The sequence below is a fragment of the Macrotis lagotis genome, chromosome X, assembly GCF_037893015.1.
Source record: "Macrotis lagotis isolate mMagLag1 chromosome X, bilby.v1.9.chrom.fasta, whole genome shotgun sequence".
Taxonomy (NCBI): domain Eukaryota; kingdom Metazoa; phylum Chordata; class Mammalia; order Peramelemorphia; family Peramelidae; genus Macrotis; species Macrotis lagotis.
The window spans coordinates 476,197,849-476,269,937 of record NC_133666.1 but is presented as its reverse complement, the minus strand read 5'-3'; the positions used below and the strand labels follow the sequence as shown (position 1 = coordinate 476,269,937).

At 33.2% G+C, this 72,089-nt stretch overlaps 2 non-coding genes across 2 annotated transcripts; one reads left to right on the top strand and one right to left on the bottom strand.

Annotated features, from left to right (window-relative positions):
* Positions 1-26,737: 26,737 nt before the first annotated feature.
* Positions 26,738-26,842, bottom strand: LOC141503706 (U6 spliceosomal RNA). Its single transcript, XR_012473035.1, has one exon. It is a non-coding gene; the product is annotated as a U6 spliceosomal RNA (small nuclear RNA).
* A 31,437-nt stretch (positions 26,843-58,279) lies between these two features.
* On the top strand, positions 58,280-58,383 carry LOC141503692 (U6 spliceosomal RNA). Its single transcript, XR_012473023.1, has one exon. It is a non-coding gene; the product is annotated as a U6 spliceosomal RNA (small nuclear RNA).
* Positions 58,384-72,089: the final 13,706 nt, after the last annotated feature.

Here is a 72,089-nt window from a genome sequence, read left to right as displayed (position 1 = left end):
AAATATCAAGAAAGTTATTGGTACCCTTAAGAGTGTACACAGAGGTCTAATTGCCATCATATAAAGTCTTACTCCATAAAGAATCCATATAATCTATGAATCAGTTGAAGGAGATGAGCATTTTTTAACATGAAGAAGAGACGTATGAGGGGTGGGGGAAGAATTGGGATTTCAAAGATTATAAAGAATGTCACATGAATTAGAAATTATCCTAGTTATACTTGACCGGGTATGATAGTATTTAGAAGAATAGGGTAGAAGTTTCATGCAGAAAAACATTAGGTTTTATCTATGGAAAATCTCCCTGAAATTAGATAAATATAATTGGAAGGAATGGTCTTCAGATACAATGTATTCCCTCTTGTTTGGAATTTAAATATCCCCCCCCCCCCCAATGTTAAACGACTTTACTAAAGGTCTTTTTTAGGATTCAAATCACTCTGGTATGGTACATTCTTTTCAGGTCTAGGTAATAGATTTTGGCGGGTGAAAGGAATAGAAAGTATTTCCACTGATGCTTCTTGTAGAGGGAAGAAAGGCTAAAGGTCATCATTTTCCTCCTTTGGGCTCAAAAGCAGGGGATTTCTAGAGAAGAACTAAGCCTATATATAAAATGTATAAAACAAAATAAAGAATCAATATGCCCTTTAATTGCTAGTATTAGTCTTTAAAAAAAAGGGAGAACTGGGTGAAATTTGAGACTAATTAAAGACAACAACAATAACAACACCAATAACAACAAACTGAAAATAAAAAAAACTTTGATTAAGGTTGAAAGAGAAATTTGCCAGATTTATATAGAGGAGAGATCCCTAGGAGCAATCCATTTGTGATAGTAGGAGTAAATACTATATTTAAAATGCAGATATACAAAGGTTCCATAAAACTGATTTCTTCAATTGTCATGGCTCTTATAAAATCCATAGGAGGAATCTTTAGTACCTAGATAAAGAAGTGTCTTCTTTGTCATCCTACCACTGATAAAATTAGGAAATATGGTTTAAAAAAGTCATATTCCTAGGAACCAAGTTAATCAAAGTTTATCTCAACTAAAGCCTTCAAATTACCTAACCCAGAAAAACTTGAGGAACTGATTGTAGACAAACATGTCTAATCGGTCAGGGGAAAAGGCATGCTTCTATAAAAATCAAGATTTAATTATCTGCTTGCAAATCTTTAAAGACAAGTTTCCCTGTGTAAAATTTTTGCAATATTACAGCTTTGCCCTCTATTTCCTTTTATAAACTCTTTTATATTATCTATGGTGATAGCAATAAAACCTTTAAAAAACTTATAAGAATTATCTTTATTTATAAAAAAATAAAGTGTGGCATGATACAGCAGATCCATGTCACCACACATATTTAAATAATCTGAGAAATAGAATGAATTCACAAAATTACAGAAAGGAAACATAAATCACATAGATATTATGGAATTACACATACAATCAGAACATTCACAATGTGACCTAGAAATTAATTTTGCATTAAACACACTTAAGATTTGTTTTTTAAATAAAGAACTCATTTACTAAACTGCTGACTAAGCTGAGTTACTACATTCTATCTATTTTCTATAAAGTTGTGAATAGTAGTATGAGTGGAAGATGGTTCTTTCTTTGAACAATAATGTAAATATTCTCTGATATCATTGGAAAAATTGACATTACTTTTGTCTTCTTGAATTAGAGGAAAGTGATGATTTTTATCTACAGAAAAGAGAGTGTTCTAGCAATAAGTGATAGATACATATAGCAGTGGAGTGAAAAGATAATGTTCCATTCTCTGATGTCTGGCAGAAATATAAGGCTAAAATGCTTTAGTATAATTTTCATTATGAGACTGAGAATCAAAAGACTTATTGGGAAACTAGAAAACAGTCTATAATCACCAACATTCCCTTGAAAAAGCTTATTTTTATTATATTATTATTAATTATTATGTTTCCATAATATTTGCCATATTTAAGCACCCTTAAGACTTTTTACTTTTTTGGAGGGAGGGGGCAAAGCCAAAATCCTGTTTGAATATAAGAACCTTGTGAAGGCTTAGGGAAGTAAAAGAATTGACAGCAAGGTGATATGAAATGGTGTTTCTGCTCTTGTTTTTGTATCTGACTTCATTATTCATAACTCTGGTCCTGAAAATGGTGTCTCAGTTTAGACTGTTTGTAAAAGTCCAAATTTTATTCAGCACAGATTAGATAAAATTGGACATGAACTGTGAATTGGTAATTTATGCACCCTAGGTATGCTCAAGAATTATGAACAAGGTGACCTGATGGTATTTCTGAATAATTGGTTGTCTAGCTTACTAGGAAATTTCACCTTTATTACCTCAGCATGGTACCATCCCTGTAATAGCTCATCAGATCAGAACCCACTAAGAAGTTTTCTACCAGTTTGTGTCTTTCTCAAACTCAAAAATATTGCTGAAGGATAGAAAAATGCCAACAAATGAAATATGCATTTTTTTCTGAATTGGGATTCTAGCTATTAACATGAAAACTATCTTGAGTGAACTAGCCAAGAGAACACTCTATGTTTATGAACATAAATAGGATTATTTCACTTCCACATTGGAATGACTTCCTCCAAATCAGCTGAAGTTCTTATACGTCCATCAATTGCCCTGCAGTTATAAAGAAAATTGTGACAAACTGGAATATACTTCTGAAGGACACATACTTCCACAGAAATCTTTGAAAACAGAATCAAGTTTCATCTGTCAGTTATGGTCTTACATTAAGGGTTTTACATTAATTAAAGTTTATTTGCAATTTGATCTCTCAAAGTTCCTTTCCGTATTACAATTCTATAGTGTGTTAAAATTCTTGCTAGGACTCTTGCTGTATTTTCAATATTAGCAGTGATGAAATGTGATTAATTGTGGGAACTGCATATATTTAAATTTCTCTTTCAGCAAATCTGGGACAAAATCATTCATTGAAATAGCAGTGAGAATAGCTCATACTCTATTTCAACAGCAGATATTTTTGTGTTGAGAAAAGACACATTAGAGTAGTAAGAAAGAAAGTCATAGAATTGTATTGTATTTATGTTGTAGTTGCTTACAATAACTTATATAAATGTTGTCCTCACTGTAAAAAGGGACCAGTAGAATATAAACTGGCTCTGAGTAGAATTTTTTTTTTTTTGTATTTGTTTTCCCCCAGTGTTTAACACAGTGGCAGACATTTTAGATTGTATATGGCATTTGAGGAATACGTTTGATTAATGTTCTGAACATGTTTCTTTAAAGATATTTTTCTGCTTTTCCTTCTACTATCTCATCTGATTACTCTGCTCTACTATTTATTCCCTATAAGCTCACTATGAGGTCTTTCTTAATACTATAGTAAGATGATCTCTTCCTCCAGTGCACTATATCTCTTAATGATTGTACTAACCATTTGCAATCTTGTCGTAGTTATTTGTACCCGTGTTTTATATTTCCACCTACATCGTGAAGTCCTAGAGAGTAAAACCTGAGTCTTGATATATCTTTGTATTTCCCTTAAGAACCCAAGAAGTACTTTGCTGATTACAAGTGAAGCAGTTTATTTGTTCTGTCAGATAATTTATAGCCTTGTTCTTGTTCAGTTGACAATATCTTGTTCTGCCTGCAAGGAATTTTCTTGTACTGGAAAAAAAAAATGAGACCTAAACTTTCAAATAAGTTTCTTAAAAATATGAGCAAGTAGTCTCATTTTTCTTTCTTTTCTTTTTTTTCCCCTACATTGCTTTCCATTTTTCTTTATTTTTTCCTTCTTTTTTCTTTTTTTTTTAAATTCTAACATTTTTCTCTATCTCTTTCCTTCCTTCTTCCCTTAATTCTTTCCTTCCTTCCTCTATACTTCCCTTTGTTCTCCCTTTGTTCTTTCTTTCTTCCTTCATTCCTTCCTTGTTTCTTTGTCCCTGTGTCTTCTTATTTATGTGGAAATGGAAGTGTAAAAGGAAGGGCTTAACCCCATTTCTGATTAATGTAGAAGTTTTGCTTAATTTCTATCTATGCCTATTCAATCCTTCTCATATCAGCTGGTAACTTCCATAGTTAGGTGCTCAATTTATTGGTATCAGATTTAAATGCAGACACCTGGTCAGTTTTAGCAGCACTTTAGCTCAGGACACCCAAATGTATGTAATTCATAAGGTTCATCCATATCCAGCTACCTATTTGCAAAATTTCCCACTTAACCTTTCCAGTTTTCAGTGGAAGTATTAATTTGTCAAATTTTTAATATTGTACTTTTATATGAGACTAAGAAGAGAGGAAAAAAGTCATATAGGACAAAAATGCATGGATGGACTGCAATCTGCACCCTAGAGGGAGTACCTATAGAAATGAGCTAATAAGTTTTTGGCAATATCAAATTAATAAAAAGCTCAAATGAAACAGTGGAAACAGTTATATTTATGAAAAAATTGATTGTATAGTAAATGGTTCATTTAAACCAGTCTCTACTGAAAGAAGGAATTCTTGAGCTTCTTATGTAACCAAAATTATTTAACAGCAAATATTTTAATATCATAATTTAAGATTATATTTTCATTTATTTCTTGAGAAAAATATGAAATTTCAAAGGAGAGATAATGATTAAACTAATTTAGGAATTAATTCTTCATTTTCTCTTGAGGATATATTTCATGAAAAAAGAGGACTTTTTTGGGAGGTAGAGCAAAAATGGCAGGGAAAAGACAAGGAAATAACTTATTTCCATAGCAACTGGAAGTTATTAGAAAACAAAGAAATAGAATCATTTCCAGATGAATAATAAGTCAAATTCAGGATAATACCATTTAGGATTCTCTCAAATGTCATCTAGTATCTGAATCAAGTCTCTGACTCTCATTGGTATTTAGATAAAGTATATAATGAATTTGCCCAAATACATTCAATCAACTACTCAAAAATTGAATGGATTGAGCATGCATTATTGTTTTTAAATTTGCTTTGCAGAGAAGTGGAACCAATAGAATGAAACAATTTTTTCAGCTCAAGACACAAATTAGAAGGTCACGTGGATAGTCTTTCACAGTGCAAGAGAAGAGCAGAGTATTTTGCGAGCCACACCCTGCTAACCTGATCCAGCAAACCAAGCACAGACCTTGAGAGCCATTGAATCAGCTGTGCCAGGAGCTGCTTGCAAGAGCTCTCAGCCCACAAAGAGTAAGGGGGTTGAACAATTGGTCAGAAGGAAACTACAGAGATCTCTTTCCTGGACATGGGAGCAATGTTTTACTCATGCTCAGATTTAGGTCACAGACTTGGATTTCAGTCTCAGGCTGAGTATGAGTACATAAGAGCTTGAAGCTGTGTTAAAGCAGTTACATTCCTCTCAGTTTCAAGACAGAAAAGAGTGCTTGTGGTCACTCACATATCAGAAAACAGGCCAGGAGAGAAGTAAACACACATTTTCATAGCTCACACCACCTTGGAAGAACCGAAAGCTTACAGATCCCTAGAAATATCTCTGAAAACAGCTATACACAACTCATCAAGCTTGGGAAAGTATGCCTTCCACCATGGAAGCAGTATCCAATTTTAGCAAAGATTTAAAAGTCAAATAATAGTATCAGAAAGTGAGGAAACAACAGAAAAACCTGACCATAGAAAGTTAATGACAAGGAAGATCAAACACATACTCAGAAGAATGCAAAGTTAAAGCTTCTATACCCAAACACTCCAAGAATTATTAAAAATTGTTCTCAGACCATGGAAGACATTCAAAAAGATTCTGAAAATCAGGTGAGGAAGATAAAATTTGGGGAGTACAATAAGAATGATGCAAGATAATCATGAAAAATGAGGCAACAACCTGACAAAGTAGAAACAAAAATTCTGAAGAAAATAGCAACTTAAACAGACAAATGGTAAAAAAAAGAGGTAGAAAAGGGTAATGAGAATAATCATAACTTAAAAGACAGAATTGGTCAAATGGCAAAGGAAGTACAAAAGCTCCAAGAGAAAATAATTTCTTAAAAATTAGAATTGAACAAGTGGAAGCTAATGATATAATATATCAAGAACCATAAAAAAACCCCAAAAGAATAAAAACACAGAAGTCAATGTGAAAAATCTCATTGGGAAAAATAACTGAAGCAGAAAAATAAATCCAAGAGAGATAATTAAAATATTTTTGAAGTACCTTAAATCCATGATAAAAAAAATGGCATTTCTCTTTTTTTAATCTGTTGGATTTTGTTATTACATAGAATTGTCTTTGTTTTTATGGTTTATTTTGCAGACTGCAACTTTGCTGAAGTTCTTAATTTTCTCAATTAGTGTCTGTTGATTCCATAGGATATTCTAAGTCAGTCACCAAGTCATTAGCAAATAGGGATGGTTCTCTGATTTTATTGAATAATAGTGGGTCTCCGGTACATTTTCATTACATTTTGAGGGGAATACTTCTAGTGTATGTTATTACATTTGATGTTTGTTTTGGGATTAGTTACTGCTATATTAAAATATATAAATTTTATATCATATATAAATATATCCATATGCATCTCTTCTATATAGTTTTTAGGTGTTTTTGTATAAGTGAAGATTATATTTTGTAAAAGACTTTCTGTGCATCTATTGAAATAATTATGTAGTTTTAGATGATTTAATTTCAATGTGATTATTCAGGTGAAATCCTTCTGCCCCTATAATTTCAAATCATATTTAAATCTCTGGTTTATCTCCAAGTTGGTTATATTAAATTTTGGGGTATATTACTGTAGTCTGTTTAATAATATTTTTCTTCTAATTTTATATCAACATTCATTAAAGATATATACAATTCTTTGTATTTTATCATTTTATAGTTTAGATTTATTATTTTTTTGGGGGGGGGTTGGAAGCCAATGGGGTTAAGTGACTTTTCCAAAGTCACACAGCTAAGCAATTACTATCTGTCCGACTCCGTATTTGAACTCAGGTCCTCCTGACTTCAGGGCTGGTGCTCTATCTACTATGCCACCTAGTGGTCCCATAAATTTTTGTTTCATAAAGTTTGTTTGGATACAGTCATTTACTAATAGTTGGTTTCAATAATAGCATATATGGTACTATTCTTTAAGCATTTTATACATTTTCTCTGTCATAAATCTAAGAGGGTTGGTAAAGTTTCTCTTTTACTTTTACAGTTCTTTAAGATTACTTAATGTTCTTTATGGTTTATTTTATTTGTTATCTCTAATCTGTATTTTTCTTTTAAGTTTCATATATCTCAGTATTTTTTAAGCAAAGTTCTCTTTCTCAAATGCTAATTTCATTATGTCAATTTGATTAATAAGAATATGTTATTGACTTTAAATTAGGGTGCATATGTTTCAGAGTAAATTTTGAAATTTAATAATTTGTGACCAAAACACACTATCCATTCTTTAGAGTTGTTCCTATTTTATATCCAAGCTCATTTCCTCATTGATATATACAACCTTCATACTTGACAAACCTACAGAAGTAAAAACCACAAAATTAGAATTAGACCTAATGATAATCAAAAAATTCAATGAGAAATGAATAATTGTGAATGAATTCTTCCTCTATAAAATGGATTAAAGCAAAACTCTAGCAAAGCTAGAGTGAAGGCAGGGTAACTTTCCAATGTAACTATAGTTGGGACACATGTAGACTTCAAGTCTCTTTTTATGGAAATGTACTCACAGAAGTTTCCCCTAAATAAAATCCAAAATTGTGGTTTTGCAAGTCTCAGAGAGTGGCATCAGGTAAGACTAAGAAACAGGGGGATGCTGGAGACATCAAAATGTATTAGTTCTAGTTCAGAGTTCTAAGTTTCTGTTTTGATATTCCTGAGATGACCTAAAAGATTGAGGACTATTAACAACAAAGATCCAGGGGAAAGAGCAAATTACCTCAAATTCATCAGGAAATAGATTCTGGTGAACACAAAGCCCCATAAAATATGTTGCGCTTGTAATTTTCATTTGTTTTTTTTGTAGTTTTTCAATTGTGCCTCATTCTTTGTGTCCCTACTTGGGGTTTCCTTTGCAGAGATATGAGAATGGTGTGTTGTTTCCTTCTCTAGCACATTTTACAGATACGGAAACTGAGAGTGTTGTATCTGTGAGGCCAGATTTGAACCCACATGACTCCAAATTTAATAGTTGATTCACAGAGTTGCTTAGCTTCTCAAATTTATGCAGTATAATAAATGAGTAAATTTTAGAAAAATTATGCACCAGTATAAAAATGAATCATGGACAATAGCAAGATTCCACAAAAGTGGAAACAACTAAATCTACAATTAAATGAAGAAAACTTCCCCAATATATTAGAATCGGAGAACAAAGTAAAGATAGAAAGAATCCACCTATCATCTGAAAGGAACCCAAAATGAAGACCAAAAAAATTACTAAAATCCAATTTCCTTGCATCAAATTAAAAAACAAAAAATGAATTGCATTAATCTAGAAAGAAGTAGCACAGAAGCAATGAAAGTCAGGATAACATAAAGATCTCACAAATTCTATCATAAAGAGAGGAAATCTTAGAATAAGATAACTTATCCTGTGAAATTGAATATAATTCAATTGGAAGGAAGGAATGGAAGGAAGTCCTGGAAAACTGAACTTTGCAACATTTTTATGTGAAAACCAGATCTGAGTAGGAACTTTGAAACATAATTACAAGAGCGTAGAGAAACAGAGAAAGAAAAATTGAACTATTTTCAAGGACCTCTATGAGATCATAGTCATAACATTCTAATGAATAAATTACTTCAGAACATGTCTTAAAAGGTTTAAATGAGAAAAATGGAATCATGGGGGTATATTGATTCTGTTGTGAGCATTTAAAAATTGGAAAGAGAAGAAATGGTAAAAGTAATGAAGTATTGTAGAAAGAGAGAAGAGAGTACATTTTGCTATTTCTTTTTTATTTTTTGCAAGGCAATGGGGTTAAGTGGCTTGCCCAAGGCCAAACAGCTAGGTAATTATTAAGGAGGTTGGATTTGAACTCAGGTACTCCTGACTCCAGGGCCAGTGCTCTATCTACTGCTTCACCAAGCCGCACCCCTTTTGCCATTTCTTAAAATTGGTGTGAGTGAAAAGAATATAGAATCATTGAAGATGGAAGGTGGCAATGATCAGATCAACCTAGCTGTTTATCTTAAAGGTGCCTTTAGTTCTCATGGATTGTTTTTCCCTTTGAATCTCTATTTGCAATTTTTGTGGGATTTTTTTTTTTTGTTCTTTCTTTTAGGATTGTCTAAAGTTACCATAATTTGTTTTTATACTGATTGATAGTTTATGTGATTTACTCAATTTCTCCACACTGAATACACATACATATATACCAATACACTCACATTGGTTGTTATCCTTTGTTCTCAAAGAAACCAAAATCATATCACTATGTTAGAATCAAATTGTAGTGTGTCTAATTTTAGCTGATCAGATCAATATTAACTTTATCACAAGTTGTGCTCCATTTGTTCATGTGAACATTTTGTGTGGATTCTCTAAATATCATTCATTTACTTTGAGCTACTTCACTTCTGCTTTGCTCAAAGTGTTAAAGCACCTTCTACAATAAGGACATGCAAACATACAGGCACTGTGCCAGTATCTTTCATGTCACACAATCACTTCCAAAGTTCTTAAGAAATATTCTGAAAGCTTGCACTGTGTGAATTCTCCACAACATAATCTTTTTAGCATACTTAGGTTTGACTTTCAAACAACATGACTGACACATTGGAATCGTATTCTCTCTAGTCGAGTTTGAATGTTTGGCAGTTTAGTTTGAGAAATGACCTCATTGTATGGTATCTCATTCAGCCAAGTGATCTTCAGAATCTTTCTAAGACAATCAAGTGGAAATAATTCAGTTTCCTGGCCTGGCAGAAGCATTCTGTTCAGGCTTCGAAGGGATACAATAATGAGGTCAGCCCAATGGCTCTGTAAACTTTTAGTTTCTTAATCTAATATCTCTTCTCTCCCAGATTTATCTTCAGAATTTCTCAAACACAGTTAGCTCTTGCAGTGTGTGGGTCAAACTAATTATAAATGTGTATATCCCTTGAATGTTTCCCAAGGTAAGTGAACTTACCCACAACATTGACAACTTCTCCATTTGTTATGACTGATGGTTCCACATACTGATGGTGTGGTGCTGACTGATGGAGTACCTGTATTTTCTCAGTGTTATTAGGTCAAAATTTGCACAAGCAACACAGAATTGATCCATGGTTACATTTCAGTTTCAGGTGCTACATCAAGTGCACAAACATTTTCAAACAAACTATAATATTTCCACATTCCCTGCAGTTTAGTCTTGAATGGTTTCCTTTAAAGCAGAAGAGTTTGCCATCAGTATGATAGCTGACCTAGATGCCATTTGTTCTCATTGAAGGCATTTGGCGATATGACTGAAAACATGCTAAAACACATGAGTATAAACACACAGACTTGTTTCACTCTATCGGTGACTGTGAAAACATTAGGGCATCATCCAATGTCCAGAGACTAGGCAAGCTTACCATCATGAAACTGACATGCCTTACTTAAAACTTTTTCTGAACAACCAAATTTTAGCATGCTTTGTCACAAGCCCTCACTACTGATAGTATCAAAGGCCTTGGTCATCTCTATAAATATTTTGAACAGATATCTGTTTTGCTCCTGGCATTTTTCTTGGAATTTATCAGGCAGCAAACACCATAATGACAGTTGCTCTATTCCTTCTGATGTCACATTTACTATCAGTTAGATGATCCTCTTCCAATTGAAGTATCAGTCTAGTAAGAAGGACTCTGGTAAGAATCCTGCAGCAATAATCAAGAGAGAGTTCCCCCCCCCCCCATGATTGCCAAGGGATTATTTCCTTTACCTTTGTAGAGGTATCCTTGAACTCCTAGGCTGGTATGTGGCTCAGTGAATAGAATACTGAGCTTGGAAACAGGAAGATTCAAATCTAGCTTTAGATTCCTACTAGTTGTATTGTGATGGGCAAGTCACTTAATCCTGTTGTTTCAATTTGTCACATGTAAAATGAACTGGAAAAGGAAAACCACTCTACATACAAAAAACAGTAGACTGCATGAATTCATCAACCTGACATGGAAATAAACTCATATGGGTTAAGAAGAAATATGATAACAAATAAGAAAAAGACACAAGCAAAATAATTTCCATGATTTGGAAGAGAATTTCAAAGGGGAAGAATAAAAAAGAACAAGAATCTAAGGATGTACTTTTAACAAATTGGGTAATTCTGGAATAAATGATATAACATGAATTTAATATTATTTTACTCAAAAGAATGAAATTAAGAGAATCCCAGAGAGTATAAATTGAATTAGAATGAAGGCAATAAAACCAAGAAAGCAACAATAAAAGGAAAAACTACTTTTAAAAACAACTTTCATCAATAGAATGGTAAAATAAAAGAACCTATGATATTAGAAGTGATTGACTCAATATGAAGAGAAATGCATTTTTTAGGATGACAATTTGTATTTTCACTTTGTTCTTGACTAAGTTTATTTTTAATTCCCCCCCATCATTTTTTAATGGGGGGAGTTGAATAGGAAGAATGATAAGAAAAAATGATATCAGAGGAGGGCCATTTAAACATTTTAAAAAGTGAACAAGAGACAGAAGTTCAGAAGAAATCAGAGAAGAAGCAAGACAATTTTAAATGGAATGTGTATTCTAAGCTTTAGAAAAAAGAATAATATGAAATGAAAATTCACAGTTTCATATAGAAGGCTCTTTTTGAGCTTTAGTTCTATCTATAGAAATGTTCTTTTATTCTGTTTAAGCACAGAATTTTTTTTTTTTAAATTCAGGATTCTACTGTCTCCCTGTTTTTTTTTCATGCATTTTCCCCTACACAGGATACCTTCCATCTGAATCTTTCATAAAGTTTTAACCATTCCTAAAAATTATCCTTGACATTTGTTTAATCAATAAAAAATTCCTGGATTCTTCTTTGTCTATATTATCTCTCCTTTCTCTAAACTGATATTTTACCACAGGAATTAGATGACTCTGGAGGAGAAAGTAAGACTGGTGACTTTGAAGACCACTATCTCACCTAAATCCATTTCATGTGACTGTCTTGGCATCACCTCCCTGATGTCATGGTCTTCTTCAAGGATGAAGGACAAGAAGAAACTTCTATTGTATTATCATGAAATTTAATTTTAAAAAATTGTTATTTTTTTAATTTCCATGCAATGGTAGTTTTCAACATTCATCTTTTTATTAACTATTGAGTTTCATATTTCTCGACCACCTTCTCTTGCCTCCCCATTTCCTATGGAAGCTACAACCTGATATAGGCTATTAATATACAAGCTTGTTTAACAGATTCCTTTATTAAACATGTTGTGAAAGAAGAATGAAAACTAATGGGGAAACACAAGGGAGAAAAAAGAAAAAAAATAAAGAAGTTTTAAAAACTTAACATAAAATGCTTTTCCTTACCACAGGTTTCCTCTCCTCTCTCCACCCCCCACCTCCAGGATGTGTATGACATTTTCTATAACAGGTCTTTCAGGATTGTACTTGATCTGAACTGTTGAGAGGAGTTGCATGCATCAAATTTGATCTTTTCACAATATTGCTGTTGATATTTACAAGGTTCTCCTGATTCTGCTAACTTCACTCAGCATCATTCAAACTTTCAATTTTGAAATTAAAGTCTAGTGCTCTAAATTTTGGCTTAGCTATTTCCCACATGTATTTTTGTTTCTTTGTTTGACCTTGGTTATAAATTGCAACTGAGACCCACACCATGCTGTTTATTTTTTACTAACTGCCATATCATATAATATAGTTTGAAAAGTGCTAAATAGAAATATTTTCTGGAGACATCATAGGTCCTTTGGCAAAATAATTGTCTGTTTTCCTGATATTCTATTTTGACAATATTCTTAATGTATTTGCTAATCAGATTGGGCTGATAGGTGTCACAATACATAGTGTCAGGTCTGGAAGAATCATCTTTCTGTATTGAAATCTAACCTCAGACACTTATTAGCTCTGGAGATCCTGGGCAAGTCCTTTAATTATATTTGCTTTGTTTCCTCATCCATAAAATGAGCTGGAGAAGGAAATAGTAAACCACTTCAATTTTCTTTGCCAAGAGAATTTCAATTGGCATTATGAAGAGTTTGACACAATTGAAATGATTGAGCAACAATAACAATAACAAATCAGAGGATATTCTTCTAGTCAGGGTCTTCTAAGTAACTTAATTTCTGTCAATATTTTTTTAAAAAACAGCTATATGGAAAGCATGTTTCAAAATAATTCTTCTAATTAAATGTTACATTTTTTATACATTAAAACATTATTCTGTAGTAATCAAAGTTTTTGCAAAACTGACAAAGGAGCCTATGCCACAAAAAAGGTTAAGATCCTCTGTTCTAGGTCTACAATATGGAAAGCTAATGATTATGAATATTTAAAAATACTGTTATGGGAGCAACAACTACATTAAGAATTCACTCCCTTTTACAAGAGTCACACTGTATGAAAGGAATCAAAATGGAAAGATCTAATCAAACAATTATTTAATTTGTCTCCACTTACATAATAAAAGTTAATTATACAAGCACTGTAGGGGGTGAGTTAGCATACTTATAATTTTATGAAGCATTTCTGTTTTGTCCAGGAAATATCAGCCTTCTGTCCTAATGGGGAATATTCTATATTTATGGTTCACTGAAAGAACAAAAGCACTTTAATTGAGTTGATATACAAAACTCTTTCCTTTTAAAATACCCCAAAAGTAATTGAATGCATTTTGTATTTGACTAGAACCATTCCTCCATATTAATTTAATTATTCCCTTCCATACAATCATATTCTAACAGTTCTAACAACACTTGATATTAGCTTTCTTTGTCATTAAGTTAAATGAACTTTCCTTTACTTCAAGTTAATTTTCTTTTGTTGTATACTTTCACCATTGGGTTATATCAAATGTTATAGAAAATTTTTGTCCTTCCCTTCCTCCCTCCCATCCTTCCTTTCTTCTTCCTTCCTTCCTTCCTTCCTTCCTTCCTTCCTTCCTTCCTTCCTTCCTTCCTTCCTTCCTTCCTTCCTTCCTTCCTTTTCTTCTTTCTAGGTATTCCTATCTCACTCAGGCTGAAAGTACAGAGACCATTTATGTGATCCTTACAAAAACTTTGACTTTCCCCATTTTTGACCTATGGTTTGCCACTTCTTTGGAGGTTTGGTGCACATTAATCCTTTGTGTTCCCCACATTGATGAAAGATTTAGCACAGAGACTGTATTGCCTTAACCTACTGCATCTTAGAATATCAAAACTCAAACAATTCAATAGCCTTAGATTTCCTGATAGCAAGGATTATAAAAATAAAGTACGGAATTTGAGTCTCATTTTAACAGATGTTTCCTGTGCAGTCCAGGCCTTGCCTTTGCAAAGGCTTTTTTCCCCCTCCTTCATGTCTAGATTCTGACTTAATAGTGGATTATTCCCAAACCAAGTCCTGTCTTTGAACCAGGTTTTATCAGGGTTCAGACTTTGTTTAGGGTAGAGATTCTCCCCACTGGTTTGCTATCTAGCTGCCAGTACCTCTGTTATTATTAAGCTATCAAGACCTGGATTGCAATGAGGCTAAAAGCCTCCTGCTGGCTTTCCCGGCTCTATGGCCTCCTGCTTTCCCTTTTCTCCCAAAGAGACACACCTTCACAGAAGATCTTTCACAGTTAAAACTTCTTTGAATCTTCTCTTTTTCTTGGTGGGATCTGTAATGTGAATGTCAGATTAGAGGCTTTATTTATCATTGGTAGGGAAAGACTCCATGAGCATGCTAGCTTCGCAATGCCATCTTGGCTCCCACCCGGAAGTCAATCAACATAATTTATAATAAGGTGGAATTATAATAAGATGGAATTAAGACAAATATTGCACCCTCAAATTTCACAGGGTCTTCATTAAAGGCTGTTGTCCACAAAAAGTAGATTGAAATGAGTTGAGAAAATGAGTAAATCATTTTATAGTACAGGATATTTCAAAACAATTTACTCAGAATTCTTTGGAGTACTTTGGTGATCAACTTTCGTCATACAAGTTTGCAGATTAATACAAAAATAAGTAAGAAATTTGGAATGTATTTAATTGATAAACTCTCAAAAATCATGTTATCTTCATTTCCCAGAAATTTTAATGTTTTTTCTTTAATGTACTTAAATTAGAGGAACTCTGTTTTTCCAAATTCTAATTCTAAGTAATTGAGAAGTATTGTGCCTCTTTATTATATGAAGCCATGCTTGGATTTTCTAAAGTCAGAAAGCTCCTGGAAATTCATTGTTATATTTTTTTTCTGATAAAGTCACTCAATCATATAAATTTTTGGATATTTCTATATAATAATATTAATGTGTGATCTTCTGAACTTCTGTGGAAAATAAGTGATTCCTGTAAATTTGTCAATATTTTTTCCTCATCATAAGATTATTGATACTCACCATTTTAGTTCTGAGTGAGCTTAGAGTTCCTCAAGTATGCCTGCTTCCCCATTTTATAAATGAAGAGAAATATAAGATAAGTATAATGAAGTAAGTTCATCTAGTCTAACCTCCATCTATGGTCATCTAAATCAAACTTAAAACTGTCTAGTGAGAGAGCTCATTCCTTCCAGAGCTATCCCATTCCATTTTGGATCATTTTGACTGCTAGGAAGCTTTTTCTTATATCAAATTGTGGTTTAACTCTCACCTCCCAATATTCTATATTTTTCTCCTTCTAGCAAATTTTCCTACTTCTACCTACTAGAACCAATCACTACAAGATAACAAATTATCTGAAAAATGGTATAATATACACTGTAAATCTTATCCTTGTCACATATTAGGTACCTTAGGAGACAGGTAGAGAAAAAAAATGTAGGTGAGGAAGCAAGTATTTATATATCTGCTATGTACCATTGATTAGAAAGTAATTTGAAAATATTAAAATAATGCAAGTTATTTTTATTTGTGCCATTTTAAGAAATAAAGGAAATTAAGTAAGTCTATCACTTTCCTGCTCAAAAACATTCAAACTACATTACTTTCAGATCAATATTTATGAACCTTTACAAATAAATTATTATCTAACTGTTCCATTTTACTTCATACAATATCCCTTGAAATATTCTGAAAATTTTCACCAAATCAGAATCTCTGACAGAGATTCTCATCCAAAGAATCATGATGCCACAGAAACATAGAGGTAGAAAAGATCTCAGAAGACATTTAGCCCAATAAGATGACATTCTAACATTAATAACCATTTTTAGGGGGCTAAAGAGTTCTAAATCAATTTACTTTTACTATTTGCTGACTTCTAAAATTTTACTCTTCCCCCTATAAGTTGCTAGTGAAAACTAGGAGAGAAACATATTGGCTTTTTCCCACTCCAATTTAACTTAGTTTTAAAGAAATTAAGCTTTGTGAGAAGTGAGGAATCCATACCTACTTGTCTGACTTTTATATAAAGTGGGACTTTCAGAGCTTAAATGGAAACAGGTATGTAAACTTCATTTTGCTTTGTTTCTAACACTTTCTCTTTCCTTTATCAGCTTAACCACATTTGCATACTGTTCCCAAACTGTCCTTTATGTTTGCAAATGTTGTTCTTGTTGATTGCCAGTGTTAAGCTATATATATTATGTATTTTATTTATGTATAGATGCCATGTAACTGTGAATTACAAGACTTGAAGAAAGGAATAATAATGAACTCATTTGTAGTGAAGTGGACTCATTATCATGCCAGCTGCCAAAATTTTTCCACCCAGTATCTTCTAGGCAAAGCAAGTCTCAGGGGAGAAGTCTTGTGTTTGCTTAAAGGAAATAATCCTATTCTTTAAAATAAGCTTCTCTTAAAGCTAGTTTCCACTGTTATAATAAGTTTAATTCTTTTATTGAATACCAAGTCTTCCTTTTCATTTAGTTTTCAACATTTGCTTTGATAGGATTTTGAATTTCAATTTTTCCTTTTCCCTTCCTCAAGACAGGAAGCAATCTAATATAGGTTATAGGTGTGCAATTAGATTAAACCCATTGCCAAATATGTCATGTTATAAAACAAGAATCAAAACGAAAAAGGAAAAAACCAGGAGAAATAAAAAAGCAAAAATTAATGATTATGATTAAAATTATTATTAAATCTGCATTCAGACTTCTTTCTCTGAATGTGAATAGCATTTTCCATCATGAGTCTACTTGAATTGTCTTGCATTATAAAAGAGTAAATTGATCATAATTGATTATAACTCAATGTACAGTGATTTCTTGCTTTTTCTCACTTTATTCAGTTAGTTAACATAAGTTTTTCCCAGGTTTTTCTAAAATTCATAAGGCTGTCATTTCTTATAGCACAATAGTATTCCATTGTCTTAAGATACCACAACTTGTTCAGTCCTTCATTTAAAGAACATTACTTCAATTTCCAATTCATTGCCCTTGAAAGAAGAGCTGCTATAAATATTTTTGTACCTGTACTTCTTTTCCTCTTTTTTAATGATGTCTTTTGCTATACAGAGCTAGTAGTGGTTTAGGCATAGTTTTATAGCCCTTTGGGCATAGATCACCAGAATGGTTTAATCAGTTCACATCTCAAAAATAAGATATTAGGGTCCCAGTTTTCCTACATCTTATCCAATACTACTTATTTTTCTTTTCTACCATATCAGACCATCTGATAGGTATGAGGTGACACCCCACAGTTGTTTAATTTTCATTTCTTTAACCAATGGAGATTTAGAGCAATTTTATATGACTATAACACTTCCAATTTCTTCATCTAAAATTGCCCATTCTTAATCTTGAACATTTATCAGTTGGATAATGACTTGTATTCTTATAAATTTTAATCAATTCTCTATATAATTAAGAAATGAAGTCTTCATCAGACACTCTAGCTATTAAAACTGTTTATTAATTTTCTGTTTTTCTTCCAATCTTTGTGCAAAACCCTTTTTACTTTAAAATACTCAAAATTCTTTATTTTGCATTTCATTATCTCTAGATCTTATTTGATCATGCATTTTTCTCTTCATGGATACAATAGATAAACTATCCTTTGATCCCCTAATTTGCTTATGGTATTGCAATTTATGCTCAAATGATATGTTCATTTCAATCTTACTTGGTTATGAGATGTGGTCAATGACTAGTCTCTACTATACAATTTTCCAGTTTTCCTAACAGTTTTTGTCAAATAGTGAGTTCTTATCCCAGATTCTGGAGTCTTTGGATTTATCAAACAGTGGATTACTGTAATCATTTACTACTGTTTCTTGAGTACTAACCATTCCACTGATCCATAACTCTTTTTGTAGTGACAACAAATTGGAAATTAATACCCATCATTGAAGGAATGGATGCACAAGTTATGGCATATGAATATTATAGAGTACTATTGTCCTACTAAACAAAAGCATGAATGATCAGACTCAAGAAGAATGGGACAAATGACAGGAACTGATCCTGAGTGAAGGGAGCAGAAACAGGAGAATAACGTACACATTAATAGCAACACTGTGAGTTAATCAAGTTTGCAGTACCTGTCAGAAATCCCGATAACTACAACTAGGAGACCCACTAAGGTCAATACTTTCCAAATCCAGAGGAAGAGAAACAAAACAAAACAAAACAAAAAGGCTACAGAATCTGATGTGGGAAATCTGGGACGCTAATACATTGTTAGTGGAGCTGTGAACTCATCCAACCTTTCTGGAGATCAATTTGGAATTATGCCCAAAGGGCAACAAAAATGTGCATACCCTTTGATCCAACAATACCACTACTGGGTCTTTACCTTGACAAGATTATGAAAAAAAGGTGAAAACATCACTTGTACAAAAATATTCATAGCAGCCCTGTTTGTGGTGGCAAAGAATTGGAAATTAAGTGAATGTCTTTCAGTTGGGGAATGGTTTAACAAACTGTGGTATTTGTATGTCATGGAACACTGTTGATTTATTAGAAACCTGGGGGATGGGAATTCAGGGTAGCCTGGAAGGATTTGCATAAACTGATTCTGAGTGAGATGAGCAGAACCAGACAAGCATTGTATACCCTATCAGCAACATGGGGGGTGATGATCAACCTTGATGGACTTTCTCATTTCATTAGTGCAACAACCAGGGACAATTTTGAGCTATGTATAATGGAGAATACCATCTGTAATCAGAGAAAGAATTGTGGAGTTTGAAAAAAGACCAAGGACTGTTACCTTCAATTTAGGGGGAAAAAACACATTATCTTATTATGTAATTTTGCTATCTCTTATACTTATTTTCTTCCTTAAAGATATGATTTTTCTCTCATCACATGCAACTGAGATCAGTGTATACCATGGGACCAATGTAAAGACAAATAGAATGCCTTCTGTGGGGGGGGAGCAAGAATGGGGGGAAAATTGTAACCTGTCTATGAGTTTCTTAACAAATTATGATGGATTGTTTGTCATTTCTTTCTCCAGTGGATTAAGGCAAAAAGGCATTAAGGGACTTGACTGGGTCACACAGTTAGTAAGTGACTCAGGGCCAATTTGAACTCTAGTGCTTCTGAGGTCCAGCTGCAGAACTCTATCCACTTAGCCTACATGAATACATATCCACTAAACTGTTAGGCTAAAGTCTCATTTTTTCAATATAACCTTGAATTCTCAAATGATATATCAGCAGAGAACAAGTGCTGTAGGGTTCTACTAAACTAGAAAAATTTCAAGAATGGATCATGCTTACTATCTTAGGAATAGACTGTTTAAATGTGCAGAGACTCAGTATTATGTTGATCAAGAGCATTTCGTTTTTTCTCAGCAACTATCCTTTTAAATAAATGTCTTCTGACACTATATTCATAAGTAGACTTCAGTATGTATGTAACAGGGAAAGATCATTTGTTTTATTCTTTTTACACATGTCTACATTAGTGCTAAGTATTCAAAACTGCTTAATGAAGCAAAATTAAATAACAATTTTGCACATGTGCTATTGATACCATGAAAATGAATATGCTTATTGTCTTTCCCATTTCCTTTTAGTGTTTTTTATAATTTGAAATGCTTGGCTTGAGATCAGCATAACTTTTTTATTCTAATTTATATAGCCTGAAGGAATTGTTAATTTCGTTGGTTTCATATTTCCTTTTACTATCACCCAGTTATTAGCATCAGCACAAGCTGCTATTATGTGCCATATAACAATTCTTTTAATCCAGTGTATTCTCTACAAAATAAAATAACTGCCTACACTAAAAAGTTTTTTGATTGCAATACAAAGATCTGTTTATAGCTGAATATTTCAGTTGCTTTATTGGTGTGAACCTTTGATTTGAAGACAATATTGTCTTCTTATGTAACCCAGTAGCTTTCCTTTCTGTTTCCTTTCATTTGTGCCTGGCATAGTTAACTGCAGACTATCTGGGGAAGCAAGTTCCTGTAATGAAAAGAAGTGTTTCAAAACTCTTGCTCTCATCAGATAAGCAAAAGGGGCAATATTTTGAAATACCATGTGACAAGTGTAAAAAATATGTAGAGAAAGGAAAGTACGATAACTAAATTTGCCTTATAATATGCAGAAACAGTTTGTTTTTTTAGAGTGTGACAACCACAGTACATCAAAGATCTAGTTTTTTGGGGTGATAGTCAGTGTTTTCTCCTTCAGCTGAAGATCATTTCCTTAATATTAGCTATAACTTTTTTTTTGTCTCAGCAAGGTTTTATAAATATTTTACATCCATTTTATTTATGCTTATTGTCTCAAAAAATGTAGCAAGGTATTAATAAAAATTTACTGTATCCAAAACATGATATGAGATTACCCAAAAATAATCAAATACTGCAACAATTTCATTTATATGATATTGAATGGTTGTCATTCAGTGACAGAGAATATGTCTTTCCATGCCTACTCATCCTTGGAATTTTAATTATATTCTTGTATAAGTTCATCAAGATGATTCGAGATATATGGTTCTTCTGTAAAAAGAAACAGACAATAATAAAATTTAAGTTTTAGCATAAAGATGTTTTTATATTCATAATAAATGTAACAAAAAGAAATGAAGTTTATACCACATAAATAAATATCATTCTTTTTCAGAGACTGATATAGCATTTATCCTTAAGTCAAGTGGATGTGCTATTCACAAACCCACCATTTTAGTTTTCTTGCAGAAAATAAAAAAGTATAGATAAATATATATCCATATATTAATATATATGTATATATTTTAATCACACTCAAGATAATTAAAAAAAATCATGTTTAGAAGAATGAAAATAGGGGCTACTAAGTGGTGCCGTGGATAAAGCACCGGTCCTGGAGTCAGCAGTACCTGAGTTCAAATCCAGCCTCAGACACTTAATAATTACCTGGCTCTGTGGCCTTGGGCAAGCCACTTAACCCCATTGCCTTGAAAAAACTAAAAAAAAAGAATGAAAATATAACTAGTAACTTATTATATTCTAATAGATGCAAAGTCATGAAAAATTTATTAAAATATTTTGTCTTTGCTTGAGTTTCAATTTATGTTTTTATATTGATGGCAGAAATCTAAATAACAGATGAACTATTTAATGAATATATATTTGTAAAATATCTATCAGAAAGAGCAAAAACAAATTAAGAATCATTCCCCAACAGTATTTTCTTTGACTGCTGGCATATTAAGAAAAATGGAGGAAAGGGATGACATTAATTCATAATTTTTTAAAATTATATGCAGAGATAAAATTCAATATTCATCCATTTGCAAGCTTTCGATTTCTACATTTTTCTTTTTTTTTTTGGAGTTTTTGACTGTTTTTTAATCATATTTTATTTTTCCAAACACATGCAATGAAATTTTTTCAACATTCATCCATATCCCTATGTATAGTTACAAAATTTCCTTCTACCCTCCCATCCTACCCACCACCTCTCAGAAGCAGTAAGGTTAATATTGTACAATCACACTTGTATTAAATATGTTTACAGATTAGTCATTTTTGATATGAGGAATTCCAATTAAGAGAAAGAAATATTTAAAAGATATTTTTAAAATGTGAATGAAGTGTTCATCAGATTCTGAAAGATGTTTTGTTTTGTTTTTCTTCCTATGGATGGGGATAGCATTGTCCATAGCCAGTCTAATGGGTTGTCCCTGCTGAGAGGAGTTAACTTTCATGAAGTTTGCTCATTTCACTTACAGCTTCTGGAGGTAGATTTTCAAGTATTTAATGTTGTCTAGAGTTACTTTATTTTTTTAATTTTTTTTTAGATTTTTTTTTTTTGCAAGGCAATGGAGTTAAGTGGCTTACCCAAGGCCACACAGCTTGGTAATTATTACATGTCTGAGGTCGGATTTGAACTCAGGTACTCCTGACTACAGGGCCAGTGCTCTATCCACTGCACCACCTAGCCACCCCTCTAGAGTAACTTTAAATGGAATTTCTGTTGCTGTCTTTTGCTCTTGGGTTTTGTTTTATATATATATATATATATAATGCTGATGATTTATGAGGGTTTATTTTATATCCTACTACTTTGCTGAATTTGTTCATTGTTTAAGGGAATTTTTTGATGATTTTCTTCGGTTCTCTAAGTATACCATCTGCAAAGAGTAAAGCTTTGCTTCTTCATTGCCAAATCCATTTCCCTCAATTTCTTTTTATTCTCTTATTGCTACAGTTAGCATTTCTAGTCCTATATTGGATAGTAATGGTGATAATAAACATTCTTGATTCACCTCTGATTTTATTGGAAATGCTCTAAGTTTATTCTAATTCCATATGATTTCTGTTGATGGTTTTAGATAGATACTATTTATTTTTTTATATTTTTTGATTTGTCTAAGGCAATGGGCATAAGTGACTTGCCCAAGATCACACAGCTAGACAATTATTATATGTCTGAGTCTGGATTTCAATTCAGGTCCTCCTCCTGACTCCATGGCTGGTGCTCTATCCACTACACCACCTAACTGCCCAACTGCTATTTATTATTTTAAGGAAAACTCTATTTATTCCTAAACATTCTAATGTTTTAAATAGGAATGGATGTTGTATTTTATCAAAGATTTTTCTGCATATATTGAGATAATCATGATTTCTGTTGATTTTTCTATTGATATGTTTAATTGGATTGAGTATTTTCCTAATATTAAACCATGCCTGCCTATCTGGTATAAATTTTACATGATCATGGTGTACTATCCTAGTAATAACCTGCTATAGTCTCATTGCTAAAACTGCAATCTTATAAATTTGATGTAATTCTCTATATATTTCAGAAATGAGACTTTTATCAGCAGTCCTAATGGTAAAAATTGTTTCCCAGCCTTCTTCCCAGATTTCCTTCTAATTTTGGCAGCAATGACTTCTTTGGTGCAAAACCTTTTTAATTTAATACAGTCAAAATAATTCTTTTTTGCAGTACATAATGTATTCTATTTTTTTGTTTGGTCATAAGTTTGTGCCCTTTCTATAGGTCTGATAAGTAAAGTATTTTTAGCTATGAAGTCACTATTTGTGTCTAAATCCTGTACCCATTTTGACCTTATTTTGGTATAGGGTGTGGTATGTCATATGTATTCCAGGCTAAGAGCTATGAAGGGTTAACAAAGAAATAGTTATGTGCTTTAACCAGCAAGATGTACTTCAGAGCTTAGATAAGGGAGTAGCTGCATGTCTGAGCTAAGGAGGTATATTCACAGGCTCAGATAGATAGCGCATTCTGAGATAATTACCTTCTGCACTCAGTTTATCAAATCATTGTTTGGTTCTCAAAACAATCTTCTCTCTGTTTATCAGAACACTGTTTGGTTCTCAAAACAATCACCTAAGACATACACAAGGTATGCATGTGAAAAAAATGCTTGCTAAAACGCTTATGTAATTGGTTACGTAAATGTAGAGTATAAAAGTATGTATCCTGTGATCAATAAACGAACCAGCTTATGCATCATATTGATGTCGGCCTGGGTTCCCTCCTCCAGACTCAACAAGGGTGTGAGATGTGGGTCTATGCCTCATGTTTACCATACTATATTCAAGCTGTCCCAACTATTTTTATCAAATTGTGAGTTCTTATCCCAGAAGATAATATCTTTGAGTTTGTTAAATGTAGATTAACTGTGGTCATTTTCTTCAGTTTCTTTTGAACTTATCCTAATCCAATGATCCATTGCTCTATCTCTTTAACGAGTACCAGGAAGTTTTGATGACTGCCACTTTATAGTATAGTTTTTGGATCTGTTTGAGCTAGGCCCATTTCCTTTATATTTTTTTCCATCAGTTCCCTTCCCTTATGATCAAATGCAGAAAGGCAAAAATAATAAATGGATACTTTTCAGATCATGATACAATAAACACTACATGTAATAAAGGGTCATGAACATATAAACCAAAATTTAAATGGAAACTAAGCAACTTAAAATTGATCTTTTGTGCTCCAGGTTAATTTTGTCACTATTTTTCCCAGCCCAGCAAAATAGTTACTTGATTGTTATAAAACTGAATGAGCAATTTAATTTGAACAGAACAAAGATATATCTATTTTGTTGATTTTATCCATAAGTCCAACTCATGTTTATTTATTAGGCCAATGGTCTTCTTTTCAATTTTTATTAATCTCTCCTTTGATTTTCAAAATTTTTAATTTTATATTTTAATGGTAAATTAATTTGTTGTTTTTCTAGAATTTTATTGTATACCCAAATAATTGATCCCCATTTTCTAATTTTTTTCATATAAGTATTTAGAGATACAAAATATTCCCCCAAAACTGCCTTGGCTGCATGTCAAGGGCCAGCCCCTAGGAGTAATTTATACATGTCTTTAGTGATCTTTGTCACCAGAGACATGCATGTATCATTAAATTGATCCATTGGCTCACAAGTGAACCCTAACCTAAACATATTCTAAACTAGAGGTATGTGGGAAACTTTCTGATAAGGAATTCTACAGACTTTGAAGGAAAAATATCATAAATTTAACCATGGAAGCTATGTAGCTGGGATTCATCTGACTTGTCATGTCTGTGATAAGTTTTGTTATAAAAGTCTGGATATTCTATAATAAAGTCAAGAGATTGTTACCACAACATTAAGTCTTGTGGTGGCTTTCATGACATCTAAGTGTTCTTGGGAAATCTCTTCAACCTATCTATCAATAAATGTCCAGAGGCACACCTGACTTGTTGTGGGCAATCACTGCATCCCATTAAATTTGGTATGATGTCTCATTGTTATTATTTTCTTTGATGCAATTATTATTTATATGATATGTTGAATGATCCACTCATTCTTTAATTTAAAATTGCTTAGTTTCCAATTAATTTTTGGTTTATCTGTTCATGACCCTTTATTACATGTAGTATATATTGTATCATGATATGAAAAGTATCCTTTTATTATTTCTGCCTTTCTGCATTTAATCATAGGGATTTATGTCCTAGTACATGGTAAATTTTGGTATTGTGATATGTTCTACAGAGAAAAAATATATATATTTTTCTATCCTCATTAAATTTTCTCCATACGTCTATTATATCTAAGTTTTCTAAGATTTTATTCATCTAATTAACTTTCTTCATGTTTATTTTCAGGTTAGATTTATCTAGGTCTGAGTGAGGAAGTTTGAGGTTCCCCATAAATAAATGGTTTGCTGAATATGTCTCCTTGTAATTCACCTACTATTTTCTCTAAGAATTTGAATGCTATACCACTAGGTGCTTACAAGTTTTATAGTGATGTAGCTTCATTCCCTATGATAAATTTTAAGAAGGTGTAGTTTCCTAACTCATCCCTTTTAATAAGATCAAATTTTGCCTTTGATTTATCCAAAAATCAAGATTACTACCCTTGATTTCTTTAATTCAGCTGAAGCTTAATATATTGTACTCCAGACTTTTGCCATTACCTTCTGTGTGTCTCTCTGCTTCAAATGTGTATCTTGTAAAAACATTGTGGAATTCTGTTTTTTAATGTATTCTGCTATCTGCTTCCATTTTATGAGAGAGTTTATCATATTCACAAATAAAGTTAAGATGACTAATTTCATATTTCCCTCCATGCTTTTTTCCCCATTTATATTTTTCTCTTTCCTTTCCTCTTACTCCTCCTCATGAGAGTTTTACTATTTTTCCCCTTTAACTTTTCTTTTAAATTTTAACTTTCAGTTAATTTTCTCTCATAAATTCAGCTCCCCTTTTATCAGTCCCTTCTTCCCTTTTCTTTTATTACCCCCCTGCACTTTCCTATAGAGTAGGATAGATTTTTAAAACCAAGTGTGAAAATTATTATTCATTCTCTGGCCCAAGTCTATTGAATATAATTTAATCACTGTTCACATCCTTTCTTTTTTCCCCTCTACTATAATAGATTTTGGGCCTTTTCAGCTGGTATTATTTATCTATGAAAGTACTATCAATCAAAGGTTTATTCATTGATTACTTGATTGCATGATAAACGCAATGTACTATTAAAGCACAATGATAGGTTGATTGTTTGATTGCCTGATTGTTTGACAAATGCATTTCTCAAGAGTCATGAATCACCTAAATTCATAATCTTACCCCCTTTTCAAGTACCCTGAAAGTACACAGAATCCTCATGAGCTAAGGAATCATGCAAAAGCAGATAATTTCATGAATCACCCCCCAAGTAGAGAAGAGCTTTAAAAAAGAATTTATGAACTGAGGAAGAGAAAAAAAAAGAAAAATGGAAGAAAGAAAGGAGAGTCATTCAGGAAAACTGTTTCAAATTCACCAAAACATCAAGTTCTTCACAAATTTGCATGCCATACTTGCTCAGGGGCCATGCCAATCTTCTCTGCATCATATCAATTCAAGTATATGCCCTGCCAAAGCAAACACAACCAACTCCTTTAAAAGGAAAAATAACAAACTGGAAAAAGAATATAACTTTTCAAAAAATAAAATTGACCAACTGGAAAGGAAATTCAATTTAGCAAAATGTAAAATTAAACAAATGAGAAAGAAAATACAAAAGCTAACCAAAGAAATAAAATACTAAAAATGAGAATTCCAAAAAAAAAAGAAATCAATGAATCCATGAGAAATGAAGATTCCATCAAATTCAAAAGATTGAAAAATTTGAAGTAAATGTAAAATACTTTTTAGGAAGACCAAGTGACCTGGAAAATAGTCCCAGAAGAGATAATTTACTAATTATTGGTCTACCAGAAAAGCCTAGATAGAAAAAGATCCTGATAAATATCATTCAGGAAATTGTCAGGGAAAACTCTCTAAATGTACCAGATCAAGTAGAAAACCTGCCTATTGAAAGTGTACACAGAATAGCTCCAGAAATAGATTCCAGGACAAAACTTCCAAGGTCTATCATAGCTCAATTCCAGAATTCTCAAATAAAGAAGAAAATTCTGCAAGTAATCAAGAAGTAATTCAAATACATAAGAAGCACAATCAGAACACAAGAATTATTAGTTTCAAAATTAAAATATCATGATTCTGGAATACACATTTCAAAAGACAAAGGACCTTGATAACTAAAAATTTTCTACCCTTCAAAATTCAGCATATTCTGTCAGGGGAAACGATGGTTATTCAGGGAAATAGAGGATTTCCAAAATTCCCTTACAAAAAAGACCATTAATGAATAGAAAATTCAATATTTGAATACAAACAAGGCCCAAGAGGTAAATGGAAAGAGCAAAAAACCCCCAAACAAATGTTAGTTAAGAACATTAAATTCTGACACCATAGTAGGAAAGATATTGTATTTCTCTTAAAATTGTTAAAGACTCGAACATATTTGAAGAGGTTGTACTTAAATGATATGGGTATTACTGTTCTTGTCATTCATTATAAAACAAGAACATAATGACATCAGTATCTTTGTGACAAAATACAGTACATCCAACTGTGACTGATCAGACCAACATGAGCTCAGAATGCTCTACCACAGGTCAGGTACAAATAGTTCAGGTGAACACATGAGGTGTTACTCTAAACTTAAGTGTCTCATATTTACTTTGAGTTTCTATAATTCTTCCTTGCTTATAGAGCTCAGCACTTCCTCTGAGGAGGGAAACCTTTACTGAGTCCTGTGCCAGTATCTCCTATACCTTACAGTCAATGCTAGAATGCCTGAGAGACTATCAGTTACTTAGATTACTTAGAGTCTCTCCAAATAATTAAATTACAAGTGACTTTACAGTTCTAAATACTTAGAGAATTGTTGGATCATTGGAGCAGAGAGTGAGAACAGAATGGTTGAACAGAAAGAAACTAGGAACTGAGGTTATATTAATCCATTCTTTAGGAAAGGAAGGTATATGTTCCATGATTGAAATGCTAAAGGTACAGTGAGATAGAGTGTACCTGATACTTTGGTTGGAGAAGGGTGTGAGGTTATGATTATAATACTATAGAGATGAAGAGAGAGAGTGTACTTTGGAATGGACATGAAAACAAGATGAAGAGATATACTTTACTTGATACTTTGGCTGCACTTAGAAGTCCTATATGGGGAGGAGGTACAAATGGTACATGAAAAGATTTGGCTTTGCCTGATGCTTTGACTCATGGGAATTTTGTGTCTATTAAGGGTAATTTAAAAAGTAGTAACATATAAAGTGATTATAATTTCATGTGATTCACAACTCTTGGGAAGTGTATTTTTAATGAGACAGAAGAGGGGATGGTCCTTATTGAATATGAAGCATTCTACTTGCCAATCTATCTAGTAATCAATCATACTTTGAGAATAGTACTTCTATCAGGTCAGATAAAAGAAGTATATTTTGACAGAATAATGTAAGTAAAAGACAGGGTTTAAAAATAAGAACAAAAAAGAAGGACTATACTAAGTGAAGGCTACTCATTAGTGGGTAAATAACACCAGGTGAAGACTCACTAAGACTTATTACAGTGTGAACACAGAGTAAATCATATTCAATAGATTTGGCCCAGAAAGGGAAAAACATGCATTCCCAGTTGGGTTTAAAAATCTTTCCTGCTCTACAGGGAAGTAGGGTGGAAAATGGAAAAAAAATGGAAGAAAGGATTGGAAAAAGGAAGTCAAAGGTATAAGTGAAATAAAATTTAAAGTTAAAATTTTAAAGAAAAGTTAAAGGACAAACAGAGCAAAACATAGAGTGGGAGAATAAGAGGAAAGTAAAAAGAAGTACAAATGGGGAAAGATAACATGTAAATATGAATGGGATGAACTCTCCCATAAAATGGAAGTGGATAGAGTACTAGAATGAAAACCATATTGCTACAATATGTTGCTTATAAGAAACACATTTGTAGCTGAGAGATACAAAGAGGATAAAGGCAAAAGCCTGGAGCAAAATATATTATCCTTCAGTGGAAGTAAAAAAATCAGTGGTAAATATCCTAATCACAGACAAAGCAAACGCATCAATAAATCTTAAAAGGCACCATAAGCAATAAAGTTATTTCATTATTAAACACATATGTACCTAGTGGTAAAGGATCCTGATTCTAGAGGAGAAACTGAATGAATTATTAAGAGAAAAAGACAGCAAAACTATAATAGAAGCTTCCTTTTTCAGAAGTAGATAAAATTAACCAAAAATAAACAAGAAGGAAGCTGAGAAGATGAATAAAATCTTAGAAAACTTAGATATGATAGACAGCTGTACAAACTGAATGGGGATAGAAAAGGATACCTTTTTCTCTGCAGTACATGGCACCTGTCCCAAAACTGACCATGGAGTAGGACATTACTATCAAGCCTTTCTTTGAAAAATTTTTATTGCAACAATAGACTATATATACTTGATCAATGATCTCCTCTCAGTTTTGTTCAAGTTAGCAATGAGATGTAAAATTTCCTCTATTAATTGCTTTTGCTGCATCCCACATATTTGGTATAACTCATCATTGTCATTATATTAGATGAAATTATTGATTATGCTAATTATTTGTTCTTTGATGCAATTATTCTTTAAATTAGGTTTTCAGTTTTGAATTTTTTTTAGTTTTTCTGTAGATTGTCCCTTATTACTTGAAATTTTTAATCCATTATGATCTGAAATGTTGGCATTTAAAATTTCTGCTTTTCTGCATTTGATTGTAATATCTTTATTCACTAATACATGGTCAGTTTTTTGCGTAAGTACTAAGTACAAGAGAGAAGAATGACTATTCTATCTCCATTCAGTTTTCTTCAAAATATATCATACCTACATTTTCTATAATTCTATTTACCTCCTAATGAGTTTGATATGTTCAAAAAGGAATAGTATCTCTGGTGTGAAGGCTACTAAACTATTTTTAGAACTGCTTTCCAACTTTGATGTCCACCCAAGTAACCTAACTCTCACCTGTGCCTCCAAGAAGCTGTAGCATGTGCAGCAGCTACATCCAAGTAAACCATTTTGGTTGATGGGCTAAATGAGGTCGAGGGCAATAAACCAGGAGTGAATAAGGGATGTGTCTACCCCAAACATGTGAAGTCTTCCCCTGATGGAACAGGTAGATGAGAACTATTCATTTCAATGACAGAATCACTACTGAAGCAGGTACTAAGGAGCTTTTAGAGCTTTGTTAAACATGAAAGAGGTGAAGGCTATCCACTGCATCTAGAGCCATCACCATTTATCTTGCCACTAGATAATTAATGACATTTGAAGAAAGAGTGGGGTTGCTGACTTCATGCTGCTTCACAAATCCAATTTAGGCATTATTCAAAGACATCATCCAAAAATTTTAACATTCATATCTTAAGTTCTGTGGTGATAAGGTGGTGTTGAAAAAGTAGGTGTGAACACACAGGGAATTGTAGTAATAACCCTATATAGAAGCAGCCCAGGTCACAGGATCATTGCTGCACCTAATGCAACAGTGGAATTTGGCAGCTGACTGGGTGTTTGAGCAATTTTGTAATGATCACATTGCTCACTTTCTGATGAGAATAAGGGAGTAGTAAAGGTTCCCTAAAAATTGTCTATTTACCCACCACTGATCTGATCACTGAAGCAGGTGGAAATCCCAACCTGCTGTTCAAACACAAACAAAAATTGTTCAGAAACATCTAGAAGAGTTCACTCACTATTGGTGCATGAAATGGTTGCACATTCATTGAAAATGCATAATCCAATGGACTTGAAAGATGAAGAGTACTTGTTGTAGGAAGTATTATATTCAAATAGCAGCCCTGAGTTAAACAAGGCTGATGAATGAATGGGCAGCTTACTGGATACGTGTTTGTTTTTTTTCCTGGAGTGGATGCAGTAAAGGGGAGTGCTGTGAAGCTGGGTTGGGTTTTACAACCAAAATCAATCTAGTAGAGGACTTCCAGGGCAGAGCCAAGGTGGCAGCATGAAGCTAGCATGCTCCTGGAGACTTTCCCTACCAAAGATAAATGAAACCTCTGCTCTGGCATTCCAACTACACAATAGTAGAGCAATAGATAACACTGAAGGAACAAGCACAATGATTTATTATTTAAGTGGGAAAGAAGGGAGAATGTGAATGCTGAGTAAATTCTATTCAATAGATTTAGCACCGTGAGGGAATAAGATACATTCCCACTTGAGTTTAAAATTCTAACTTAATCTCTTAAAAATTAGAACTGATCTAATGGAACCTAATGTCTCCATGAGACATCAAGATAAAATAAAAAAGGGGCAGCTAGGTGGTACAGTGCATAGAGCACCGGCCCAGGAGTCAGGAGGACCTGAGTTCAAATCCTGCCTCAGACACTTATTAATTACCTAGCTGTGTGGCCTTGGGCAAGTCACTTAATCCCACTGCCTTGCAAAAAAAATCTAACTTAATTCATAGGGAAGCAGGTTTAACTGGGAAAGAGAAAGATAAGGGGAGAAGAGAATTATAAAAGGGAGGGGAAGATATAACTGAAAATAAACTGAAAGTTAAATATTTAAATGAAAAGTCAAAAGAGAAAGATAGTAAAATTTTGGTGAGGAGGAATAATAGAAAAGGAAAGAGAAAAATATAAATGGAGAAAGATAGCATAGAGGGAAATGTAGAATTAGTCATTTTAACTATTAATCTGAATGGGATGAACTGTCCAATAAAACAGAAGCAGCTATCAGAATGGATTAAAAACCAGAATACTACAAGACATTGTTTACAAGAAACACATTTGAAGCAGAAAAATACACAAAGGATAAACGTAAATATATTATGATGCAGCTGAAGTAAAAACAAATCTGGGGTAGTGATCCTAATCTCAAAGTAAAAGCAATGATCAATTTCACTAAAAGGGATAAGGAAGGAAACTACCTCTTTTTAAAAAGCATCATTGGTAATGAAGCTATATCATTACTAAACATGTATGCACCTAGTGATATAGCTTCCAAATTCCTAGAAGAAAAGCTGCGTGAATTACAAGAGACATAGGTATCAAAGTTTTAGTAATGGGAGATGTCAATATCTCTCACTCAGAACTAAACAAATCTAATAACAACAGAAACAGGAAGGAAGTTAAGAAGGTTAAGGAAATCTATGAAAACTTAGATATGATAGACCTATAGAGAAAACTTAATTGGGGACAGAAAAGAATATATCTTTTCCCTGACAGTACATGACCCCTTCGCCAAAATCGACCATGTACTAGGACAGAAAAAAAATCTTATAATCAAATGAAGAAAGGCAGAAATAATAAAAACACACTTCATGATGCAATAAAATTATTATTATTATTACAAGTAATAAAGGGTCAGCGAAAGATAAATCAAGAACTAATTGAAAATTATATATAACTTTTTATATAACTTTATCTTAAATAAAAGATGGGTGAAATAGCAAATAATAGAAATAATCAAAAAATGTTACCTAATGAAATGATAATAAGAAGACATCATAACAAAATTAATGGGATACAGCCAAGCAAGTTTTTTTGGGGAAAATTTATATCTCTAAATGCTTATATGAATAAAATAGAGAAAAGATAAGATCAATGAATTGACTATGCAACTAAAAAAGCTAGAAAAAAAGAACAAATTAAAGATCCCAAGTTAAATACCAAATTAGAAATTCTGAAAATCAAGGGAGAGATTAATAACATGGAAAGCAAGAAAACCATTGATCTCATGAATAAAACTAAGAATTGGTTTTGTGAAAAAGCCATTAAAATAGAGAGATGTTTGTTTTATCTGATTAAAAAAGAGGAAAGAACATAACCTAATTACCAGAATCAAAAATGAAGAATGAACTAACCACCAAAGAAGAATAAATTAAAGAGCTAATCAGGGTGGCTAGGTGGCGTAGTGGATAAAGCACGAGCCTTGGAGTCAGGAGTACCTGGGTTCAAATCAGGTCTCAGACACTTAATAATTACCTGGCTGTGTGGCCTTGGGCAAGCCACTTAACCCCATTAGCCTTGCAAAAACCTAAAAAAAAGAGAGATAATCAGAGTTACTTTACAAAACTGTATGCTAATAAATTGGATAACTTGAGGGAAATTGGTGAATATTTACAAAAAGACAAACAATTCCAAGATTAACAGCAGAGGGAATAAATTACTTAAATATTCCTTCCTATTTCAGAAAAAGAAATTGAAGAAACCATCAATAAAATCCCTGATAATAAGTCGCCAAGCCAAGATGTATTTACAAGAGAATTCTACCAACAATTAATTCCTATTTTACAGAAACTAAAAAAAGGAGAGGAAGGAGCTCTGCCAAATTCTTTTCATGGTACCAACATGATGGTGGTATATAAACCAGAAATAACAAAAATAGACAAAGAATATTATAGACCAATCTCCCTAGTGAATATTGATACAAAAATCTTAAATAAAATTTTAGCAATGAGACTACAACAAATCATTATCAGGGCAATACACCATAATCATGTTGGATTTAAACCAGGTAGGGATGGTTCAACATTAACAAAATATTCAACATAATTAAACATAATCAACAGTAAAATCAACAGAAATATGATTATCTCAATAGATGCTAAAAAGCCTTTGATAAAATACAACATCCATTACTATTAAAAACCTTATAAAGTTTAGGAAAAAATGGAATTTTCCTTAAAATAATAAATAGTAGCTATCTAAAACCATCCACAAATATTATATTTAATGGGAATATACTCATAACATTTCCAATGAATTTAGGGGTAAAAACAAGGATGCACATTATTATCATTACTATGCAATATAGTATTAGAAATGCTAGCAGTAGCAATAGGAGAAGAAAAAGAAATTGAAGGAATCAGAATTGGCAATGAAGAGGAAAAAACTTTCACTCTTGGAATATGATATGATGGTATACCTGGAGAATCTGAGAAAATCATCTAATCCGAGAAAAGCATCTAAAAAACTCTGTGAAACAACAAATTCATCAAAGTAGCACATAAATCAGCAGCATTTCTATATATGAACAACAAAGTCTAAGAGCAAGAGATAGAGAAATTTCATTTAAAATAACTGTAGACAACATTAAATACTTGGAAATCATGCTCTCAAGACAAAGCCAGAAACTCTATAAACATAATAATAAAGCACTCCTCACTCAAACAATGGCAGATCCACATAATTTGAAAAATGCCAAATTTTCATAGTTAGGTCAAGTTAATATAATAAAAATGATAATTCTAACCAAATTAAATTGCTTACTCAGTTCCATAATAATCAAACTACCAAATAACTACTTTACTGAGCTAGAAAAAAGCATTAACAAAATTAACCTGGAGAAAAAAAAATGGTCAAGAATTTCAAAGGAACTGATGAAAAACAATGTAAAAGAAGGTGGCCTAGCTCAACCATATCTAAAACTATACTATAAAGCAGCAGTCATCAAAACTGCTTGGTACTGGTTAAGAAATAGATCAGTGGATTAGAATAGTTTAAAAACAAACTTCAGTAAATGACTACAGCAATCTACTATTTGACAAAACCAAAGAAACCAGCCTCTGGGATAAGAACTAGGCATAGATCCACATCTCACTCTTAAAATGGGTACAGGATAAAGAGCGGTCCCATAGATAAATTAATGGACCAAAAAATACTCTATCTGATCTATGGAAAAAGGATAAATTTATGGCCAAATAAGAATTAGAGCACATTATAAACTGTAAAATATATGATTTTGACTATATTTAAAATTTTTGGCAGTAATAAAATCAATGTTGCCCCAAAATTATAAGGAAAGCAGAAAGCTGGGAAAGAATCTTCCCATCCAGGAATTCTGATAAAGGTCTTATTTCTAAAATATTTAGAGAATTGCATCAAATTTATAAAATTGCAACTCTTTCCCCAAATGATAGATGGTCAAAAGATATGAACAGATAGTTTTGAAATGAAGAAATTAAAGTTATATATAAGCATATGAAAAAAGTTCCAAATCATTATTGATTAGAGAAATGCAAATCAAAACAGCAATGAAGTACCATTTCACATCTATTAGATTAGTCAAAATGAGGAAAAGGGAATATGATCAATATTGGTGAGGTTGTGGAAGAATTGGGCCATTGATGTATTGCTATTAGTGCTGTTAATTGATACAACTTTTCTGGAGAGCAATATAGAACTATGCCTAAAGAGCAATAAACCTGTTTAGACCCTTTGATTAATTAGATCTATTTTTGCTTTTTCCTTGCTTTAGATCAGTATTGGTATCCCTGCTATTTTTGCTTCAGCTGATGGCAAATATATCCTCCTTCTATCTTTAACCTTCACTCCTTTTGTATCTCTCTGCTTCAAATGTGTTTATTGTAAACAACATAATGCACTATTCTGGTTTTTGATTCAATATATTACCCACCTTCATTTTATGGGAGAGTTCATCCCATTCACACTAACAGTTATTATTGCTAACCATATATTTTCCTTCATCCTATCTTTTCCCTATTTGTTCTTTTCTTTCTCCTTTTCTCTTATCCCTTCCCACCAATACTTTGCTTTTGACTGATGCCTCTCTCAATCTGTCCTCTCCTCTATCATCATCTACCTTCCCTTTATTTTTCACTTCCCTTTTAACTTAATTTTTTGTTTATTTTTTAGAAGTATTTCAATATATTACCAAAAAATGTCTTACAATCTCTCTGTCTAATCTCTCTGTGTCTGTATACCTGTATGTCTGTGTGACTTTCTATTTATCAAATCATCTATCTAATTTAATTCATTGTTATTTATCCATATATGCATATATATGTATATAGCATTTTCTTATTGAAATATATATCTTTTGTACTTTGGCTTAAAGGTATCTCAATCAAAATGTATATATGTATTAATTAGTGACTTTTGGGACACTATAGACTACCAAATTGCTTTACTAAATAACTGGACCATTCAAAACTTGTACCAGCAGTACTTTCAAGTGCCTTAGGTATTGATAACCTTCCCACCAATTGCCACTTTCTTTTTTTTTTGTTATTTTCACAAATAAATGAACATAACTCATTAGAGTTATGTGAATTTGAATTTAACTTTCATTTATTTGGAACAATTAATTTTATAGTTGTTGATTGTTTTTTAAGGACTTCCTTTTGACATTATTTTAATGCTTTTTGAGCAATGGTTTGTTTTTAGTTTGATCAATGTCCTATGTAACTTTGATCTTCAACATTGATTAGAGATAATTACTACAAATATTCCCTTATTTTTTATTTTCTAATTTTATCTTCATTGATTTTGTTGGTACAAAGAATTTTCAGTAATGGATAATCAATCAAAATTGTCTGTTTTATACACAGGCATCTTCTTACTTACTTATTTAAAAACTCTTTCATTATACATATGCTCCTATACAAAAAACACAACGTTCTGTGCTTCTATAGTTTGAAATCTGACATCATATATTTATATTGCTCATCTATTTGGAATATTTTTGGAGTCTTTTTATTTAATGAACACTAGACTATGAATGCTTTATTGCTAGACTTACGTAACAATTTTATTTCACTCATTAACTTTGTATTTTTTTTAGCCAGGAAGAGATAGTTTGATAATTACAATATCAGTCAAATTTAAAAATCTTTTATCTCTCTTTCCCACAATCTCCTCCTGCCCCAATCTTTCCTTGGACATTTTTGATCACGTTACCAAATGAATATTTTAGGGGGATATAATGTAAATATTTGATAATTTGATTGTGATGACAAGAAAATTTTGAATTATCAAAATGTTATTTGTATTTTACTGACAGTATCCAACCATGAACATCTAATATTATCTCTAATGGCTGCTTTATAAAAATAATTTTGTATTTATTCATATGATTCCTATACTTCTTGGAAGTAAACTAATAGATTATCATTCATTCTAGAAGTTGAACAGAATTTCCTTTCTTTTCCTGCTCTACTTTGTGGCAAGACTGATGAGTTTAGATCTTATTTAACCATTAATAGACTATAACACTTCTAAACATTTCTCATCAGAAGGTAAACATTACAACATCATTTAGCTAAATATATTTGTTTTTTATAGAGTTTCTTGAATTCCATGTTTCTATTTCTAAATTTCCCCCTCAGTTCTGCTAATTTCATTAGAAATGTTTAGAAGTCTTTCACTATTATGGATAAAATAATTTCCCTGTGTGATTATATTTAGTTTCATTAACATACTTGACTGAACTTATTTTTGATTTTAGGTCAATCTTTTTGATTTTCTTATTACAAGAGTTTTTCTTCTTCATCATAGATACTACAAAATCTTCAATGGTCCTAATGGTGATTACATGGAAATTTCATTTATGAGTGACTTGGTTACTTTTATTTGATGTGGAACTTCTGAATTTTGAAGTAACCTTCTTGGGTGGTTTCAATTTGAATGTTTTCTTAAAGATGTGAATGATAATTTTTTTCATGTATATTACTTGAATTTCTAATTCTACTAGTTGTAAGTAGTGTTCTTTTGTGATTTCATAAAAATGATTCCTAAGAGTTTTTTGGTCCTTTTTTTAAGGGAATATAAACATTCTTAAATTCACTCAACTACATCTGCTGCTTTTTTGTTTCATTTTGTTTTTAATGTATAAACCTATTTTTTCTTTGAAAATTTTCTATGGTAAGGTGACTTTTCTCTTATATATTCATGTATATTGCTTTAGTAAACACATGGTATTTTCTATTTATATCTATTCATAGCCATTGCTAGGATAAGTAATAGGAAAGAAAAACAGAAAAGAAAGAGATTTATATGATTTTTTTATTTATTTGAAATAAAAAGCAAGTTGCACATAGAAAATTTGTGGTTTCATATATGGTCATCTTTTTAGTGTGCTACTTTGGAAAAACTTGTTTTATTCCATAAATTAAAAAAATAAATTTGAAATTATGAGACAATTTCTTAACATATTTTTTTCTGGATGAGAGAAAATGGATGTATTTGTAGGCAAAAGATAAGCAACCATTAGTTTGATGATATGAGAATATGTATTACCAAGAGAGTATGATTGAACTAAAATGCAGGATAGAATGAGATGGTCAAATGTAGATATTGTGGAATTTGTTTTAACAAAGGTTACCAATTCATATGAGACAAAGGTAAAATAGGAGATAATAGGGTAGTGCATGAATTATGTTAGATGAGTAGAAAGGGAGGGAGATTTGGAGGACAGTTTAGCTCTTTTTTTTTATTAAAGTATGAAGTTAGCTCTGCTGACAGGATGAAGGTGATGGAGAGTGTTCTGAGAGGTTTGATAAATGAGAAATGAAAATAAAAAATTTAGAAGTTATTGCAATGAATGGTAAAAGAAACCTCTTAGAGAGACATCAAAAGATTTCCTTGCTTCCTTTAGGGCATGTTGGCATTACACACAATAGAGTTGTAAAAGACTTAATATGGTTTCATGATTTTTCCAACTCTGTTCAGTGAGATATGAATAGAAACAAAGAAATTGGATAATGAGAGTAATCTGAGGTTGAACTTTAGCAAGCAAGGATTAGCAATGTTCAAAGTGGCAAGATATTTGTTTGTAAGAGATAGTATAACTCACCTAACTTAAACTATTGCAGGGATGATGCCTTGAAAAAGAATTGAGCTGTGGAAGCATTCCAATTCATGAGAATTAAAAACTGATTTCGGCAGAATGAAATAGAAAATACTTTAAAAGAATTTTGGTGTTTATGTATATAAAAGTGGACCACATGAGAGTGATGTTCTCATTTTGTTTCAATATTCAAAATTGGTCTTCCAGTTGCCTCAAGGGAGATCATTAGGTGCAAAAAGGAAGAAATTCAAATATAAACATATGACTCATGATTAGTATGTTATGTGGACCAAATGAAAAAGGGAAATATAGCAAAACTTTATAGCTTAAAATGTATCTTCCCTTTGTGACCCTTTTAATTAATTCTGACAACTCTTTAGTCTATTTAATTGGTTTTGCAAGACAGTTTTGGTAGTATTAAGGTTATATTTCTAGATCTATCATTTATTTTCCTAGATAGCACCAAATAAAGGATCCCTATCCAGGACTTTGAAAATGTTCCACATTCCTTTTAAGAATGCCTATTACATTGCTTCCTTCCTCTTGTATTTTACAAGAAAACACAAAGCTTCCCTAGCAGAATGAAATAAATGAAGACAGAGTAACCATATTCACACATTAACAGGCAAAATGCTTTAAAGGAATTAGTTCAAAACAGATGGTGGTGCAGTGTTACAGTTACTTGTAGGTGTGCCAGGTGTAAGTTACCAGCATCATTCCATATGGTATAATTTAGCAGTAGGAGCCTCTGGATTTCTGTCAGATTCCTGAGGTATTTTGTTGGCATGAGTTCATTGTGTTTTGGTTGGTTAGTTGGTAATATGAGTCTACAGCTATATGATATCATTGAACTCAACCATTTTCACTCCCTCTTTTGTCTTTTATATCAATATGGGGTTCAGCTTTGAATTAGAAGTGATTTTTGCTTTGGTTTTTACCTTTGGTTATTGAGATCATTTAGGGAATTCATATCACTTACATAATGCAAAATCCTTCAAGACACAATGATGCTATTTTTATGAGTCTATTTCTTGTAAAGATCTCAACCTGTTTGTCATTCAGATTTGTAATAGTGCAAGTAGAATAGATAGTATTTGAGAATTACTGGGACAGAAACAAAATCAATATGTGATTGGTGATGAGCTGCTTTGTACAGGATCATAAATGTGATTCCGTCCAATATAATCTATCTCTTTGAAAATGTATGACTCCTACATTCTTCTTCAAGTGTTTTGTAAGCAAATATGTGATTTTATATACCTCTGCCCAAATACACTAGGAAGAATCTAAAGGCTTATAAGATAATTAGAGAGAAACGACTGACTTCTAAGGAACTACTGCTCCTCATTTATTCATGTTATGTGGGCATTACATGGGTTCTGGGGAACACAGGATATCTGACAGAAAACTTCAGCCTGAGATAAGACAATAGCAATGACTGATATAATTGGAGGGGAGAAGAATAAAGTGCTACTAACAGCTATGACTTCTATTACGGACAAGGTCAGAAACATATAGTGCAACAGAATTTTCATAAATAGATACCTACTCAGGTCTTCTACATGCTTAGGTATTTATGCGTTTTACCATAATAAGGAATTTGTAGAGTAATTGGTTCTAACTAGATCTGACCACATGGGGAATAAAAGGACTAAATCATCTGTAGGTATTGATGAAAAGATCAGATTAGAGACATTCAGGAAAGAATACCCTGCAGAGAGTGAGATCTGTTGATATGTTCTGGGAATTTGTAGCAAAATGTAAACAACTAGGCAGAAAGATATGTAATCAGAAGTGATGTTAGTGGGCAGTAACTGGTGACATTCAGGGAGTTGATTGATGATTCAGAATGCATGAGATGTTAATAACACTGACTAGTTATCCTGGTGAAACTGTGTTTGAGTAATAACAACATGAGAACAACTAATTAACAGATAACTCCAAAAAGAGGAATAGGGAAAGTGGTGGCTTATGAAGAAGATTGCTCATTGGTTGGTATTGTCATTTCCTTAAGCTCTGACTGGAGTCCTATTAGTAGTCAAGTCATCAATCAATAAGCATATATCAAGGGCCTACTATGTAATAAGCATTGTACAAGGTGCCTGGGCTACAAAGGTAAAAAAGAATAAGTTCCATCTCTTAAGTGATTTACATTTTTCAGTGGAGAATCAATTTAGTTATGGAAACATATTTGAAATACATACAAAATAAAAGCTCAAGTACAAGGAATAACTAGTATATATAACATCTGGAAAGATTCATATGAAAAGTTACAAATCAAGTGATCTTTGAAGGAACCTTTGAAGATAAAGAGATGCAGAAATAGTTCACTCAGAATCAGGTCAGCTTAGGCAGAATAACAGATAGGAGAGAATAGGATATGTTCAAACAAGAGCAAAGAGATCGATTTGACTCGACTTAAATGTTTTTGAAGTTTGGAGAAGTGAACCCAATGGCTACTGAGTAGTTTTTATTTAAATCTAGAGATTGTAGGGACTCAATGAAGTGATTGATCAGAGCATTACTATTATCTTAAGACTGCTGCTTAAGGAATTAGAAGTTTCTTTTAATTGGATCCTAAATTAAAACAAGGGTAATAATATGAAGTAAATATTGGAATGTTCTAGGTTGTAGACATTGATTGCAAGAGTAAAATTTAAACATTGTTTCTTTGACAAAATAAAGTTATTATCTATTTTTGATCAGAGGTATGACAGTTTTGTACAAAGTCAAATACTTAGAGGAATCTGTGATCTCACCCATGTGGCCATTATGCAGTTTACAATTCATCCCTACTTGACCATTTTGTGAGATTTGTCTAAGACTTTACAAAAGATTGATTCCACAAAGCAATTTCTTCTTGCAAAATTCATTAACTATAAAAGCATAGGTTGTCCAACAATTATCTTCTGCTTTTCCCACTTTGTCAATTTATGATCTATTTGTAACATACATTTATTTGATGACATCATTTACTCTTCATCTTCGCCATAGTTTTTTTTTTTTTTTAATTTGCTATGCTTTCCAACTTGTTTGCACTCATCAGAGGATTTTCTCTTGTTTTCTGAGGGATATTAGTTTTTTTATTTCTTGGTAACTGTAGTGTTGCATGATTTGAATTTATATGAAACCATCAGTTTGCACATAAGAAGGATAAGTTCACATCAGTTTTAATGATGATATTAACACCATTGGCAAGGCAACTAATTTGTGGAGATAAGGGGAATTTGTGCATGATCTACCTGTAACTAAAGAATGTAACCATACTTTAAATGTAAGTGGTAAGAATATTGAAATTTGGGAGGACTTGTTATTATTTCTATAAGGAAGAGATTGATAGTAAAAGTTAATATTAATCAAATAATGTTAATTAATAATTATCTATTAAAATCCAATGTTTAACTTTTATCTCTGAAATGGACTTTGTTACACTGAATATGCAGAATAATAGGTATCAAATTCAGCAAGAGAAAGGGTCACATAATACTTCTACAGAAGAAGAATTATAGTCTAGTGCTCTGGGCAGCACTTATTTTGGTTGTTATATTTTTATTTTCTAATGAATTAAAAAAAAACAGGACCGATGTTGTGAGAAGTAAATAAGGAACTTTGTACATGCAAAATCCATTGACACTGAAAAATATATGAAGAACATTAGTTTATGCTTCTCTAGTTATATCACCAAAATAATTCCCTACCTAAAGGGAAATGGGGAGATAATATAATGCATATATCAAGCCTCTAAATCTATTCCATCTTAATTTTTCTTTGTATGTCCAATTCCTGATAATTGCATCTCCTTTTAATTGAGTATAGTTGAATTGTGTCAACAGTCATATTTTTTAGATTGCTAGTTGCCCCATCATAACACACAAAAAACACTAGGCAAATAACCAGTGATAACCAAAGAATCATGATTTTAAGCTTGTTTTGTTACTGAAATATAATTTATGAGGTCATTACTCACTGCTTAGGGCATGTGCACCTTATTAATTATGAGAAGCTCTGAGAGTTGGTCAAGATTCTTGAAAAACTATATCAGGAAAACCATTAAGAATGCTCATAATATTTTGGATTGTAATATCGGCATGCAAAGAATAATTTTGGAAAAATTTGGAATAATTCCAAACTTCAAAAACATTTAAGTCGAGTCAAATTGATCTCTTTGCTTTTGTTTGAACATTTCCTATTTTCTCCTATCTGTTATTGTGCCTAGGCTGACCTGATTCTAAGAGTGAACTATTTCTGAATCTCTGTATCTGAAGCCATTTACTGATCTTGGTATTGTGTTTGTTCATAATAAAAGTTAAGTGAATCAAATAAAATGCTCATAATAGTAGCTTACATTTTTATAGTGCATTAATGTTTCCAAAGTACTTTAGGGTTTGTCTTATTGGCTTATGGTTCATGTATAATTTTCACAATCTCTATCTTTTAATTCTATTTAGTCCTAATTTTGCTTCAGCCTTGCACAATCATTTTTGAAAGCTTGTGACTACTTGTTTATGATCGAAACAAACTCTTCTTGAAGAATTCACTACTATTATCAGGCAGATATTTGATTTGGCAATTTTATTTCTCCATGCAAAAATGTGGAGTCTATTGTCTATTTTCTGTAGTGTGACTAAAGGTCATCAAGTCAGCATTTCCCACAGAACTCTCAAATATAGTTAATGATTTGATTTTCAGTCTTGAATTGAATTCCCCAGACTTATCTTTCATCATTTAAACATTGTTTGGTTTTTTAAGATTTTATTTTCTGTCTCTTTTTATCATTTGTATTATTCTTTTCTGATTTTTTCCTATTTCTCCAGAGACTTTAAAATGTGTAGAACAAAAGAAGTTATCACAATTTGTCAGTGTCTGAGCAGTGCTGACTATAGCAGATGTATTATTTCACCTAATCTGAGGTGGAATATTCAGTCTGGATCAGAAAAGGAATCCTGTCTACAAGATTGAAAGTATGCATTTAACCTTTAAAGAGCTCCAAAGAGAGGTTAGACATTACTTTGTAAGGCAACAACTACCTTTTGGGAGAGGTACAGTTAAATTGTTAACAAGTTGTTCTCAAACTGAACTCTAACGTTCTGAAATGTTGGCCCATTGTTCCATATTATATTCTTTGGCATCAGGTAAACCAAGAATTATTGAGATTAGGGTCTTGCATATTCTTGAAAATGGTCTATTTTCTCCTGGAGAACTCTGCCCAGTTCCTTCATCAGATTGTTAGTTGGCAATTTTTACAAACCACTCATCCTCCTAATTGTTCTCCTCTGCACATTCTCCAATTTGTATAAGTGTATATGATCTCCTCCAATAGAGTATAAACTCAAAACACCAGGAATTATTTTGGCTTTCATGGTTTTCGGGCATTAGACCAGTGCATGACACTTTGGTTAGATAGATAGCAATTATTTTATTGATTATCATCATCATTCTGAAAATGTGACTCATTGATTCAACTCAACAAAAAGTTTTAAAGTGTTTACTATATATGATATATTGAGCTGAGTCCTAGGGATACAAAGACAAATCTTATACCATCCCTTAACTCAGGAGTATTAGATTCCAAAATATTGATTGAAGTATGATTAAAACTAAGTATTAACTTACTTGTTCAGAAGACTATGGCCCTCTGATGTTACCCTAGATATCTGCTTCTTTGAGAGGTAAGGTAGGTTTGACATGCTATAATTTTGATTCATATTGGTTCTTGTAGTACACTAAAATCCCCAGAGTCTAAAGTGTTCTGTGGTCACCTAAGCAAATCACTTAAATTTTTAGTGCTTAGAAATTTTCTAAAATTATAAATTAGGAGCCAATAATATACATTATAGTGAGTATTCCTCCCTCAGAAATTTCCCATATTGATGAAATCATTCATCTGTATTGATTTGTTTTAAAAATCAATGGCAGGTTTTTATCTTCAAAGAGGACCAATCACAATGTGGGGATACCTTGACTTGTTTGCAAACTGGATTCAAGATAGAATTGCCTAAAGTTATTGGTTTTACCCTTTCTTCCAAAGATATTAATGTTTAGTGGCAAAACAAAAATTGAGATGACTGGTGAAGACTCAGATGCTGTGGATGATTGGCATCTTCAACTTTTGGCAAAGCTATAGATATATTAAACTCCTTGATTCAGCTGCCTTCATGTCATTGGAACAAAATGCTCTTTTGCATTCCATAAAAGGAAGGTTTTTAGGTGCTAGGGATAGACATTCCATTAACTCATGAGGTCTCTTTGCAAAGTGCTCTTTGAAAATATAAGGGTGATGGGGCAGGGTTTATCAGGGAAATGGAATGAATTGCATTATTGATCACGGTCCATACTCTGGGGAACAAAGCAATTTTGTCTAATGATTAACATTTATTCTAATCCTCCCACATATAGTCCCATAAGACTAAACCATGTTGATTGTAATGGACAGGTTTCAAAATGCACCAGTAAAGTCACAGACATATAAATAAATTCATCCTTCTCCAGGAAGTATTCTATTACCCTTTTCAAAATAGCTAAATGACCTTTCCTTCATTACATTACAATATGTAATGGGTTTTGTTAATGTATATGTTGACATATGTGTGTAAATAAAACACTTGTTAATTATTTTCTTAAATCTGCCTAGAACATAATTCGAAGAAAAATATATTTTAAGTCATACCAGTGGTTTCAAATTCAGGTTCTAGGGACTTTAAAAGCAGAACCAAAATGCTATCATAGAGAAAGTACTCAGCTGTACTCTCTTAACATTCCTCTCCAAACAACTTGAAAATAATGCCTCAAATCAAATTCTAGTGAAGCAGAGTGCATGAAATACCAGAGTGAGACATTTTTTTCAGTCCACAACAATTCTAGAGATATGAAAGCAAAATATGTGTCACAGGGATGGAGGTTGGTCCAGAGACCACTTTATAAAACACCAGTGGTGGAACCAGGTTGAGATGACAGAAGCATCAGCAGCTTCAGGAACTTCCAAGCAAAATATGGTAATGGGAAAGAAACTGGCAACTGGTCAAAAAGAGATTACAGGGAACCCCTTGTTCTAGGACTAGATGTAATTCTGGATATTAGTTAGCAAATTCGTTATACACGCTTATTTCTAGGCAATCATTCAAACATGAGAGGGAAAGCACTTTTTGTTAAGAAAAAAATGAAAGCAACCAAGAGAGCAAAGTTCATATAAACAATAACACTGTAAGATCATCAACCTTAATGAAAGCAGCTCCTCTCAGCAGTTTGGAGAGCTAGGACAACCATATTAGACTGCCTATGGACAATGTTATCCCCATCCAAAGGAAGAAAAAAACAATACAAAACCAAAAAGAAAACCAATACTTCAGAATATGATTAGCACTTTCTAAAAATTATCTCTTATTTATCTCTTGCCCTTAATCCTTATTCCTCATACTGAAAATGACTGATATATAAACATGTTTATCCAACATATGTATGTACAATGCTTACTTGACTGTTCCCTATTGAGGGGAATGGGGTAGGAAGGGAGGGTAGAAGAATTTAAATATACTTAAAAAAATACATGTGAATATGTTTTCAAATAAGTAAAGTGTTTTATTTTTTAAAAAAGAGAAAATATGGGTGGGGCAACCAAGTGGTGCAGTGGATAAAGCACCAACCCTGGAGTCAGTAAGATCTGAGTTCAAATCCAGACACAGACACTTAATAATTGCTTAGTTGTATGACCTTGGGCAAATCATGTAACCCCTGTTGTCTTTTATTTTATGGCTAGATTTGTTTAGTTCTGAGAGGGTAAAGAATTTTAGAAAATTTAAATATATGATATAGCCTTCTGTAGAAAACTGAATGGTGACAGAGAGAAACATAACATTTTTCTCTGTTAAGAATGGTATCTTCAGAAAAATTGGTCATCTATTGGGGAAAAAATGCCACACAACTAAATGCAGAGAAATAAAAATATTAAATGCTTCTGCTTCAGACTATGATGCAATCAATTTGCATTAAAAATGTGGAATAGAAACATAGCTTAAAATTTAATGAGAAACAATAAACTAATCCTAAGAAGAAAACAATCAGAAATACCAAAAATTTCATTAAAGGGAATGACAACAATGAGACAATATTACAAACTTTGTGGGATGCAATCAAGGCAATTCTTAAGGTTAAATTTATATTAGTAATACATTGCATTATATTATATTACTTTAATGCATTCATTAGTAAAAGAGAAAAGGAACAGATAAATTAATTGAATTAAACTAAAAAAAATTAACTAAAAATGTTGAAGTAAACATTCCCAAATAAAAACCAAAATGGGAATCCTGAAAATTAAATGTTGGATAAGCAAAATTAAAAGCAAAATATTTATTGAACCAATAAATAAAATGAAGAATTCATTTTTATTTAAAAAAATAACATACCCATCCAGAGGAAGAAAAACAAAACAAAACAAAAAACCCTTCAAAATCTGATGAACAAGGGGCGGCTAGGTCACATAGTAGATAAAGCACCGGCCCTGGAATCAGGAGTACCTGGGTTCAAATCTGGTCTCAGACACTTAATAATTACCTGGCTGTGTGGCCTTGGGCAAGCCACTTAACCCCGTTTGCTGTGCAAAAACCTAAAAAAAACCAAACCAATCTGATGAACCCTTCATAAAAATTATCTCTTAAGTATCTCTTTCCCTTAATCCTAATTCCTCATTCTGAAAATGACTAATCTATAAACACATTTACCAAATATATACATATATGTTCAATGTTAATCTGACTGTTCCAATGAGAGGAGGGGGATGGTAGAGGAGGGGGATGGTCAAGGAGGGTGGAACGAAATTTTGTTCGTTAAAAATATGCAGATATATATGGATGAATGTTGAAATATAAAAAATAATAATAAAATAGAAACTTCAAAGGTTAATTTGTTTTAAAAATGAAAATAAAACCAAATTGCTACCAGCAAAATTTTAAAAAAATGTATTTATCAACATTGAAAATGAAATTAAAGGAATAATGAGCAGCTAGTTTCCAAAAATAGCTGTAAAGCAAATGACAATCTAAGTGAAATGGAGGAATACTTTAAAAAATAAAAGGAAATAGAATATTTAAATAACCCTGTCTCAGAAAAAAAATTAACATGTTATAAATGACTTGTTCTCTAGGGATAAAAATGCCAAACACAAAATAGATATATTAATGATTTCTACCAAATATTTAAGGAATCTTTAATCAGAATACTATATAAACTGTTTGAAAAAATAGGTAAAAGACTCCTATCAAACACTTTTTATGTCACAACTATGATTTTGATGACTAAACTAAGGAGAACAAAAGCAGTGAAAGAAAATCAGACTAATTTTCTTAACAAATGTTAATGCAAATAATTTCAGTAAAATTCTGACAAGTAGATTGCTCAAATATATTACAAAGATCACATTCTATGATCATGTGAAATTTGTGCCAGGAATACATTGCTAGCTCAGTATTTAAAAATACCCAACTGTCACCAGAGTTGGCAACATCAATAATAAAAGCAAATTTAAAAAGGATTTTATCCATAATTATAGCAAAAGTCTTTGAAAAAATACAACTCATTCTTATTAAAAAAAACACAAATATTTAAGAAAAATATACCTTTTCTTCAAATGATGAACATCTAGAACTAAAAATAAAAATCTGTAGAAGAAATAAACTTGATGTCTTCACAGTAAGATCAGGGTGAAGTAAAGATGTTTGTTATCAACAGTATTATTCAACATTATCCTAGAAATGCTAGCTCTTGCAATATGACAAGGAAAAGAAATAGAAGAAATAAAAATGGATAAAGTGAAGACAAAACCATCACACTTTGCAAATGATAAGATGGTTTAGTTCAGATAATCAACAATAACAGCAGCAGCAAAAGTAACTACAACAAAACAACAAACGTAGCTGAAATAATTAACAACTTTATTTAGAGCAAAATGTTGAATGATAAAAATTAGCCCACAAAACATGAGCATTTTAAAGTATTATTAAAAAAATATCAACAGGAAAAGATAGAGAAGTTATAATTTAAAAAAGCTCTGGATAATAAAAAATATTTATACATCTACCTGTCAAGAAAATGCCAAGGATTATATGAAAATAATTACAAAATACTTTTTAGGAATTGTTGTTGTTGGTTCATTTTTTAATCATGTCCAACTTATTTTGGGATAGCATATAGCATTTCCTTCTCCAACTAATTTTACAGATAAACAACTGAGACAAAAGGGGTAAGTGACTGGCCCAGGGTAACAAAGCTCATGAAATTATTTAGAGGAGTCAGGAACACCTGAGCTCAAATTTGACTTTAGGTGTTTACTAGTTTCCTCATCTGTTAAATGAGTTGGAGAAGGAAAGGACAAACCACTTCAGAATCCTTGAGACCACTGAATTAGGATCATGAAGAAGCGAATATAACCGAAACAAAATAAACAAAGGAATTAAACACTTCACACAAATGAAAACAGATCTAAGCAATTAAAAAATAATAATTGCTCATAGGTAGAAAGAGTCAATAAGATTAAAATAAAACTTAATTGATTCACTTATTCAGTGCCATATCAATCAAAGTATTAGAATTATTCTATAGAACTAGAATTCATCTGGGAGAATAAAAGATCAAGAATCTCAAAGGAATCAATGAAAATGATGCAAAGGAAGGCAGATAGCAGAACTAGAATGGAAACTATAAGAACAATCACATACTGACAAAGAAATAGAGCAGTGGTTAAGTGCAATGGAATAAGTGCATGATACACAATAGCAAGTGATCATTTTAATATAGACTTTGACAAATTCAATATCAAAATTTTTTCAGTAAGTCCTCATTGTTTGATAAATGTTGCTCAGAAAACTGGATAGCAATTTGGAAGAATTTGGGCATAAAACAGTTCACATCAATAAAAGTAAGCTCAAAATTGATAAATGATTAAGACATAAAGGGTGATAGCCTAAATAAAGGAAGCAAGGGAAAATGTTCCTGCCAGAGTTTGTGATGAAAAAAAAGACAAAAGAAATTATGGTATACAAAAGGAATTATTTTGATTACAGGAAAGTTTTATAAACAAAACTATTGTAGCCAAAATGCAACAGGAAATGGGAAACTGGGGGAAAATTATTGAATTTTTTACTGTGCAAGACTTCTTTCTAAAATACATTTGAGAACTGCATAAATTTATAAAAAATAAAATCATTCCTCAATTGATAAATGTTCAAATAGATATGAGCAGACATCTTTCAATACAAATCAAAGCTATAATTATTTAATTGAAAATAAATTATACATCTCTATTGACTATGGATTCAAATTGAAATACAGTTCTAACCATTTCATACCTCTTAGCTGGATGACAGAAAAGGTAAAAAAGTGACAAATGCTTGAGGAATATGGAAAAAATGGGACAATAATGCATTGTTGGTAGAGTGATGAACTGTTTTCAAGTATTCTGAAGAGCAATTTGAAATTGTGCTCAAAGAATAAGAAAACCGTGCATACTCTTTAACCCAGCAATGCCACTACTAAATTGTAGAATTCTAATACGCCATGTGGGAGTCCTGGATTCAATTTCCAGATTATGTATAAATTAATTTAGGGACAGTTTGGTAGCACAATACATAGAACACTAGGCTTAAAATATCTGGACTCATGTGCTTACTAGCTGGATGACCCTGGACAAGTTAATTTATCCAATTTGCCTCAGCTTCTCGTTCATAAAATGAACTACAGAAAAAAATGCAAACAAATCTAATATTGGTGTCAAGAAAAACTCAAAGGAGATCATAAAGAGCCAAACACAATTGAAGTGAGTGAATAACAATTACATATACATTCTAAAAAGCTCAAAGAAAAGGGAAAAATACCTTTGAAGAAAATTTTCGTAGCTCTTTTTGTGATGGTAAAAAATTGAAAAGTGAGAGAATGTCCTTCCCTTTGGAAATGACTGAAGAAGATATGGTATATGAATGTTGGGATATTATTTTACTATAAGATGTGAGAAATAGGAGGTTTCAGGAAAAAAAAAACCCTAGGATAACATATGGTTGGTTGGTTCTTTACTTTTGTTATCAAAGACCAGATGACAACACTATGTTAGAGAAGAGTTATAGAGTATTTGATTGTGGCTAATCACACAAATATCAGCTTGGAATGCTCTACCATGGTAGGGCACGAATAGTTCATGAGGGAGCAGCCATATGTGGCACAGTGGATAGAGCACTGGTCCTGGAGCAAGGAAGACCTGAGTTCAGATTTGACCTCAGACACTTAATAATTACCTAGCTGTGTGATCTAAGTCACTTAATCCTTGCAAAAAGCCAAACCAAACCAAACCAAACCAAACAAAGAACAACACCAACAAAAAACCAAATAGCTCATATGAATTCCTGAGGTGCTTACTCTAAATGTTTGTATCTTAATGTTTTCTTTGAGCTGCCTTCATTCTGCCTTGCTCATAGATCATGATACCCTCTCTGATTAGGGTAGGCCATGCTGGGTGATGTCTCCTATGTGGCACAGTCAATTCAAAAGTTCTTAAGAGAGACCATCATGGAATCCTAGTTTCATGTCTTCTGATACCCCTGTGAGTGCTTGCTTTGTGTGAGTTAATCATAAAAATAGACTTTTTGGCAAGCATATTCCTGACTTTCAAGCAATATGGACAGCTCATCGTAGTTGCACTCTCTTTGGTAACATTTGAATACTTGGCAGTTTAACTCAAGAAAGGATCTCAGTTTCTGGTATCTTATCCTGTCAGCTGATCTTCAGAATTTTCTTAGGGCAATTTAATTCCTAGCATAGCACTGGTAGATTATCCAGGTTTCACAAGCATATTGCAATGAAGTCAGCATAATAGCTCTGTAGACCTTCAGTTTGGTAGTCAGTCTAATAACTTTTCTCTCCCACAATTTTTATCAGAGCCTCCAAAATATGGAGCTAACTCTGGCAATGTGCCAGCCTTGATTTTAAAGGGAATTTTAATAAACTTTTAATGAAAGGGAAAATGAAAAAGATAAAAGACCATCCCTGCTCTTAAGGAACACATACAGTCTAATTGCACAATGTATAAATAATGTATAAAAAGCTATATGAACTAGATAAATTTAAAATAATCCACAGAAAGAAGGAACTAAAATGAAGGGCAGGGTTGTATTGGAATGAGTAAAACATTCAGGTAGGAGTAGGAATTTTTTTTAAATTACTACAAAAATAACAAAAGTTTTTTTCTTGCTGGAAAACAATATGCTCAACATTTGTACTTTTTGTTTGAAAAATAGAAGTTACAGTGACAAGAAAGGAAAATAATATTGGATGTGATATGGAAAAACTGGGACACTGATGCACTGTTGTTGGGGTTGTGAACCAATCCAACCATTCTGGAGATCAATTTGAAACTATGCCCAAATGGCTATAAACCTATACAAACTCTTTGATTCAAGAATTTCACTACTAGATCTGTATCTCAAAGAAATCATAAAAAAGGAAAAGACTCATGATACAAAAATATTTTTAACAGTAGATTTTGTAATGACAAAGAATTAAAAATTGAGAGACTTCTCATCATTTTGGGAATGCTTGAATAAATCTTAGTGGAATACTATTGTTCTGAAAGAAATTACAAGCAGGTGGATTTCAGAAATACCTGAAAAGACTTACATGAACTGATGTTGACTGGTGAGCAGAAGCATGAGAACATTGTACACATTAACAGCAAAATTGTGGGATGAACAAATCTTACAGACTTAGCTCTTTTCAGCAGTACAATGATCAAAGTTGGAAATAATACCCACATCCATGGAAAGAATGATGGAATATGAATGCAGACCAAAGCACACTATTTTTGCTTTTTTAAAATATTTTTTATGTTTTATTCTGCTTTTTCTTTCACAGCATGACTAATACAGAAATATCCTTAACATAAATTGTACATATACCAGCTATTTCTAATTATTTACTGTCAAGGGAAGGAGGAAAGAGGGGAAGGGAGAAAAATGTGGAATTTAAAATCTTACAAAAAATAAATGTTAAAAATTAACTTTACAAATGATTGGCAATAAACAAACTAAAAAAGAAAAATAATTGTCATATTTGCTAAATGTGTGGCATACTAAGTACTATATGGCTTTGTCAACATTATGCCCACTTGAGGCAGTAGAATATTGAAGTGCTAGTTAATTATTAGCAGTAATCTTGTATAGTAAAATAATTATTAGTAGTAAATTCTCCTTACTTAATGTTTCCCTTTCTTTGTGGATTTTTCAAATTAATTTTTCAGCACTATTACTTGAAAATTATAGTCTGAGCATTTTATACGCTACTTAACTCTTTTGGCAACCTTAGTAAATATCAACTACATTTTTATTCTATTTTTCTACCTTAATAGCTACATTCAGAAAAAAAGTTCTGGAATGCTAAATTTCCTAATGAAATTAAAGTTTTGTCAAAAAATTGTAAGATCAGCTACTGACAAGTTTAACTCATCATTCCTAAATAAATATGCTGTAGCATATTTAATAGATTCGGTTCATGTCCTTCATCATAAAAGAAGAACAAACTGATTCTACTTTGTTAAAGACAAATTGCAGTGTGTTCAATTGTGGCTGCTGATACCAACAGTACTTGGGATGTTTTACCCTAAATCAGGTACAAATTATCCATGTGAACACCTGGGGTAATTACTTTAAACTTATGTATCACATATTTCCTTTGAACTGTTTGAATTTTGCTTTGCTCAGAGAATGCAAAATCCTCTCTGATGAGGACAGGCTAAGTTGGGCATCTTGTGCTAGTGTCTTCCATCCTGCACAATCAAAAAGACTCTCTTCCATGTCGTTAGTCTGAACTTTCTCTAGCATGAGTTATCCAGAATTATAAACTTTTCCTCTTTTGATGCATTGACAATAAAGGTCTCTGGGCCCTCACAATTTTTTTCTTTCAATTCATCACAGTTTGTTACAGTTGGAACACTAATAACGGTAGTGTGACATTTTCCTCTAAGTGGCAATCCCATTGTCATGAACCTATCACTCACTCCTTTTGTTAAGTATACAATTTCCTTGTCTAGATTTGTTATGATTGCAAAACCTACCCCAATCTCATGGCCCTTAACTTCACTGTGGTGACTCCAGAAAACATGTGTATCTAGCTTCCAATTCAGTAAGCTGACCTTCGTTTGCCATTCTTGTTTGACTAAGGGCTGCTATTTGAATACGATACCTGCCGAGTTCTCTTGGAACCTGAACTGTTTGTCTTTCAGGTCTATTGAGTCTATATGTGTTCACATATTCCAATCACTGATAGTGAGTGAAAACTTCTTTGAACAAATTTTTTAACATTGTTTGTTTGTGTGTGTGTGTGTGTGTGTGTGTGTGTGTGTGTGTCTGTGTGTCTGTGTGTGTGTGTGTGTGTGTGTTTCATTCTGCCTGGCTCTATAATCAGGTCAGGATTGAGCAAGCAGACAATTTTAAGGCTCCTTTTCTAGCCCCTTTCTTTCTCCAGGAAGTGAATAATATGATCATTAAATGACTTCTCAAATACGCAGGGGTCTGCTGAATCCCACTGTTGCTTCCTGTGTGGAAACAATCCTATGACATAGGCTACCCTTCTGCAGATTTATGCTGCCAGTATATCTGTACCTTCTGCTTCTGCATTTGCCTGTCATCACAGGACTTTGAGATAGGAATGGTAAAGTAATATAGGTAATAACTTTTGATTCATGAGCAAATTAGATTTAAGTGAGGTAGGGTTGCATGAAGTCATCAACCTCATTGTCTCTTCCAAAATCATCATGACCCAGTGGCAAGACAGAGTCAAAACAACTCTTGATGATTTTAGATGCAGTGGATGATCTTGGCATCTTAGATGTCTGTCTAAGTGCTTCCTTCAGCTGCTGTCATGGCCATTGGAATGAAATGTTCTCATCTGTCCACTAGTGGAAGACTTCACGTGCTAAAAGAAGACATACTGACTTCCAACTCACCAATAACTTTGAGACTCCCTTGGTTACCCTCAACCTGATTAATTCTACCTGTGGAAAAATTTACTGATGTGTGTGCTCTGCATGCTAAAGCTTCTTGGAGGTTGGGGTGGCTCAGGTGGATATCAAAAGTGGAAAGAAGTCCTGAAAAGTGTATAACAGCCCTCACACCAGAGTTACTAGTCTTCCTTGAACAGAATCTACTGCTCCCTGATATCAGTTCTAATCCCCATTGCCTTCTTTGCTTCTGTATTCTTAAAGTCATCCCTCTCATTTCTGTCTGTAGATACTCTTTCAGCATCATTTTTTTCTATATTAAGTCCCTCAGCTTTCCTTAATTTGGATCAATTATGGCATTTTCTTCCTCAATAGAATGACCCTTTAACTTACAGAATCAATTTTCAAGGAACCTTCTCATCTAATGTTATCTACTGTTGCAAAAACTTTTCACACACTGATGTTTTCTAGGTTGTCCTACCTTGGGGTATTGTACCCCTTTCTGACTTGGAACAAGTCACTTCTCTTTTATGGATCTCAATTTCCTAGTTTGAGTAAGATAATCTCTAAACTCATTCCATTTCTTAATCTAAGATCCATTGACTTCAACTTAGCTCAAATCCATATTGCCTCCTCCATAGATTTGTCTTTTATTTACACTGAGGACATAAAGAATCATAATCTAAGGGCAGCTAGGTGGTGCAGTGTATAAAGCCCTGGCCCTGGAGTCAGGAGTACCTGGGTTGAAATCTGGTCTCAGACACTTAATAATTACCTAGCTATGTGGCCTTGGGCAAACCACTTAACCCCATTTGCCTTGCAAAAACCTAAAAAAAAAAAGAATCATAATCTATGAAGGAGGTAAATAGACTTGTTACCAGGAGATGAACCCAAGTCTTTGACTTTCCTTTTGACTGTGTTATTAAATTGCTCACAGGTTTTGAATGATATAGAATTTTTTAAAAAAAAAATCATTTTCTTCTTAAATATGGAGGACCACCAGATATCTCTATGGACTATGCAGCTTAAAGTTTTTCTTATGTGTATTCTCTCCCAATTTCCTCATTCAACTTTTTTTTGACATCCTAAATAAGCACCTGAAGATAAAGGACTATATTGCTTCTTCTATTTGCTTCACTAATGCTCAGCAAAGCACCTGGGATAGTGTAAGAATATAACGATTGTCTTTTTTCGATCATTCATTTATAGCATAATATATTTCTAATCTTTTTCAGAAACTTTATTTCTGGTTGAAAACTCAAATGTCAGTATATAATATATATGTTTTAAAATATCTTTTCATTGTTTTAATTAAGATTTTTAGCCATTAGCTGTTCAAGGTTCAGTGAATATAATTTGTATATATAAAATTATCTGTTCAGCAATCATTTGCTAGTTATTTTCATGGTGTGATACCTTGAAAATTTTATAATGTCAAACATGAAATAATAAACAGAGCGGTAAAGAGTAAAACTCATGCCAATGCTTTTTAGATTTCAATAATTGGTATGTGGTAAACTTTTGGTTGTGGAAACTATCACATCTTTTTGTAATGTTATTGTAGTCTAACAACAGTGCTGAATTGAATGTGTTTTTTTTAAAATTTAGAATGTGTACACATATTTTGTTGTGATACTTTAATGTCAGTTCATTTGGGAAGGAGCTTGAAAGAAAAATGATATTTTTAATTTGAATACAAAGACATTTGATGAATTGAAGATATGGGCAAATATGGTAATTGTACATGATTAAATTTTCTGAGAACAGGCAGGGATTCTTCATCATTTTCTACCTTCACCTCTAAACGTTGAACTGTAATTTTTTTCTCTCTGGAAATTTCAGAGAGTTCTATGTAATAAGTACTGAACTTGAGTGCCAGGAAAATTTTCCCAATGTCACAGATAGAACTACTGCTTGTGCATAGAAAATACAGCATAAGTGCTTACAGAGTCTTAACTTTAATGGTGCAATCTGCAACACTTTAATCTCTTTGTTGCTGAAGGGAGTTGTAGTCATATGTACTAGAGAAATTTTCAGATTTAGGGCTCATCATGTTTATCCCAGTACAATTTGACTCTAAGGTACCCTAGGCAAGTCATCAATGGTCTGTGTTTGCACATGTGTATGCACTACTCAGATGGAAATGAAATTTTCTGATCCTATCCTCAGAACTCAATCAAACCACTTCCCATATTTCATTCAAATGGACAATTTCCCCTTACAATCAGTAACATTAAAGTCAATTTTGAAAGAGATTATGTTTACTGACTATGAAGCAAGCAGTTGGAATATGCATTTTTATCTTGAATTGCTCTTCTTGAACTGTACAAGGAAAAATGTAATTTTTTTACATATATTTGAGTAAAAATATTTGTTATTATAATTACTTATTCTAATATCTTTACCATAATATAAATTTTCAACCAATTAGGAGTTATGAGACACCTACTATTTGCTATCTATTATGCTAAGCACTGAGGATACAAAGAAAGTCCAAAAAAAATCAAAAGAAAACAAACAATGGAAGAATAGAGTACCTGCTATCAAGGATTTCACAGTCTAATAGTGGAGACAATATACAAACAACTGACTGTGTAAAAGAGATTTATAGAGGACACATTGGACATAACCTTGGAAATAAGGTACAGAATAAAAGGAGCAATGGGAAAAGTGGGGTTTTACGTGATACTTGAAGAGAAAGGCAGGGAAGCTAGGAAATTAAGATGAGGAGAGAGAGGAACCCAGGCATGAGTAAGAGACAGAGAACATTTTGAATCTTTAAGTTTAAAGATGGAGCATTGCTTTCAACAGTGTAATTGGATGGAAAAAATGCATGAAGGGTAAAAAATATTATAACACTATAAAAGAAGAAAGTTTTCTGCAATTAAGAACTTTAAAAGAACTTGATCCTATGTGCAATATGGAATGACTAATATTTTAATAGAATGAGGGAAGAGGAAAGGGTCAGAACTCTGCTTTAAGAAGATTAATTTGAGAATTGAGTGGAAAATGAGTGTGGTGAGAGAGATTTGTAGCATAAAGACCAATTAAGGAGCAACTGCAATAGTTAGGCTGTTGAGGATCTGCACCAGGTTAATGGCAGTGTTAGAAGAAATAAGAGAGGTGTTATGAAAAACGAAATGACTGGGTATGACAATTGATTAGATATGAAGGATGTGAGAGAGAGTGAAAAGTAAGGATGGCATCTAGGAAGCAAGCCTTGCTGGTAAGGAATATGGTGGCTCTTTGAATAGTAAAAAAGAAGTTAAGAAAAAGGGAGAGATTGTAAGGAAGGCTAAGGAGTTAATTATTAGATATACTGATTTTAAGATGTCAACAGGACATCCTTTAAATGGGCATAGTAGACCAATCATAAAAATGTGCAACATCATCTTTTAAGAAATTCTTCAATTTTGTGTTCACTTCAGCAGCACATACACTAAAATTGGAATGATACAAAGATTAGAATGGCCCCTGTCCAAGGATGACAGGCAAATTCATGAAGCATTCCATATTTTAAATAATTCTCCAGTTTTGCCTTTATAGAAATAATTATACACAGAGATTTTAAATAATCAAATTTATTTTTCTGCTTTTATCAATATAGAAATTATAATAAAACTTGAATGCAAAAAAGATAATCTTTAAGGACACAACTTTGCAGAGACAATGGCAATATTTATATGATTAATTTATAAAAGAAAGAGATATGAAAATGTATGGAGGATATTTATGACTGCAGGTCAAAAACATCTAGGAGAAGAATTCAGAGCTGACTACCTTAGTCTTTCTGATCCAGGAGACCTGAGTTGGTGAGTGATGAAGAATCATAGTACCAAACATCTGAACTGAATGTGCAGCATGGACTATAGAAAAATAAAGGAGAGTGATTAGCCAAAAGAGGAGAGTTAAAAACAGAGAAAATTATTGAATGAAAGAGAAAATGTGAGTAGGGGGAAAAGACCAAGGGGGAAACTAAGACAAATGAGTGAAACAGACTGCAAGACACAGTAACCTGAGAGATAGAGCTCAAAGATAGATTGAGAGGCAGAGACAAAGGTAGACACTGCAAATTATGCTGTCATAATGAAGAGAGATATAATACACACATATATAGAATATCCTGCTTTCCCTATCCCTCAGGCTATACCTCTCACTCTATGCCACTTGTAACTTTCTTTCCTTGTCACTTATGTCTCTATAACTTTACTTCTCTACAAGATGCTTCTAAATGTTAAATTTAAAATGTGATTTAAACATTCCAAACTCTAAGTCATATCTGACAATCATTAAGGGGATGAAGCTAAAAAGATCAATAAAAATGCTGCAAATTTTTCTGAAATAAGAGTTTACTTAAATTATTGCTTTTGCTTTTCTTAAACTATTATTTAGGTAACTTCTGGTCAAGATGGCAGAAAGAAGCCGCACACTGTTCTAAATTCTCCTGGCTTTCCCTCAGAACTAACATGAACCAAGCCTCTTATCAGTTCCACAAAACCCAGAGAAGAACCAAAAAAGAATATCTACCAAGAAGGTCTGTCTCAGTGGAGCATGGATGAGCTTGCACAGGGGTAGCAGGGCATGTTGCAGAGATTATCCTGAGAACAGCAACAGAAGCATTTTCTGTGTTTACAGCAGTGGGGAGAGCTCTAGCACAGAAGCACTTACTCTATGGGGTGTGAGAGCTCCAGTGGTAGATAAACATTTATCTGGGTTACCCTAGCTGGTATTTTCAGTGAAGTCCACCTTTTTCCAGTTGAGTCCCCTCCTCTCCCCATTCCATTGAGAGAAAGTAACTCTTCCAAGAACTAACACAGTAATAGCCCCACCTCAGGTCCCCAGGTTCAGGTATGGCCAGCAAATCTCCTCCTAACTGAGAATTAAATAGTTTAACTCTATAGCCTGAGTCCAACACTTTAGACAAAGATAAAAAGGATAATTCAGTTCCTGATTCCCCCCCACCCCAACACACCTTCCTAGGCCTAGGGAGTGGGCCACTTATCTAGGTCACAGACATTCCAGAGAGAAAGCATCTAGCATCCTCTACTAGCTGGCCAGTCTGGAGTTACTAAGTAACAATGATCAAAGCCACTAGGAATTTTGAAACCTGAGGTCTGTGAATTGGCCCCTCCCCCAATGCAAGATCCTAGGAAATGGGGGGGATGTCCATTTAAAGTTATCTTGAAGACTTCCAGCCAAGATGGCAGAGGGAAGACCTGCACAGTGCTAAAGTCTCCTGATCTTCCCTCATATTTAATATAAAACAAGCCTCTTAATAGAAATCTGATCTACAAAACCCAAAAAAGAGAAACTAGGAGAAGATCTACCTTAAGGTTTGACCTCAGGAATTGTGTGTGAGTCTCTATGCAGAGGGTAGCCTCTGTTGGGATCACAGGACAGGGTCAGGGGTCATAGCATGAGAGCTCCACTAGCCTGATCAGTGGGGCCAGTGAGATACAGAGTCACTGAAAGTGAGGCCAGTCCTAAAATCAGTGGAGTGGGCAAGAGTCTGAGAGCTAGAGTAGCCTTATCAGTGGGCTAGACTAAAGTTTGAAAGCCTAAAAGTGGGGCAAGCCTGATCAGCCACAGGGGTGTGGGCTAACTAGGGAGTAGAGGCATTGCTTGTGGCCCTGAGGGTCTGGAGTTTGCCTGCAGAACTGGAAGGTGAGTTTCAGTGCAAGAAAGCTCCAGCCATACCTTCTTTTCATCTGAAGCCTCTTCCCAGAACAAACACAATTAAAACCCACCTCTACCCCAGGCTAAGGTGTGAGCTGCAGACCTCCCTCAGCTGTGAATAGGGAGAGCAATTACCTTACCCCAAGGCAAAACCCATCATTGGTCAAAGACAAAAGTACTCAACAGATTCATCCACCCCATCAAGGCTAAGGGAGAGGGCCTCAAATTGAGGTCACAGAACTCCAGAGAAAGCAACCAACACAGCCTATTGGCCAGCCCACATGGAGTTACTAAACCCAGTGAGTAAAATCTCTAGGGATCTCAACACCAAACCTCTGTGAACCAGTCCCTTGCCAATATAAGTTCTTAGGAAAATGAAGAAATTTTAGAGAAAGGAGGGTCAATAGAAAAATTCCTAGAAGTAAAAGACCATAACACAGAGAGACCTAGAAGCTCTGAGGATAATATGATCTGGTCTCCAGCACAGAAAGACTTCCTCAAAGAAATGAAGAAGGAGATTAAAAATCAACTGGAAAATCTCAGAGAAACAATTGACCCCTTGCAACAAGAAAACAAATCTTTGGAAACTACAATTGGACAAATGCAAAAAGAAAATAATTCCCTCAAAAGCTCAATTGGTCAACTGGAAAACTTTCAAAAACAGAACTGACCAACTGGAAAAGGAGTTACAAAAAGTAAATAAAGAAAATTCTTCTCTAAAAAAGAATGGAGTCTGTGGAAACAGCAAGAGACAGCAAACAAACAAACAAACAGTTAAACAAAACCAAAAAATTGAAAAAATAGAAGAAAATATAAAATACCTCATCAGCAAAGCCACTGACCTCGAGAATGGATCAAGAACGGACAACCTGAGAATTATAGATCTTCATGAAACCATTAAAGGGAAAAAAAGCCTGGACTTAATATTACAGTGGTGGAAAACTGCCTTGCTATCATGGAACCAGAGGGCAAAATAGTTATAGAAAGAATATATCGATTCCCTCCCAAAAGAGATCCTAAAATGAAAACACCAAGGAATGCTATGGCAAAATTACAGAACTAATAGATAAAAGAGAATATCCTGAAAGCAACCAGAAAGAAACACTTTAGATACCAAGGAAACACAGTAAGGGTTACACAGGACCTGGATGAATCAACATTAAGGGATCAAAGGACCTGGAATGAGATATTCTGAAGAACAAGGGAACTAAGCATGTGGCCAAGAATCCACTATCCAGCAAAGCTGAGCCTTCTCTTCAAGGAGAAAAGATGGACATTTATCAAAATGGGAGACTTCCAGCATTTCCTGATGGAAAGAACAGAGCTTAATAGAACAGTTGGACACCAAAAAAAGAGGCTCAAGAGACACATGAGGTTAAAAAAAAAGGGTAAAGGGAAAAAAAAACTACTATCCAATAAGATAAAACTGACTATATCCCCTCCTGCGAGAAAGATTCTCATAACAATTAAGAGTTGTAACTCTATTAGAGAGAATATACTTAGCCAGAAGTGATGAACACTCATGGCTTTTCTGTAACTCAGATAGAATTCTTCATTTCCTTAAAAAGGGGAACAGTAAGGAGACAGGAGGATGGAGGAAATTGAATGGGGTAAATCTCATTACATTTAGAGGCACAAAAGAACTATTGTAATAGAGAGTAGCAAGGGAGGAGCTGAGAACCACCAAAATTTTCTTCTCATCAGACTTGGCTTAAAGTTAATTTACACAAACACTCAGTTAAGTTAAGAAACTTACTGTTCAAGTAATATAAGGGGCGGGGGGAAGGAGAGGAAGGGGACAGGAACGGGGAGAAAAAGTTATCTTATTATAAACTAAATTTGCAACTAAAAAAAATTTAGAGAAAGAACAAATTAAAAAACCCCAATTAATTAGGAAATTAGAAATTCTAAAAATTAAAGGAGAAATTTATAAAGTCAAAAGCAAGAAAACTATTGAACTAATAAATAAAATCAAGAGTTGGTTTTATGAAAACACCAAAAAAACTGATAAACCTATTTTCAATTTTATTTAAGTGTTAGGAAAATTGTAAGTTACTATTGAAGAAACTTAGATCAGATCCACACCTCTAACTCTATTCCAAGATAAGTTCAAAATGGTTACAGGATTTAGACATAAAAAACCAATATTAAAAGCAAACTTGAAGATCAAGGAGTAGTTTGCCTGTCAGATCTATGGAAAAGGAAGCAATTTATGAACAAGGAAGAAAAGGAGAATATCATTAAAAACAAACTAGATAATTTTGACTACATTAAATTAAAAAGCTTTTGCACAGATAAAACCGCTGTAACCAGGATCAAAAGAAATGTAGTAAATTGGGAAACAATTTTTACAACTAGCATTTCTGACAAAGGAGACTCATTTCTAAAATATACAGGGAATTGAGTCAAATTTTCAAAAAACCAAGCCATTTCCCAATTGACATGTGGTCAGAGGATATGCAAAGGCAATTTACAGATGAGGAAATCAAAGCAATCCATAGTCATATGACAAATTGCTTTAAATCATTACTTCTTAGAGAAATGCAAATTAAAGTATCTCTGAGATTCCACCTCATACTGCTCAGAATGGCCAATAGGACCAGATCAATGTTGGAAGGGATGTGGGAAATCTGGGACACTAATACATTATTGGTGGAGTTATGAATCCATCTAATCCTTCTGGAGAGAATTTTGGAATTACACCCAAAGGGCAAAAAAAAATATGCATACCCTTTGATCCAGCAATACCACTACTGGTCTATACCCTGAATAAATTATGAAAGGTCAAAAACATCAATTGTACAAAAATATTCATAGCAGCCCTGTTTGTGGTGGCAAAGAATTGATAATTAAGTAAATGTCCTTCAATTTGGGAAAGGATTAACATACTGTGGTATATGTATGACATGGAATACTATTGTTCTATTAGAAACCATGAGGAATGGGGATTCAGGGAATCCTGGAAGGATTTGCATGAACTGGTGCTGAGTGAGATGAGCAGAACCAGAAAACATTGCACACCCCAACAGCAATGTGGGGGTGATGACTAACCTTGATGGACTTGCTCATTCTATCAATGCACCAATTAGGAACAATTTTGGGGTATCTGTGATGGAGAATACCATCTGCTTCCAGAGAAAGAATCATGGAGTTTGAACAAAGACCAAAGACAATCATGTTTAATTTAGGGAAAAATAAATGTTATCTTGCTATGAAATCCTGCTATCTCTTATACTTTATTTTTCTTCATTAAGGACATGATTTCTCTTTCATCACATTCAATTTAGTTCAATGTATACCAGGGAAACGTTGTAAAGACTAACAGACAGATGGGACTCCTGTTGGAGGGAGGAGGAGGGACGGATGATTAATGGAATAATTGTAAAACTCAAAATAAATAAAATCTTAAAGAAAAAGGAAACAATCATGAATAAAGAGTCACAGGATAAAAAATAAGGTTACCTTGAAGACAAGGATTGTAACTCAGAGATAACTTGAACTTCAGAGAAGAATGTGAATTATTCTCCAGCCCAGAAAGACTTCTTAGAAGAGATCAGGAAGGAGTTTAAAAATCAATTGGGAATACTGAAAAAAAGAAATGCAAGAGAACATTAACACTTTGCATGAAAAAATATCATCTTGCAACAAGAAAATGAAAATTAGACAAGTTCAAAAAGAAAACCTATTGCAAGGGGGGAAGAAGGGAGGAGGTGAAAACTGCCTTACTCTCATCTGATTTGGCTCAAGAAAGGATTAATATATACACATGCATAATTAAGTTTAGAAGCTTAGCTTATCGTTCAAGTATTAAGGGGGAAGGGGCAAAGGAGAGGGTGTGAGGAAAAGATTAAACTGACACAAAGAAGGGAATAAAAAAGGGGGCAAAGGAAAGGGGAAAGAAAGGGGATAGGGATTGGATATAAGGAGGCAAAGGTGTTGCAGGAAGTGATATTTGGATGAAAAATAATTGAAAATGGGAATAAGGTGAAAAAATGGGAAAAATACAAATAGTGGAAGAGTTAGTTAGGGAAATAAAGTTAGTTTGGGAAATAAAGAGTTAGTAATTATAGCTTTGAATGATAATGGGATGAACTCTCCCAGAAAACATGAATAGATAGCAGAATGGATTAAAAACCAGAATCCTACAATATGCTACATGCAAGAGACTCATTTGAAGCAGAGGGATACATATAGAGTAGAGATGAAAGGTTGAGGCAGAATATATTATTCTTCAGATGAAGTGAGAAAGGCATGGGTAGCAATTCTTTTCTCAGACAAAGAAGCTGGAAAAAATATATCTCATTAAAAGAGATAAGGAAAGAAACTATATACTCCTAAAAGGAACCATGGAAAGTGAAGCAATTTCAATATTAAACATGTGTGCACCAAGTAGTATAGCATCAAAATTCTTAGAGGAGAAACCAAAGGAAGACATAGATAGGAAACTCTCCTAGAAGGAGAACTCAGCATCCTTGTCTCAGAATTAGATAAAGCAAACATAAAAATTAACAAGAAGGATGCTTCTGGCCAGTATGACTGAGAGAAGACAGGCACTTTGATAGGTGTTTTCTCTTTCCCCCCCTCAGAAATAACATGAGAGAAACCTGTTAACAGAAATTTGATCAACAAAAACCCGGAAATAGAAGCTTGGAGAACAACACCTACCAAGAAGGTCTGTCTCAAAGGACTGTGGGATCAGGAGACAAGAGCAAAAGATTAGCAAAGGGGAAGGCAGCTGGGGGAAGCCAGAGGGCCAGCTTCTGCCATAGAGACTTCAGTGAGTGGCAGGTCTGAGATCCAACTTTACTTATGGAGTCTTTGGCTGTGGGGAGAAGAGCTACAGGAGGGTGAGTTCCAGCACAGAATCTCAGAGCATTCCTGGAGAACAAACAGCTGGGCCAGGGACCTGAGCTCCATACTTTCAGCAGAACCCTTTGCCCAGAACAAACAATAAATACCACCACCACCACCCCCTTAGAGCAACAGAGTTCACTCAACAGAAAGAGATTAATCTCTCCCCCAGGGCCTATCCCAGTATTCAAGGTCAACTCAGACCCTGCTGCTGAGGATCTCACTATAGAGAAAGCAACCATCACCCCTACTGGCTGCCCCTTGGAAATTCTAAGCCAAATGAACAAAGCCTCTATGATCCTCAAGAGTAAACCTCTGAGTGGCAGCTCCTCCCCATGCCAACACAAGATGAAAAAAGGCCAGAGAAATGGGGGGGGGGTGGGCAATGGAGAAAAACTTAGAGGAGACAGACCCTAACCCTGAGAGATCTAGCACTCCTGAGGAAAATATGAACTTGTCTCCCTTCCAGAAAGACTTCCTTGAAGAAATCGAGAAGGAGTTTAAAAATCAATTGGAAAAATTGGGAAAAGAAACTCAAGAGAAAATTGACATGTTGCCAGAAAAATTAACATCATTTAACAAGAAAACAAATCATTGGAAAATACAATTAGACAAACACAAAATGAGACTAATTCTCTAAAATCCTCAATTGGGCAAATGCAAAATGGAAATGATTCTCTCAAAACTACTTTTGGGCAAATAGAAAAGTCCTTCAAAAATATAATGGACCAATTGGAAAAGACGCTGCAAAAGAAAAAATGAAGAAAAAATCTTCTCTAATAAAAAAAGAATGGAATCAGCAGAAACTAATGACTTCACAAGACAACAAGATTGTGTAAAACAGAACCAAAATATCAAAAAACAAAACAAAATGTAAAATGCCTCATCAGAAAAACCACTGGCCTCCAGAACAGGTCAAGAAGGGAGAATCTGAGAATTATCACCCTTCCTGAAAACACTGAAGAGAAACAAAAGCCTGGACTTAATATTACAGGATTTAGTGATGGAAAATTACCCTGATATCATGGAAGCAGAGGGCAAAATAGTTATTGAAAGAATAGATCAATACCCATCAGAAAGAGATTCTAAAGTTAAACCAGCAAGTAATGTTGTGACCAAATTCCAGGACTAATAGATAAAAGACAAAAACCTATAAGCAGTCACAAAGAAAAAAAAATACCAGTAAGCATTATGCAGGACCTGGCCATAGCAACATTAAGGGCCTGGAATGCAATATTCTGAAGAGTAAAGGAGTTGGGAATGCAGCCAAGAATCCATTACCCAGCAAACCTGGGCCTTCTCTTCCAGGGAAAAAGATGGACATTTAATGAAATGGGAGACTTCTAAGATTTCATGATGAAAAGGCCAGAGCTAAATAGAAAATTTGGACATCAAACAGGAGGCGAAAGAGATACATGAGAAAGCTAAAAAAATATTCACAAAAACAAACCAAAAAAAAAACCAACTGCTATACCGAAAGATGAAACAGGCTATATAGCCAATTGGGAGAAAGATTCTCATAATTCATGAGAATTGTAACTATATTAGAGAGAATATACTTAGCCAGAAGTGATGGACACTCATGACATTTCTGTAACTCAGACAGAATGATTTAAAAACAATTCCTCTATAAAAAGGGGAGCAGTAAGAAGGGAGGTTGGAGGGAGACTAAATGGGGTAAATCTCATTACATCAAGAGGTACAAAAGACCTATTGTAATTGAGGGGAAGAAGGGAGGAGGTGAAAACCACTTGAATCTTCATCTTATCAGACTTGGTTTAAAGTAAATTAAATAAAATCTTAGCAAAATGGTTACAACAAGTTATCACTAGGATAATACATAATGATCAAGTAGGACTTATCCAAGGAATGCAAGGTTGCTTCAATATTAGCAAAACTGTAATATTATTAATTATATCAATAAAATACATATAAGAAATCATATGATCATATCAATAGATTCTGAAAAAGCTTTTGACAAAATACAGCACCCATTCCTACTAAAAACACTAGAGAGTGTAGGAATAAAAGGTTTATTCCTTAGAATAATAAGCAGTATCTATCTGAAACAATCAATAAGCATTATATGCATTGGGGATAGGCTAGAGGCATTCCCAGTAAAATCAGGGATGAAACAAAGATAACCATTATCACCACTACTATTCAATATTGTATAGAAATGTTAGCCTCAGCAATAAGAGAAGAAAAAGTAATTGAAGCAATAAGAATAGGGAAGGAGGAGAAAAAAACTCTCAATGTTTGTATATGATGTGATGTTATACCTAGAGAATATTGAAAAGTCATCTAAAAACTACTAGAAATAATTAGCAACTTTAGAAAAGTAGCAGGATATAAAATAAACACTCATAAATCCTCAACATTTCTATATATGACTAGCAAGAAACAACAGAAAGAGTTAGAAAGAGAAATCCCATTCAAAGTAACCTCAGATAAAATAAAATACCAGGGAGACTACCTGAGGCAGTTTCAAAAATTTTTTGAAAACAATTACAAAACTCTTCTCACACAAATAAAAGCAGATTTAAATACTTGGGCAAAGATCAACTGTCCATGGATAGGTCGAGCTAATATAATAAAAATGATAATTCTACCAAAATTAAACTACTTGTTTACTGCCCTACCAATCAAAATTGCAAAAAATTACTTTAAGGAGTGAAGAAAAGTTGTAAGTAAATTTATATGAAGAAATAAAAGATAAAAAATTATAGGGATTCAATGAAAAATAAATTCAGAAGAAGGTAGCTTAGCCTTACCAGAACTAAATTTATATTATAAAGCATCAGTCCTCAAAACTTTCTGTTATTGGCTAAGAAATAGAATCATGGATCAGTGCAATAGACGAGGTACAATAGCAGTAAATGATTAGAGGAATCTATTGTTTGATAAAGCCAAAGAGTCCAGCTATTGGGATAAAAACTCTCTGATAAAAACTCTTGGGAAAATTGGAAGTTATTATGCAAGAAATTTAGATTAGACCAACACCTCACACCCTATACCAAGATATGATCCAAATGAATACAGAATTTAGACATAAAAAACAATATTATAAGCATACTAGAAGATCAAGGAGTAGTTTACCTGTCAGATCTATGGAAAGGGAAACAGTTTATGACCAAGGAAGAGAGACAGAGAACATCATTCAAAACAAACTAGATAATTTTGATTACATTAAATTAAAAAGCAGGAGCCCCCAGGCATGAGTGCTGAGCCTAGGTAGGGGAGTGGAGAGATACTGCTAAGGTCTGTCCACTGTCCCAGGAACAGGATTCTGGGGCTCTGACGACATTCAGATCTTGATTGCAGTCTGGGTCCCCCAAGAGAATAGCAGGGCCCACCCCACCTCAGCCCCATAGCAGAGATGTGAGCTTGTGGTCATTCACAGACCTGTAGGGAAGACAGAGCCTCGCCCATGATGGTCCTTGTGGGGGTATGTCACAATAATACCCAAAAGCTCATGAAGCACCCCCCAAAAAGGCACAGACTGGAGAAATGAGGAGGCAGAGAGAAAAAAGTGGAAAACCATTTAAGAAATACTTTGCCTATTATCCAAAGACAGATCAAAACACTCAGTCTGAAGATGAGGAAGCACAAGCTCCTGCATCTAAAGACTGCAAGAAAAACAGGTTGGGCTCAGGCTATGATAGAGCTCATAAAAGACTTTGAAAATCAAGTGAGGGAGATAGAAGAAAAATTGGGAAACAAAATGAGAGAGATGCAGGAAAAACATGAAAATTAAGTTAGCAGCTTAGTCAAAAAATTGCTGAAGAAAATAACATGTTAAAAATTAGCATAGGTCAAATGCATAAAACAGTTAAAAAAGTTATTGAAAAGAATGCTTTAAAAATCAGAATTGGCCAGATAGAAAAAGAGATAAGAAAGCTCTTTGAGGAAAACAAATCCTTCAGATATAGAATGGAACTGAGGGAGGCTGCTGATTTTATGGGAAATTAAAACCAAAAGAATGAAAATTTAGAAGAAAATGACAACATCTCATTGAAAGAACAACTGATCTGGAAAACAGATTCAGGAAAGATAATTTAAAAATTATTGGAATACCTGAAAGTCATGATCAGGAAAAGAGCCTTGACATGATTTTCAAAGAATTGCTACAGGGAAATTGCCCTGATAGCCTAGAAGTAGAGGGCAAAATAGAAATTGAGAGAATCCACCAATCTACCCAAGAAAGAGATCCAAAATAAAACCAACCCCCAGGAATATTATAGCTAAGTTCCAGAACTCCCAAGTCAAAGAGAAAATATTACAAGCAGCCAGAAGGACACAATTAAAATATCGTGGATATGCAGTCAGGATCATTCAGGTCTTAGAAGCAACTATATCAAAAACTTGTAGGGCTTGGAATATAATATTCCAGAAGGCAAAAGAACTGGGAATGCACCCGAAAATCAACTACCCAACAAAACTGAATGTCCTCTTCCAGGGAAAATGATGGACTTTCAATGAACCAGCAGAATTTCAAATGTTCCTGTTGGAATGGCCAGAGCAGAACAGAAATTTTGATCTTCAAATACAGTACTCAGGTGAAGCATAGAGAGTGGAGAAGAGGAAAATATGAAGGACTGAATGATGATGAACTACATGTATTCCTGTACAGAAAAATGATACTGATAATACTCATATGAAGCTTCTCACTTAATAGAGCAGGTAGAGGGAGCTTTTATAGTTGAAGCACAGGAGAAAGCTGAATTTGAAGATATAATATAGTGTCAAAATGGAGTCAATGGAGAAAAGGGAAATGTAATGTGAGAAAGAAAAAGGAGAGGTGGAATAGGCTAAGATATTTCATATAGTAAAATTTTTTCCAGGGCATAATAGTACTGGGTGGTTTGCCTGGGGCTGCACAGCTGGGTGATTGTTGGGTGTCTAAGGCCAGATTTGGACCAGGTGCTCTGGCTTCCAGGGCAGGTGCTCTGTCCACTGTGCCACCTGGCTGCACTTATTATTATTATTATTATTTTCATTAATTTTAATTTTGTTCTCTTTATTGCTCATGTGGGTCTGTATGTTTACCTCTTAAGAACATTTTAGTAATGTAGAAAATAACATCATTTGTACAAAATAAGAATATATAAATAAATAAATTATAAAAAATAAACAAGAAGGAAGTTAAAGAGGTAAATAGAATGTTAGAAAATCTAGACATGATAGATCATTCTAGAAAACTGAAAGGGGCTAGAAAGGAATATTCCTTTTCTTCTGCAGTACATGGCACCTACACAAAAATTGATTAAATGAGATAGGGCATCAAAACTTCATTATCAAATGCAGAAAGGCAGAAATAGTGAATATTTCCTTTTCAGACCATAATGCAATAACAATCCCATAAAATAATGGGCCATGTAGAGATATGCTTAAATCTAATTGGAAACTAAATAACTTCATTTAAAAATTGAGTGGATTAAGCAACAAATTATAGCTGGAATTAATCATTTCAACCTAGATGAGACAAAATACAAAAAATATGGAATACAGTCAAAGCAGTTAGAGGATATATCATAACACAAATGCTCACATGAATAAAATAGAGAAAGAAACAATGCACTAAGCATGCAACTAAAAATATTGGAGGAAATATTAAATTAGAACATCCAATTAAGCACCAAATTTGAAACTTTTTAAATTAAAGGAGAAATCAATAAAATCAAAAACAAGAAAACTATTGAATTAATGAATAAAACCAGTAATTGATATGTTTTTAGAAAACAATAAAATAGATATACTTTTGAATAATTTCATTTAAAAAAGAAAAAAGAGAGCCAGCAAGGTGGCACAGTGGATAGAGAACCAGCCCTGGAGTCAGGAGTACCTGAGTTCAAATTCGACCTCAGACACTTAATAATTACCTAGCTGTGTGGCCTTGGGCAAGTCACTTAACCCCACTGCCTTGCAAAAAAAAATAAAAAGAAAAAAAGAAAGAAGAAAACCAAATTACTAGTTTCAAAAATGAAAAAAGGGTGAATACTCCACTAATGAGGAGGAAATTAATGAAATAATTTGGAACTATCTTGCCTAATTTTATGCCAATAAATTTGATAATCTAAATGAAGCGGATAAATTCTTACAAAAATATAAATGCCAGGTAAAATGAAGAGTATATTAAATACCTAAATGACCCTATCTCAGAAAAAAGAAACTCAACAAGCCATCAATGAACTCACTAAGAAAAAAATCTCCAGTCAGTGGGATTCACAAGTCACTCCTATCAAACATTTAATTCCATTTTAATTTAATTACAATTCTATATAAACTTCTTGGAAAAATATTTAAAGTTGGAACTCTGTCTAATACCTTCAATGGCATCAATATTCTGCTCATTACCTAAACTAAGAAGAATCAAAATAGAGAAAAAGATTTATAGACCAGTTTTCCCTAATAAATATGGATGCAAAAGTCTCAAATAAAATCTTAGTAAAGCAAGTAATCATTAATACATTATTACTAAGTAGGATATATTCCAGGGATGCAGGCTTGGTTCAATATTAGGAAATCTGTCAGGATAACTGACTTCCATCAATAATACATCTAACAGAAATCATATGATTATCTCAATAGATGCTGAAAAAGCCCTTGACAAAATATAACACCCATTCCTACTAAAAACACTAGAGATCATAGAAATTAATAGATTGTTTCTTAGAATGATAAGCATTATCTATCCG